Source organism: Bos taurus, chromosome 10 (assembly GCF_002263795.3).
Source record: "Bos taurus isolate L1 Dominette 01449 registration number 42190680 breed Hereford chromosome 10, ARS-UCD2.0, whole genome shotgun sequence".
NCBI classification, from domain to species: domain Eukaryota; kingdom Metazoa; phylum Chordata; class Mammalia; order Artiodactyla; family Bovidae; genus Bos; species Bos taurus.
This window is the reverse complement of record NC_037337.1, coordinates 59,171,749-59,243,837: the sequence shown is the minus strand read 5'-3', so window position 1 is coordinate 59,243,837 and position 72,089 is coordinate 59,171,749. Positions and strand designations below refer to the sequence as shown.

General features: G+C 42.2%; 1 pseudogene across 1 annotated transcript; it reads right to left on the bottom strand.

Annotated features, from left to right (window-relative positions):
- Positions 1-41,480: 41,480 nt before the first annotated feature.
- LOC503858 (aromatase cytochrome P450 pseudogene) lies at positions 41,481-64,813 on the bottom strand (annotated as a pseudogene). Its single transcript, NR_003052.2, has 6 exons — positions 64,722-64,813; positions 61,995-62,141; positions 53,623-53,798; positions 51,032-51,208; positions 44,127-44,289; positions 41,481-41,713 (listed from the first exon to the last, which is right to left on the bottom strand). The product of NR_003052.2 is annotated as an aromatase cytochrome P450 pseudogene (transcript).
- Positions 64,814-72,089: the final 7,276 nt, after the last annotated feature.

Genomic DNA, 72,089 nt, shown 5'->3' with positions numbered 1-72,089 from the left:
ACTTATGTCTGTGGATAAGTTACCACAGTTGTACCACTGGCCAGAGTTTTAATTATGTGGCCATCCTTATCTGCAGGTCAGGTTGGGAAACAGACTTTTTCATTTGGGCACATTGCCACCCACCACAAAATCAGTCTGATACTAAGGAAGAAAATTAGATTGGAAGTGAGAAAGGCTTCCATTCTGCTGTGATCCTACTCCCACTATATGCCTAGGGTTTATGGCATGATGGGTCCTCTCCTGCTGCCCTCTCGCCTTTCCCTTAGGGTCCTTACTACAGACTTGTGGCCCACTACACTTATTCAGCTCCCTGAATTCTTTAGGCTGAATTTGGTTTGGTTTTGTCAACCTCCTTGACAAGGAGGTTGCTTTCCTACCTCTTGGAATTCTTTCTGGTAGACAAGGCCTCTCTCTCATTGCTTTCTAGCTCCTGGGGGGATAAGTGTATATCAGAATATCCTTGGGTGAAAAATATTTTTCAACTTTTTCAGGCACTCCACCCCCACCCCTGGTCTGATGCTCTTTGGAGCTCACTGCCATTCACTGAGTTATGAAAAATTTCCTCAGGTAGGATTGTGATAGCAATTCCAATGTGTGGGTTTTATTTCACTCTGCACAAAGCAATTCTCTGACACCAGCTGGGTGTCCTACACTTTAACTCAGTATTCACACTATCTACCTGGAGATGACATTAGATCCCCTAGGTTAACAGCTCAGTTCCACAAGACTGCCCGCTCCCACTTTAGATGTGAATCCAAGATTGTCACTTGTGGTTCTAATAGCCTATAGATCTGAGGTTTCCATGACCCCACTTGGTTAATTTGCTAGAGAATTTCACAGAAATCATAGAAACATTTTCCTTAGTAGATTACCAGTTTATTTATAAACATATATAATTTAGGAACATCCAGATGGAAGAAATGCATAGGGCAAGGTGTGAGGAAAGGGTAGAGTTTCCATGCTGTCTTAGCTTGCCACTCTCCCTGAATCTCTGCATATTCACCAACCTGGAGGCTCTCCCAAACAGGTCCTTTGGGTTTTTATGGAGGCTTGATTATATTAGCATGATTGGTTAAATAAATCATTGGCCATTGGCAACTGAACTCAATCTTCAGCCCTTCTTCCTTCCCTGGAGGTCAGGGATGGGACTGAAAGTTCTAATCCTCATATCTCATGGCTGATTTTCCTGGCAATCAGCCCCCATCCTTATGTGCTTTCCACAAGCCCCTTATAAACATAAACTCAGGTGTGATTGAAAAGCGTTGGTTATAAATATCATGACACGTTTATCACTCTTATCACTCAGGAAATTCCAAGGGTTTTGGAACTTTGAGCCAGTTTATTATAAGTCAGACTGTCACACCAGTATTCTTCTGTGCACCTCTTCACACACCATCTTTAGCCCTACCAAAATCTCTATTTTATCCCTTTCCTTAAAGAATCTTTCTTCTTTGTTTCTGGAATTTTCTCACTAAGGTGGTTTTGGCATTTCCCAGCCATGTATAGCTATCCTGTATATATGAAAGGGTGGGAAGTGCTTGATATTATTGAATGTGTGCTAAGTAGCTTCAGTCGTGTCTGACTCTTTGCGACCCCACTACCCCATGGTAGCCCGCCAGGCTTGCCATGCCCTCCTGTAAGGTATCTTCCCAATCCAGGGATCAAACCCACATCTCTTATGTCTCCTGCATTGGCAGGCAGGGTTCTTTACAACTAGTGCCACCTGGGAAGCCCATTATTGAATGAGTTCAGATTAAGGCTCTAGAGACATGAGTTGTGGTAGTTTTGGGACCAGTCCACAGGGGGCTTTGTATCCTCCATCATGGCTGGGCTCAGGGAGGCCTGGCCTGACAAGGATACTCAGAAACAGAGATGGCTTTGCCTGTGGTCTTTAATCTCTTTTCTCCTCAGAGAGTCTCAGACTCTGTAAAACCTTTCTCATGACTTTGTGGTTAATGAAGCCTGTGTGTGTGGGTTCTGCTCCAGGGCTCACAGAGTTCTGTCTGTCAGAGCCTGCCTTTTCCTCTGGCTCCTGTGTCCTTGTCAGGCCGAATGAGCTCTTCCCCTGGGAAGCCCTCTTGATCACAGCTGGACCTTCTGGTAACTTTCCACATGCTCTCCGGCTGTCCTAACTGTCCACCCAGTACCTGATATGCTATTTTTTTCCCTTAATGTGATTGGTTTCTTAATGTGAAATCCCAGTTGGGTTCTCTCATAATCATTATTGCTCTAAGATACACAGCTACAATCATGTTAACAGCCTTAAAAATGATAATTGTGGAAACAGCTGTTATTCACCCATACTTGTTCACAGTGTTAGAAACCACAGCCATATTCCCACAGCAGTAATAGAAGCTGCCATTTATAGAGAGCTTATGATGTGTTAGGCATTAACATTTTATATTCTTTCTCATGTTAACTATCTGTGGTAGGAGCTACTATTTACAGATGCAGAGATGAGGTGCAGAGAGATTAAATGAATTACTGAGTGTCATACAGTTGATAAATGGTAGGGTGGGGAGTACCTGACTATGTGGCCAATATTCCCCTCCTGTTGCCAGAGCCAGCATGCTACATAATTCCTGCTGCTGCTGTCTGTGACCAGATTCCCTCTTCTGGGCATATGGGGGCATGCCCTAGACACTTTATATCCAGCATGGATGTTTGTGAGGGCTGGGAGCCCAGGTAAGATCAGAAAAAGTTAATGTTAAGATTCCTCCTCACAGGACCCAGAGCACCATCCTGACTGAAGCATTTTCTCCCACTGCCATCTTTCTCCTCCCTGTGTTCACCACTGGGAGAAAGAAAGGCCGGGAACAGGCAATGACTAGAGCTACTTGTGAATGGAAGTCAGTCATTCTGCCACCCTTGGAGTACTGCTGAAGTTTTTCAAATTGTGGTGCTACAGAGGATTCTTGAGAGTCCCTTGGATAGCAAGGGGATCAAACCAGTTCATCCTAAAGGAAGTCAACCCTGAATATTCATTGGAAGGACTGATGCTGAAACTGAAGCTCCAATACTTTGGTTACCTGGTGCGAAGAGCCAACTCATTGGAAAAGACCCTGAGGCTGGCAAAGATTGAAGGCAGGAGGAGAAGGGAACAACAGAGGATGAGATGGTTGGATGGCATCACCAACCCAATGGATATGGGTTTGAGCAAACTCCAGGAGATAGTGAAGGACAGGGAAGCCTGGGGTGCTGCAGTCCATGGGGTCGCAGAGTCAGACATGATTTAGCAACCTAACAGCAACAACGACTGGAGGCAAAATTGTGTTGCATTGGGTGGTGGCATGTGAAAGAGAGGGAAAGCAGGTTGGTTCTCTTGATTTCTTGAAGGGATGGGAGGTGATGTCTGTCAGCCTTAGAAGCAGCTGCCATCTCTCTTGCTCTCCTGTCCATCTGGCTTTGTAGTTGGCCTGTCAAAATTAGATACGGGCTAAGCTGAAGGCATTATTCCAAGAAAAAGTTGCCTGTACTTTATAGTTCAATATAGATGGTCATCCTAGCAACTGTTCTTCTGTTTTTACCAGAGGGAAGGAGAAGGAAGGTTTGCCAAACTTTCTCAAGAAGCAAATTACAGCATGGAATTCTGTTGACCTCTGTTCAGCTCTCTTTTGAAAATTCTAGGCTGTCAAGAGCAGGAAGCTTTTCCAACACAGCTGCATTATTCCAACAGCAGGGTCACAGTAACTCCTGCTGCCCTGCCTATATTGCTTGGAGAATTTTGTGTATGTGCATGTCTTTTATTCTATTTTTCCATCTGGTGACTTTTGTTTTCTTCTAAATGGTGCTGTTTAAATGCTTTTCACAAATGCAATCTTGAAAATAAACACATCAAATGGATAAGAACAAAAGGAGACCCATTTTTGATGCTCATCACTGCTGAGAGTTTCCTCAGCTGCAGGAAGATGGGGGCAGGGGCAAGGAGATGAATGGATTGTCAGAATGAAACATCACCCAGTGGTGCTGCCGGAATTGGAATCTAGTCAGACAACATGAATAGTGTCCAGGCACCCATTTGAACTGAAGGCCTCAACAACTGGGCACTTCAGATCAACTGTGGGCCTTGAAAACTTTGGAGTCTCATCTCCTAGTTGGCAATTCCCAAAAGCCTGAGTTTCATGCCTCCAATACTTCCCAATAGAGAGAAGACGGTAGCTAGATGGTCATTTCATCCCTCAGGAATTTCCCCACTCACCTGCTTTAGTACATACCCTGTCCACTCCCCTATGATCACTGCCTTAATTTGGGGCCTCCCCCCAAAAGCAGATGCTGAGACAAAGATTTGAGTACAAGTTAACTGATTTGGGAGGGGCCACAAACTCCAGTAGGAAAGTGATACAGGGAAGGAAAGCAGTCAATGAAGGGTACATTAAACCCTAGCTATCCCAATAGGATCCTTTACAACCAAAGATGGAGAATCTCTATACAGTCAGCAAAAATAAGACCAGGAGCTGACTGTAGCTTAGATCAGTTCAGTTCAGTTCAGTTGCTCAGTCGTGTCCGACTCTTTGCGACCCCATGAATCGCAGCACGCCAGGCCTCCCTGTCCATCACCAACTCCTGGAGTTCACCCAAACTCACGTCCATTGAGTCAGTGATGCCATCCAGCCATCTCATCCTCTGTCGTCCCCTTCTCCTCCTGCCCCCAATCCCTCCCAGCATCAGCGTCTTTTCCAATGAGTCAACTCTTCGCATGAGGTAGCCAAAGTATTGGAGTTTCAGCTTTAGCATCAGTCCTTCCAAAGAACACCCAGGACCGATCTCCTTTAGAATGGCCTAGTTGGATCTCCTTGCAGTCCAAGGGACTCTCAAGAGTCTTCTCCAACACCACAATTCAAAAGCATCAATTCTTTGGTGCTCAGATTTCTTCACAGTCCAACTTTCACATCCATACATGACCATTGGAAAAACCATAGCCTTGACTAGATGGACCTTTGTTGGCAAAGTAACGTCTCTGCTTTTGAATATGCTATCTAGGTTAGTCATAACTTTTCTTCCAAGGAGTAAGCATCTTTTAATTTCATGACTGCAGTTACCATCTGCAGTGATTTTGGAGCCCAGAAAAACTAAAGTCTAACACTGTTTCCCCATCTATTTCCCATAAAGTGATGGGACCGGATGGCTCAGATCATGAACTCCTTACTGCCAAATTCAGACTTAAATTGAAGAAAGTAGGGAAAACCACTAGATCATTCAGGTATGACCTAAATCACATCCCTTATGATTATACAGTGGAAGTGAGAAACAGATTCAAGGGATTAGACCTGATAGACAAAGTGCCTGATGAACTATGGATGGAGGTTCATGACATTGTGCAAGAGGCAGGGATCAAGACCATCCCCAAGAAAAAGAAATGCAAAAAGGCAAAATGGTTGTCTGAGGAGGCCTTACAAATAGCTGTGAAAAGAAGGGAAGCAAAAAACAAGGGAGAAAAGGAAAGATATACCCATCTGAATGCAGAGTTCCAAAGAATAGCCAGAAAAGATAAGAAAGTCTTCCTCAATAATCAGTGCAAAGAAATAGAGGGAAACAATAGAATGGGAAAGACTAGAACTCTCTTCAAGAAAATTAGAGATACCAAGGGAACATTTCATGCAAAGATGGGCACAATAAAGGATAGAAGTGGTATGGACCTAACAGAAGCAGAAGATATTAAGAAGAGGTGGCAAGAATACACAGAAGAACTCTACAAAAAAGATCTTCATGACCGAGATAATCACAATGGTGTGATCACTCACCTAGAGCCAGATATCCTGGAATGCGAAGTCAAGTGGACCTTAGGAAGCATCACTACGAACAAACCTACTGGAGGTGATGGAATTCCAGTTGAGCTATTTCAGATCCTAAAAGATGATGCTGTGAAAGTGCTGCACTCAATATGCCAGCAAATTTGGAAAACTCAGCAGTGGCCACAGGACTGGAAAAGGTCAGTTTTCATTCCAATCCCAAAGAAAGGCAATGCCAAAGAATGCTCAAACTACCGCACAGTTGCACTTATCTCACATGTTAGCAAAGTAATGCTCAAAATTGTCCAAGCTAGGCTTCAACAGTATGCGAACTGTGAACTTCCAGATATTCAAGCTGGATTTAGAAAAGGCAGAGGAACTAGAGATTAAATTGTAAATATACCTTGGATCACCAAAAAAGCAAGGGAGTTACAGAAAAATATCTACTTCTGCTTTATTGTCTATGCCAAAACCTTTGATTGCATGGATTTCAACAAACTGTGGAAAATTCTTAAATAGATGGGAATATCACACTACCTGACCTGCCTCCTGAGAAACCTGTATGCAGGTCAGGAAGCAACAGTTAGAACTGGACATGGAACAACAGACTGGTTCCAAATTGAGAAAGGAGTACATCAAGGCTGAATATTGTCACCCTGCTTATTTAACGTAGATGCAGAGTACATCATGAGAAATGCTGGACTGTATGAAGCACAATCTGGAATCAAGATTGCTGGGAGAAATATCAATAACCACAGATATGCAGATGACATCACCCTTATGGCAGAAAACAAAGAAGAACTAAAGAGTCTTTTGATGAAAGTGAAAGAAGAGAGTGAAAAAAATTGGCTTAAAGCTCAACATTCAGAAAACTAAGATCATGGCATCTAGTCCCATCACTTCATGGCAAATAGATGGGGAAACAATGGAAACAGTGATAGATTTTATTTTTGGGGGCTCCAAAATCACTGCAAATGGTGACTGCGGCCATGAAATTAAAAGATGCTTTCTCCTTGGAAGAAAAGTTATGACCAACCTAGACAGAATATTCAAAAGCAGAGACATTATTTTGCCAACAAAGGTCTGTCTAGTCAAAGCTATGGTTTTTCCAGTAGTCACATATGGATGTGAGAGTTGGACTATAAAGAAAGCTGAATGCCGAAGAATTGATGCTTTTGAACTGTGGCGTCAGAGAAGACTCTTGAGAGTCCCTTGGACTGCAAGGAGATCCAACCAGTACATCCTAAAGGAAATCAGTCCTGAATATTCATTGGAAGGACTGATGCTGAAGTTGAAACTCCAGTACTTTGGCCACCTGATGTTAAGAACTGACTCATTTGAAAAGACCCTAATGCTGGGAAAGAGTGAAGATGGGAGGAGAAGGGGACGACAGAGGATGAGATGGTTGGATGGCATCACTGACTCAGTGCACATGAGTTTGGATAAACTCCAGGAGTTGGTGATGGACAGGGAGGCCTGGCATGCTGCAGTCCATGGGGTTGCAAAGAGTCAGACACGACTGAGCGATTGAACTGAACTGATCCCAGCAGGCGAATAGAGCTCAGTCCTGAGGGGAGCTCTGGAAAAGAGTGTTGAACACATCTCTCAGGATGCTTCCAGTGACAATGAGAGAGCTCTCATGGTCCAACTCTCACATCCATACACGACTACTGGAATAACCATAGCTTTTACTATATAGATTTTTGTTGGCAAAGTGATGTCTCTGCTTTTTAATACACTGTCTAGATTTGTCATAGATTTTTAAAATTTTATGGAACAAGCATTTTTAAATTTAATGGCTGCAGTCACCATCTGCAGTGATTTTGGAGCCCCCCCAAAATAAAATCTGTTGCTGTTTCCATTTTTCCCCCATCTGTTTGACATGAAGTGATGGGACCGAATGCCATGATCTTGGTGTTTTAAATATTGAATTTTAAGCCAGCTTTTTCACTCTTCAGGGTAATTCCTTGCACTTCTGGAACTTCTTTGCATGTGGGCTGAGGGCCTGCTCACAGTTCTGGAGGAAAGGTCCAGGCACAGGCATACTGGCAGCTTGAGGTTGGCGGCAATGAACTGACAGATCCATGCAGTAGTTATGGGGTACTGATAGTGTCTGCTCTCATCTCACACATGGTTTAAGGCAAGTGACTCCCTCAGAATCAGAGTGATAGAACCACATCTGCAGGGTTTTTCTCACCTTCATGGTATTTTGTGTTTACTTCCGTCATTACCCCCACATCAGAACTATGTTCCTTTCTCTGACTGGATATACCTTGTGATAATCAAAAAGAATTGGTTCCTTGCCTTTCCAGATAAAGGTGTCAAGCATTATGGCTCAAAGGCCCATGGCGGGAATGGCCACAGGGCCCTGGGCCCCAGCTATTACATGAGAAATAGCATTTTGCTGAGGGCAGGATGTCAAATGTCACAAGTGGTTACTTTATCCTTTGCTTCCTCCCTAGGAGTATGTAGCCCACAAGAGAAGGGGCAGATTCAGTTCAGTTCAGTGCAATTCAGTCATTCAGTCGTGTCCGACTCTTTGAGACCCCATGGACCACAGCACGTCAGGCTTCCCTGTCTATCACCAACTCCCGGAGTTTACCCAAACTCATGTCCATCAAGTCGGTGATGCCATCCAACCATCACGTCCTCTGTCATCCCCTTCTCCCCCTGCCCTAAATCTTTCCCAGCATCAGGGTCTTTACAAACGAGTCAGCTCTTTGCATCAGGTGGTCAAAGTATTGGAGTTTCAGCTTAAACATCTGTCCTTCTAATGAACACTCAGGACTGATCTCCTTTAGGATGGACTGGTTGGATCTCCTTGAAGTCCAAGAGATTCTCAAGTGTCATCTCCAACACCACAGTTCAAAAGCATCAATTCTTCGGCACTCAGCTTTCTTTATAGTCCAACTCTCACATCCATGCATGACTACTGAAAAAACCATAGCCTTGACCAGATGGACCTTTGTTGGCAAAGTAATGTCTCTGCTTTTGAATATTCTGTCTAGGTTGGTCATAACTTTCCTTCCAAGTAGTATGCATCTTTTAATTTCATGGCTGCAATCACTATCTGCAGTGATTTTGGAGCCCCCAAAAATAAAGTCAGCCACTGTTGCCCCCTCTATTTGCCATGAATTGATGGGACCAGATGCCATGATCTTAGTTTTCTGAATGTTGAGCTTTAAGCCAACTTTTTCACTCCCCTCTTTCACTTTCATCAAGAGGCTCTTTAGTTCTTCTTCTCTTTCTGCCATAGGATGATGTCATCTGCATATCTGTGGTTATTGATATTTCTCCCAGCAATCTTGATTCTAGCTTGTGCTTCATCCAGTCCAGCATTTCTCATGATGTACTCTGCATCTACGTTAAATAAGCAGGGTGACAACATACAGCCTTGATGTACTCCTTTCCTGATTTGGAACCAGTCTGTTGTTCCTTGTCCAGTTCTAACCATTGCTTTCTGACCTGCATTTGGATTTCTCAAGAGGCAGGTCAGGTGGTGTGATATTCCCATAACTTTCAGAATTTTCCACAGTTTATTGTGATCTACACAGTCAAAGGCTTTGGCATAGTCAATAAAGCAGAAATAGATGTTTTTCTGGAATTCTCTTGCTTTTTCAATGATCCAGCAGGTGTTGGCAAGGGACAGATTAGAGGACCAGTATCAGTTATACTGCCTTTAGCAGCAATAACAGAAAAACTCAGTTCAAACTTGTTTAAAACCACAGAAAATTTATTTTATTTTACTGAACAAGGAGTTTGAGGTAGGTTGCATGTGTGTGTGCATGCTAAGTTGCTTTGAAAGTGAAAGTGAAGTCGCTCAGTCGTGTCCGACTCTTTGCGACCCTGTGGACTGTAGCCCACCAGGCTCCTCCGTCCATGGGATTTCCTAGGCAAGAATACTGGAGTGGGTTGCCATTTTCTTCTCCAGTGGATCTTCCAGACCCAGGGATTGCACTTAGGTCTCCTGCATTGCAGGCAGACGCTTTAACCTCTGAGCCACCAGGGGGTTTTATAAAAGTTGCTTTAAGATCAGATCAGATCAGTCGTTCAGTCGTGTCCGACTCTTTGAGACCCCATGAATCGCAGCATGCCAGGCCTCCCTGTCCATCACCAACTCCTGGAGTTCACTCAGACTCATGTCCATCGAGTCAGTGATGCCATCCAGCCATCTCATCCTCTGGTGTCCCCTTCTCCTCCTGCCCCCAATCCCTCCCAGCATAAGAGTCTTTTCCAATGAGTCAACTCTTTGCATGAGGTGGCCAAAGTACTGGAGTTTCAGCTTTAGCATCATTGCTTCCAAAGAAATCCCAGGGCTGATCTCCTTCAGAATGGACTGGTTGGATCTCCTTGCAGTCCAAGGGACTCTCAAGAGTCTTCTCCAAAACCACAGTTCAAAAGCATCAATTCTTCAGCGCTCAGCCTTCTTCACAGTCCAACTCTCACATCTATACATGACCACAGGAAAAACCATAGCCTTGACTAGACGAACCTTTGTTGGCAAAGTAATGTCTCTGCTTTTGAATATGCTATCTAGGTTGGTCATAACTTTCCTTCCAAGGAGTAAGCGTCTTTTAATTTCATGGCTGCAGTCACCATCTGTAGTGATTTTGGAGCCCAGAAAAATAAAGTCTGACACTGTTTCCACTGTTTCCCATCTATTTCCCATGAAGTGATGGGACCGGATGCCATGATCTTCATTTTCTGAATGTTGAGCTTTAAGCCACCTTTTTCACTCTCCACTTTAACTTTCATCAAGAGGCTTTTGAGTTCCTCTTCACTTTCTGCCATAAGGGTGGTGTCATCTGCATATCTGAGGTTATTGATATTTCTCCTGGCAATCTTGATTCCAACTTGTGTTTCTTCCAGTCCAGCGTTTCTCATGATGTACTCTGCATATAAGTTAAATAAACAGGGTGACAATATACAGCCTTGACGTACTCCTTTTCCTATTTGGAACCAGTCTGTTCCATGTCCAGTTCTAACTGTTGCTTCCTGACCTGCATACAGATTTCTCAAGAGGCAGATCAGGTGGTCTGGTATTCCCATCTCTTTCAGAATTTTCCACAGTTGATTGTGATCCACACAGTCAAAGGCTTTGGCATAGTCAATAAAGCAGAAATAGATGTTTTTCTGGAACTCTCTTGCTTTTTCCATGATCCAGCAGATGTTGACAATTTGATCTCTGGTTCCTCTGCCTTTTCTAAAACCAGCTTGAACATCAGGAAGTTCACGGTTCACATATTGCTGAAGCCTGGCTTGGAGAATTTTGAGCATTACTTTACTAGCGTGTGAGATGAGTGCAATTGTGTGGTAGTTTGAGCATTCTTTGGCATTGCCTTTCTTTGGGATTGGAATGAAAACTGACCTTTTCCAGTCCTGTGGCCACTGCTGAGTTTTCCAAATTTGCTGGCATATTGAGTGCAGCACTTCCACAGCATCATCTTTCAGGATTTGGAATAGCTCAACTGGAATTCCATCACCTCCACTAGCTTTGCTGTCCAAATCTTTGTGACCCTAAATAGACTGTAGCCTGCTGGGCTCCATTGCCCATGGAATTCTTCAGGGAAGAATACTGGAGTGGGTTGCCATGCCCACCTCTAGGGGATCTTCCCAACCCAGGGATTGAACCCGAGTCTCTTACATCTCCTGCATTGGCAGGCAGGTTCTTTATCACTCGCACCACCAGGAAGCCTTTCAGATAGAGTGCTCTGGGCTAAATTCAGTGGTTCTGATTTTTTCACCCCCATGCTTTGCTATATTCAGTGTGCTGATCTTGTTTTGGGGTGTATCCCTTTTTAATAAGTTGGCTGCTGCAGGTCTAAGTCTTATGTATAAACACACACCACTGTAGCTTGTCACCAAGATGTGGAAACCCAAGCCATGCCACACAGGGACAGGCCCTGTGTAGATGTTCTGGCTAACAGCCAGCTGGAGTCCCAGCCATCAACCAGCACCAACAGCCAGAGTGTGAGGATACCTCCAGATGATTTCAGGCCCCCTCATCATTGAGTTTTCCCAGCTGAGGCTCTAGACACAATGGAGCATGTTACCCTGTCTGAGTCACTGACCCACAGAATCCAAGAGCATGATACTATTTTATGTCATTAAGTTTTAGGGTGGTTTTTAATGCAGTAATAGGAACTGAAACATCATTCCTGGTGGCGTTTGTGTTGATCATAAGGGAAATCTGATGAGAATGAGAGGAACTTGTGCTACTCAGTATCTGAAGCCCTCTACATCTTAGAGAGGGGCCCAGAATCCATAGGGGAGAGGAAGTTGGTACAGTGACCTGGCACTTAACAAAGGCCAGGAAGGTTTCTTTTCAAGAGTTATGGGTCTGTCATCCTGGAAACACTAAGAGAGGGCTTTCCAAGGAAGTTTTGGTTTTTTTTTTTTAATTTATTTATTTATTATTTGGAGGCTAATTACTTTACAATATTGTAGTGGCTTTTGCCATATATCAACACGAATCAGCCACCAGTGTACACATGTCCCCCATCCTGAAATCCCCTCCCACATCCCTCCCCATCCCATCATCCCTCAGGGTCATCCTAGTGCACTAGCCCTGAGCACCCTGTCTCATGCTTCAAACCTGGACTGGCGATCTATTTCACATATGGTAATATACATGTTTCAATGCTATTCTCTCAAATCATCCCACCCTCGCCTTCTCCCACAGAGTCCAATAGTCTATTCTTTATATCTGTGTCTCTTTTGCTGTCTCAAATATAAGGTCATCATTACCATCTTTCTAAATTCCATATATATGTGTTAATAAACTGTATTGGTGTTTTTCTTTTTGACTTACTTCACTATGTATAATAGGCTCCAGTTTCATCCACCTCATTAGAACTGATTCAAATGCATTCTTTTTAATAGCTGAGTAATATCCCATTGTGTATATGTACCACTGCTTTCTTATCCATTCGTTTGCCAATGGACATCTAGGTTGCTTCCATGCCCCAGCTATTGTAAACGGTGCTGCGATGAACAATGGGGTACACGTGTCTCTTTCAATTCTGGTTTCCTCGGTGTGTATGCCCAGCAGTGGGATTGCTGGGTTGTATGGCAGTTCTATTTCCAGTTTTTTAAGGAATCTCCACACTGTTCTCCATAGTGGCTGTACTAGTTTGCATTCCCACCAACAGTGTAAGAGGGTTCCCTTTTCTTCAGCACCCTCTCCAGCATTCATTGTTTGTAGACTTTTGGATAGCAGCCATTCTGACTGGCGTGAGATGGTACCTCATTGTGGTTTTGATTTGCATTTCTCTGATAATGAGTGATGTTGAGCAACTTTTCATGTGCTTGTTAGCCATCTGTATGACTTCTTTGGAGAAATGTCTGTTTAGTTCTTTGGCCCATTTTTTGATTGGGTCGTTTATCTTTCTGGAGTTGAGCTGTATGAACTGCTTGTATATTTTTGAGATTAATTCTTTGTCAGTTGCTTTGTTTGCTATTATTTTCTCCCATTCTGAAGGCTGTCTTTTCACCTTGCTGATAGTTTCCTTTGTTGTGCAAAAGCTTTTAAGTTTAATTAGGTCCCATTTGTTTATTTTTGCTTTTATTTCCATTACTCTGGGAGGTGGGTCATAGAGGATCCTGCTGTGATTTATGTCAGAGACTATTTTACCTATGTTTTCCTCTATGAGTTTTATAGTTTCTGGTCTTACATGTAGGTCTTTAATCCATTTTGAGTTTATTTTTGTGGTTTTAGAAAGTGCTCTAGTTTCATTCTTTTACAAGTGGTTGACCAGTTTTCCCAGCACCACTTGTTAAAGAGATTGTCTTTAATCCATTGTATATTCTTGCCTCCTTTGTCAAAGATAAGGTGTCCCTAGGTGTGTGGATTTATCTTTGGGCTTTCTATTTGGTTCCACTGATCTGTATTTCTGTGTTTGTGCCAGTACCATACTGTCTTGATGACTGTAGCTTTGTGGTGTAGTCTGAAGTCAGACAGGTTTATTCCTCCAGTTCCATTCTTCTTTCTCAAGATTGCTTTGGCTATTCGAGGTTTTTTGTATTTCCATACCAATTGTGAAATTATTTGTTCTAGTATGTGAAAAATACTATTGGTAGCTTGATAAGGATTGCATTGAACCTATAGATTGCTTTGGGTAGTATACTCATTTTCACTTTATTGATTCTTCCGATCCATGAACATGGTATATTTTTCCATCTATTTGCATCCTCTTTGATTTCTTTCACCAGTGTTTTATAGTTTTCTATATATAGGTCTTTTGTTTCTTTAGGTAGATTTATTCCTAAGTATTTTATTCTTTTTGTTGCAATGGTGAATGGGATTGTTTCCTTAATTGCTCTTTCTGTTTTCTCATTGTTAGTGTATAGGAATGCAAGGGATTTCTTTTTGTTAATTTTATGTCCTGCAACTTTACTATATTCATTGATTAGCTCTAGTAATTTTCTGGCGGTTTCTTTAGGGTTTTCTAAGTAGAGGATCATGTCATCTGCAAATAGAGTTGCACTTCTTTTCCAATCTGGATTCCTTTTATTTCTTTTTCTTCTCTGATTGCTGTGTCTAGAACTTTCAAAACTATGTTGAATAGTAGCGGTGAGCGTGGGCACCCTTGTCTTGTTCCTGACTTTAGGGGAAATGCTTTCAGTTTTTCACCATTGAGGATAATGTTTGCTGTGGGTTTATCATATATGGCTTTTATTCTGTTGAGGTATGTTCCTTCTATGCCTGCTTTCTGGAGGATTTTAATAATAAATGGATGTTGAATTTTGTCAAAGGTTTTCTCTGTATCTATTGAAATAATCATATGGTTTTGAATCTTTCAATTTGTTAATATGGTGTATCACATTGATTGATTTGAGGATATTGAAGAATCCTTGCATCCCTGGGATAAAGCCCACTTGATCATGATGTATGATCTTTTTAATATGTTGTTGGATTCTGTTTGCTAGAATTTTGTTGAGCATCTTTGCATCTTTGTCCATCAATGATATTGGCCTGTAGTTTTCTTTTTTGGTAGCATCTTTGTCTGGTTTTGGTTTTAGGGTGATGGTGGCCTCATAATATAAGTTTGGCAGTTTACCTTCCTCTGCAATTTTCTGGAAGAGTTTGAGTAGGATAGGTGTTAGCTCTTCTCTAAATTTTTGGTAGAATTCACCTGTGGAGCCATCTGGTCCTGGGCTTTTGCTTATTGGAACATTTTTGATTACAGTTTCGATTTCCATGCTTTTGATGGGTCTATTAAGATTTCCTATTTCTTCCTGGTTCAGTTTTTGAAGGTTATACTTTTCTAAGAATTCATCCATTTCTTCCAAGTTGTCCATTTTATTGTCATATAGTTGCTGATAGTAGTCTCTTATGATCCTTTGTATTTCAGTGTAGTCTGTTGTGATTTCTCCATTTTCATTTCTAATTTTGTTGATTTGATTCTTCTCCCTTTTTTCCCTTATGAGTCTGGCTAATGGTTTGTCTATTTTATTTATCTTCTCAAAGAACCAGCTTTTAGTTTTGCTGATTTTTGCTATAGTCCCCTTTGTTTCTTTTTCATTTATTTCTGCCCTAATTTTTATGATTTCTTTCCTCCTACTAACCCTGGGGTTCTTCATTTCTTCTTTTTCTAGTTGCTTTAGGTGTAAAGTTAGGTTATTTGTTTGATTTTTCTCTTGTTTCTTGAGGTAAGCTTGTATTGCCATAAACCTTCCCCTTAGCACTTCTTTTACTCAATCCCATAGGTTTTGGGTTGTTGTGTTTTCATTTTCATTTGTTTCTATGCATATTTTGATTTTTTTTTAATTTCTTCTGTGATTTGTTAGTTAATCAAAGCATGTTGTTTAGCCTCCATATGTTTGTATTTTTAGTAGATTTTTCCTGTAGTTGACATCTAATCTTACTGCATTGTGATCAGAAAAGATGCTTGAAATGATTTCAGTTCTTTTGAATTTACCAAAGCTAGATTTATGGCGCAGGATATGATCTATCCTGGAGAATGTTCTGTGTGCACTTGAGAAAAAGGTGAAATTCATTGTTTGGGGGTGAAATGTCGTATATATATCAATTAGGTGTAACTGGTCCATTCTATCATTTAAAGTTTGTGTTTCCTTGATAATTTTCTGTTTGGTTGATCTATCCACAGGTGTGAGTGCAATATTAAAGTCTCCCACTATTATTGTGTTATTGTTAATTTCCCCTTTCATATATGTTAGCATTTGCCTTACATATTGCGGTGCTCCTACATTGGGTGCATATATATTTATAATTGTTATATCTTCTTGGATTGATCCTTTGATCATTATATAATGTCCTTCTTTGTCTCTTTTCATGGCCTTTATTTCAAAGTCTATTTTACCTGATATGAGTATTGCTACTCCTGCTTTCTTTTGTTCTCCATTTGCATGAAATTTCTTTTTCCAGCCCTTCACTTTCAATCTGTATGTGTCCCTTGTTTTGAGGTGGGTCTCTTGTAGATAGCATATAGAGGGGTCTTGTTTTTGTATCCATTCAGCCAGTCTTTGTATTTTGGTTGGGGCATTCAACCCATTTACACTTAAGGTAATTATTGATAAGTATGATCCCATTGCAATTTACTCTGTTGTTTTGCATTTGAGTTTATAAACCTTTTCTGTGTTTCCTGTCTAGAGAAATCCTTTAGCATTTGTTGAAGAGCTGGCTTGGTGGTGCTGAATTCTCTCAGCTTTTCCTTGTCTGTAAAGCTTTTGATTTCTCCTTCATATTTGAATGAGTTCCTTGCTGGGTACAGTAATCTGGGTTGTAGGTTTTTCTCTTTCATCACTTTCATCACTGCCATTCCCTTCTGGCCTGAAGAATTTGTATTGAAAGATCAGCTGTTATCCTTATGGGGATCCCCCTGTGTGTTATTTGTTGGTTTTCCATTGCTGCTTTTAATATCTGCTCTTTGTGTTTGATTTTAATTAATTTGATTAATATGTGTATTGGGGTGTTTCACCGTGGGTTTATCCTGTTTGAGATTCTCTGGATTTCTTGGACTTGGGTGGCTATTTCCTTCCCCATTTTAGGGAAGTTTTCAACTATTATCTCCTCAAGTATTTTTTCATGATCTTTCTTTTTGTCTTCTTCTGGGACACCTATGATTCAAATGTTGGGGCATTTAATATTGTCCTAGAGGTCTCTGAGGTTGTTTGGATAATTCTTTTAATTCTTTTTTCTTTTTTCCTCTCTGCTTCATTTATTTCCACCATTCTATCTTCTACCTCACTTATCCTATCTTCTGCCTCAGTTATTCTATTGTTGGTTCCCTCCACAGTGCTTTTGATCTCAGTTATTGCATTATTCATTACTGATTCTTTTTTATTTCTTCTAGGTCCTTGCTAAGTATTTCTTGCATCTTCTCAATTCTTGTCTCTAGTCTATTTATTTATTTGTAACTCCATTTTGTTTTCAAGATTTTGGATCATCTTTATTATTATTATTCTGAATTCTTTTTCAGGTAAACTCCCTATCTCTTCCTCTTTTGTTTGGTTTGGTGGGCATTTATCATGTTCCTTTACCTCTGAATATTTCTCCACCTTTTCATTTTGTTTAGATTACTCTATTTGGGTGGCCTTTCCGAAGGCTGGAAGTTTGTGGTTCCCCTTTATTGTGGAGGTTCCTCCCTGTGGGTGGGTTAGACTAGTGGCTTGTCAAGATTTCCTGGTTAGGGAAGCTTGTGTCTGTGTTCTGGTGGGTGGAGCTGAAAATGTTCTCTCTGGAGTGCAATAAAGTGTCCAGTAGTGAGTTTTGGGGTGTCTATGGGTTTGGTGTGACTTTGGGCTGCATATATTTTAATGCTTAGGCTGTGTTCCTGTGTTGCTGGAGAATTAGCATGGTATGTCTTGCTCTGGAACTCGTTGGCTCTTGGGTGGAGCTTGGTTTCAGTGTAGGTATGGAGGCTTTTGGATAAGCTCTTGTTGATTAATGTTCCCTGGAGTCAGGAGTTTTCTGGTATTCCCAAGTTTTGGATTTAAGCCTCCTGCCTCTGGTTTTCAGTCTTATTCTTACAGTAGCCTCAAGACTTCTCTATCCATACAGCACAGATGATAAAACATCTAGGTTAATGGTGAAAAGATTCTCCACAGTGAGGGACACAGAGAGAGGTTCGCAGAGTTACTTGGAGAAGAGAAGAGGGAGGAGGGAGATAGAGATGACCAGGAGGAGAAGAGGGGGAATCAAAAAGGGCGAGACCAATCTAACCAGTAATCAGTTCCCTAAGTGTTCTCCACAGCCTGGGACACCCAGAGAGATTCACAGAGTTAAATAGAGAATAGAAGGGGAGGGAGGAGATAGAGGTAACCTGGGGGAGAAAAGGGAGAGTCCAAAGGGGTGAGAGCAATCAAGCCATTAATTAAATTGAACTCCTGAGTAAAAATGGGTACTGAAGATTAGATTCTTAAAGGTACAAAATTGATAACAAATACCAAAAAGCAAAGATTAAAAATCTAGAGTAGAGGTTAGACTCTCAAAAATGTAATATTAAAAATACAAAACAAACTCAATCACAAAATTATAAACATATATATATGAAATTTGCTTTAAAATAGGGTCTTTTTTTTTTGCAAGGTAATTGTAGGTTATAAAAATGAAAATTAAAGGAATAATAAGGAACTTAAAAATTAAAAATAAAAAAATAAAAAAATGATAACAATAAAAATATAGCTAGAAATTTGTCTGGAGCTGTTGAGGGCAGTGTGGGGTCAGTTCAGTTTCAGATAGTTCCTTGTTCCAGCTTATACTTCTTCTCAAGGTCTATCAGACCCTTTCAATGCTTAGTCAATGTAAACTACAGGATTTTAATCTGTTGTACCTGGCACTTCCAGAGCAGTTTCCCCTTCTTTGTTTATTTTGACCTCCTCTGTTTGCAAGTCTCTTCAGTGTCTAATTTCCTCCCTGACATAAGGGGGTGAAGGTGGTCACTTATTTAGGCTCACTTGTTCAGTTGTGTTGTGGGGAAGGAGGAACACTGCAAGCAAATATCACTGGTGTGTGTGGGGAGTGCTCACAGTGTATGGACCACACTGGGCTTGCCCCAGCTCATAGGCTGCGTGTGCTTTCCTGGGCTACACTGCTCAGGCTCCAGGTTGCTCTGCAGGGGTGCTGTCCAAAGCGGGCCCTGCATTTTGTGCACTTCCCAGATCTAAGCTGCTCAGTCAGGTTCAGTTTCTTGGGTACTCCACAAAGGCACAGACTCAGTTGGGCATGCATTTTGTGCCCTTCCCAGGTCCAAGCAGCTCAGGCAAGCAGGTGCTTGGCAAGTGAACTGTCCCAGGTGGACCATGCATCTTAATCACCTCCCCAGTCCTGGCTCTTTGGTTTCCTGGGTATGCTGCAAGAGAGCCGTCTCAGGTGTGCTGCGTGTCTCCTCTGGCAAGCTGATCTCAGGCTGCAACCCTCCTGGCAGATGTCAACCATCCAGGATCCCAGGAAGACTTGGTTAGCAACTGGGAGCCTGCTCACAGTTTGGTGGAGGATGCCATCTCTGGGGCCGAGATTGCCCTTTGCCTTCTGGCTCTGGCTGTTGCCCACCTGCCTCTCTGCCTCCAGTTGGGGGAGGGGGCCAGTCTGCAGCCAGCTAGCTCTCCTTTGGTATTCGCTCAATCATTTATTCTGTGAGTGGGCCAGGCTGCGCCTTAGGTTAGAGCTTTTCACAGGAAAGTTCTCTCTCTTTTTTCTCTCTCTGGCTATCCCACAGTTTGGGTTGCTATCTCACTGTTAGCTCCCTCAGATTGTCCTCAGGGCATTCAGGCCCGGTCCTTACCCTAAGCATGCAACCCACACCTCCCTGTCCAGCCTCTGCTCAATGGTGGCAGACCCAAGGCTCTGTTGGAAGTTGTGGTTAGGTGCTTTTTCTGTGGGTTTTTTTTTTTTTTTTTTTCCTCCCAGTTACGTTGCCCTCTGAGATTCCAAAACTCCTCACAGACCCACTGGTGACAGAGTTTCCTGCTGTTTGGAAAACTTCTCCTTCACAACTCCCTCCCCAGGGTGGGTCTCCATCCCTAACTTTTGTCTCTCATTTGTCTTTTATATTTTGTTCTACCTCCTTTCGAAGAGAATGGACTGCCTTTCTGGGTGCCTGGTATCCTCTGCCAGTGTTCAAGCATTGTTCTGTGGAAGCTGCTCAGCATTCAAATGATCTTTTGATGGATTTGTGGGGGAGAATGTGGTCTCCCTGTCCTATTCCTCTGCCATCCTAGGTCCAGCTCCTCAAGAAAGGTTTTCGGGGTTGGGGCCCTCAGGAAGATCCTTAAAGAATGGTTTCAAAGTCTTCTGAAGACTCCCCAGATCCCATTATATTAAGATGTATCCAGAATCTGAGCACCTCTCACCATATCCAGTAACAACTCTTTTCCAATCACTTTTTGTCTGAAATTGGATACTGAATTTGGCTACTACTGAATTGGCTCCTAAGTCACCTCCCTGTTTCTCTCTTGTCACACTACATTTCATCATCCATGAAGTGGCCAGAGTGGTTCTTTTCAAATATGCCAGATCATTTGTAACTGGTCTGCTCAGAACCTTCCCCATTGGCCTGAGTGTGAAAGGCTGTATATAATCTGCACCTCCTACCTCTCTCCAGCTTCGTCTTTGACATACTTATCCTCTGTGGACTCTCATCCAGCCACATGGCCTTTTGTTCCTCAAATATGCCAAGTACCTTCTTACCATGAGTCTTTGCACTGCTTTCCCCCTCATCCAGAATGTTCTTCCCTGGATAACTGCATGGCTTATTACCTCACTTAACTTCAGATTTTACATGGATGCCCTCTGACTGAGGTCTTCTCTGACCATACTCAGTATATCTGCATCATTGTGAGTGCTTGCATGCTCAGTTACTTCAGTTGTGTCCAACTCTTTGCGACCCATGGACTATAGCCCTCCAGGCTCCTCTGTCCATGGGATTTCCAAGGCAAGAATACTGCAGTGGATTGCCACTTTCTTCTCCCGGGGATCTTCCCGACCCAGGGATCAAACTCACATCTCTTATGTCTCTCGCATTGGCAGGCAGGTTCTTTACCACTAGCGCCACCTGGGAAGTCCATTTGCATCCCCGCCACCCCCATTCCCTAATTCTCCAGATTCATTCTCTCTTCTTTGATTTACTCCATGAAACTTATCCCTACCTAACCTTACTATATATTTCACTTATTAACTGGAATTTTAGCTCTATGAGAATAGGGAATTTTGCCTCTTTTAGTCAGTCTGAAACTGCCTGACACAAAATAGATTCACAATAAACAATTTGTTGAATCGATAAATTATCCGACCTCTCCTTAGCAGTTCTACATTTTCAACTTCTGACTGGACAGCACCACCTGGAGGTCCGGCTAGCACCTCAGAGCCACCAGTCTAGATGCTGCTGCTGCTAAGTCGCTTCAGTCGTGTCCGACTCTGTGCGACCCCACTCCCCCGTCCCTGGGATTCTCCAGGCAAGAATACTGGAGTGGGTTGCCATTTCCTTCTCCAATGCATGAAAGTGAAAAGTGAAAGTGAAGTCACTCAGTCGTGTCCAACTCTTAGCGACCCCATGGACTGCAGCCTACCAGGCTCCTCCATCCATGGGATTTTCCAGACAAGAGTTCTGGAGTGGGTGCCATTGCCTTCTCGAGTCTAGATGCAGACCTCCACAACCTAGGTCCTCCCAGGGTGCTCTGTGATTGAGGACTCACTCAATGAGGGTGATTGTCTTAGTGCTGGGTGGAATCCCAGATTCACTTCACTTTCCAACAGAAAGGGCAGATAACTCCTCCCACCTCATGAGGTTGTCTTTTTTTGTTTGTTTGTTTGTTTTGCATTATTCTTTTTTTTTTTTTGTAACTTTAAAAATATTTTTTGTATTGGGGTATAGCCAATTAACAATGTTGTGGATAGTGGACTCAGGCATATATATATTCGTTCTCCCCCAAACCTCCCTCCCATCCAGGCTGGCACATAACACTGAGCAGAGTTCCATGTGCTATACAGTAGGTCTGTGTTGGTTATCCATTTTAAATATAGCCGTGTGTACATGACCTTCCCAAAGTGCTTAACTATCTGTTCTCCCTCAGCAACCATGAGTTTGTTTTCTAAGTCTGTGAGTCTCTTTCTGTTTTGTAAATATGAGGTTGTCTTGAAAGGAAAAAATGCTAAGCCCTAGGGATTATGTCTGGCAGAAAGCAAATGCCAGTCATTACTATTCCCACCCTGAGCTACTTTTTCCTCTTAAAAGAATACTTTAATTCACCTTTGTACATGTGGTTAAAATTTGTGAAATATTTACCTTTCTTTGATAGATTAACAAGAACTTGACGTGCTTTTAGACTGAGTTGTATTTCACCTGGAGCTTCCCTGGTGGCTCAGTGATAAAGAAACCACCAGCTAATGCAAGAGACACAGGTTCAATCCCTGGGTTGGGAAGATCCCCTGGAGGAGGAAATGACAACCAAATCCAGTATTCTTGTCTGAGAAATCCCATGGACAGAGGAACCTTGTAAGGGTCTTGTCCATGGGGTTGCAAAAGAGGCTAACATGACTTAGTGACTAAACAATGATTTGGGGAAATAAAACTCAAGAGAAATGGGCAGAGAAAGAAATTAAACTCCAGCCCTTCAAGATCCAGTGTTACAAAGTCAGAAATATAGATCAATGGAACAAAATAGAAAGCCCAGAGATAAATCCACGCACCTATGGACACCTTATCTTTGACAAAGGAGGCAAGAGTATACAATGGAGAAAAGACAATCTCTTTAACAAGTGGTGCAGGGAAAACTGGTCAACCACTTGTAAAAGAATGAAACTAGAACACTTTCTAAAACCATACACAAAAATAAACTCAAAATGGATTAAAGATCTACATGTAAGACCAGAAACTATAAAACTCCTAGAGGAAAACATAGGTAAAACACTCTCTGACATAAATCACAGCAGGTTCCTCTATGACCTACCTCCCAGAGTAATGGAAATAAAAGCAAAAATAAGCAAATGGGACCTAATTAAACTTAAAAGCTTTTGCACAACAAAGGAAACTATCAGCAAGGTGAAAAGACAGCCTTCAGAATGGGAGAAAATAATAGCAAACAAAGCAACTGACAAAGAATTAATCCCCAAAATATACAAGCAGCTCATGCAGCTCAACTCCAGAAAGATAAACGACCCAATCAAAAAATGGGCCAAAGAACTAAATCGACATTTCCCCAAAGAAGACATACAGATGGCTAACTAGCACATGAAAAGATGCTCAACATCACTCATTATCAGAGAAATACAAATCAAAACCACAATGAGGTACCATCTCACGCCAGTCAGAATGGCTGCTATCCAAAAGTCTACAAACAATGAATGCTGGAGAGGGTGCTGGAGACAAGGGAACCCTCTTACACTGTTGGTGGGAATGCAAACTAGTACAGCCACTATGGAGAACAGTGTGGAGATTCCTTAAAAAACTGGAAATAGAACTGCCATGAAAGTGAAAGTGAAGTTGCTTAGTTGTGTCCGACTCTTTGCGACCCCATGGACTGTAGCCTATCAGGCTCCTCTGTCCATGGGATTTTCCAGGCAAGAGTGCTGGAGTGGATTGCCATTTCCTTCTCCAGGGGATCTTCCTGACCCAGGAATCGAACCCTGGTCTCCCACATTGCGGGCTGACGCTTTACTGTCTGAGCCACCAGGGAAGCCTGCCATGGAAGAACTGCCATACAACCCAGCAATCCCACTGCTGGGCATACACACTGAGGAAACCAGAATTGAAAGAGATACGTGTACCCCAATATTCATCACAGCATTGCAATAGCTAGGACATGGAAGCAACCTAGATGTCCATTGGCAGACGAATGGATAAGAAAGCTGTGGTACATATACACAATGGAATATTGCTCAGCTATTAAAAAGAATGCATCTGAATCAGTTCTAATGAGGTGGATGAAACGAGTGTATTATACAGAGTGAAGTAAGTCAGAAAGAAAAACACCAATACAGTTTATTAACACAAAGCAACAGTTAGAACTGGACATGGAACAACAGACTGGTTCCAAATAGGAAAAGGAGTACATCAAGGCTGTATATTGTCACCCTGCTTATTTACCTTAGATGCAGAGTATATCATGAGAAACGCTGGATGGGAAGAAACACAAGCTGGAATCAAGATTGCCGAGAGAAATATCAATAACCTCAGATATGCAGATGACACCACCCTTATGGCAGAAAGTGAAGAGGAACTCAAAAGCCTCTTAATGAAAGTAAAAGTGGAGAGTGAAAAAGTTGGCTTAAAGCTCAACATTCAGAAAATGAAGATCATGGCATCCAGTCCCATCACTTCATGGGAAATAGATGGGGAAACAGTGGAAACAGTGTCAGACTTTATTTTTCTGGGCTCCAAAATCACTGCAGATGGTGACTGCAGCCATGAAATTAAAAGAAGCTTACTCCTTGGAAGGAAAGTTATGACCAACCTAGATAGCATATTCAAAAGCAGAGACATTACTTTGCCAACAAAGGTTTGTCTAGTCAAGGCTATGGTTTTTCCTGTGGTCACGTATGGATGTGAGAATTGGACTGTGAAGAAGGCTGAGCGCCGAAGAATTGATGCTTTTGAACTGTGGTGTTGGAGAAGACTCTTGAGAGTCCCATGGACTGCCAGGAGATCCAACCAGTCCATTCTGAAGGATATCAGCCCTGGGATTTCTTTGGAAGCAATGATGCTAAAGCTGAAACTCCAGTACTTTGGTTACCTCATGTGAAGAGTTGACTCATTGGAAAAGACTCTGATGCTGGGAGGGATTGGGGGCAGAAGGAGAAGGGGATGACAGAGGATGAGATGGCTGGATGGCATCACTGACTCGATGGACGTGAGTCTCAGTGAACTCCGGGAGTTGGTGATGGACAGGGAGGCCTGGCGTGCTGCGATTCATGGGTTCACAAAGAGTCGGACACAACTGAGTGGCTGAACTGAACTGATGGAATTTAGAAAGATGGTAACGATGACCTTATATTCGAGACAGCAAAAGAGACAGAGATGTAACGAACAAACTATTGGACTCTGTGGGAGAAGGTGAGGGTGGGATGGTTTGAGAGAATAGCATTGAAACATGTATATTACCATATGTGAAATAGATCTCCAGTCCAGGTTTGAAGCATGAGACAGGGTGCTCAGGGCTGGTGCACTAGGATGACCCTGGGGGATGGGATGGGGAGGGAGGTGGGAGGGGATTTCAGGAGGGGGGACACGTGTACACCAGTGGCTGATTTGTGTTGATGTATGGTGAAAGCCACTACAATATTGTAAAGAAATTAGCCTCCAGTTAAAATCAATAAATTCATTTAAAAAAAGATCTAGTCTTAATGATGCTGGCTTAGACTCTTTTTTTTTTTTTTCCCCCCTGCAGCCCCCTGAAGCAGTAGGCAGACTGGGTGCCCACAGCCCTGGCTTTGCTATTGTAGCATCCTTCCCTGCTCATGGTTAATTGCTTTCAGGTTGGCCAGAGTTCCTTCTACGGTCCAGCCAGCCTTCACAGTCCTTGCCAGTCCTGGGCAGGAAGCAGAGCACAGGCCAAACCTGGGGCTTTGGCATCATGCCTGCAGCATGCGGGCCACCTGGCCTCCTACCAGCAGATTTCAGTAGAGCAAAGACTAGACCTTCCTCAGGGAGCCCCAGGGCCACAGATCTGAACCTGTCTTCTTCCCATGTGTTGAAAGAGTAAAATCGTGTTTCTCATGCAAACATAGAATGAACACATGTCAAAGATTTTATTTAACTCACTAATTGAATGAGGCACTGGTAAGATATAACTGTTTCAAAGGAGAAGTCAAAAGACCACAAGTTTGTATGGTATAAAGGAATGTTGACATAATTTTATTTATGGATTTGGATCTTTATTATTGTTTGTAGGGGGTTCCAGAATTTATTTACTTGTCTTTGCTATCCCTTATTTACAATTTTCAGAGGGGCTTCTCAGGTGGCTTAGTGGTAAAGAATCCACCTGTAATGCAGGAGACGTAGAGATGTTTGTTTGATCCTTGGGTTGGGAAGGTCCCCTGGAGAAGGGCATGGCAACCCACTCCAGTATTCTTGCCTGGAGAATCTCATGGACAGAGGAGCCTGGAAGGTTATAGTCCAAGGGGTTGCAAAGAGTCAGACACAACTGAGCAACTAAACTACAACAAAATGGCTCAAAAGGCAATGGGAGGCACAGAGCTCTCATAGAGTCAGATAATGCGATGACTCCAGCATCCCATTGGAAGGCTATCCAGTAATCTTTTTCACTTGTTTCAAAGTCTAACATGTTTCCTCACCCTTGAATGATTTTCTTGTTTATCTTTTCCATTTCTTGGTTTCTAGGAGAGAGTTTTCCCTCTTTGTCAGAAAAGCTAGGCAAGCCTGGGATTCAGATCTCTATTCTCTTATTTCCTGGGCATGTGGCCTCACTGAAATCACTTCTTCCCTGAGTCCCTGTGTGGATGTGAGGATTAAAGTGCCTGGCACACAGATGTAAACAGAAACAAACCGTTACCTGCAACTTACTCTGTGGGATGTGGATCCAAATTTAATGTCAAACCTCTCACTACCCCTATTTTAGAGATGAGGAAACTGAGACAGTGGGTGTTTAAGACACTGACCCAGAGTCGTGCTGTGGGGTCATGCGATGGAGCTGGAATTCAAACCCAGGCCAGCTGGCTCTGCTGTCACACTCAGCCAGCACTCAGGAAATGAAGGTGCCACAGAACTGCTTAGTTTCTTTAATCTAACCACATCCTGACGTGAGTGAGTTGACCAGTTACCCTATAAAGCCAGCTATGGAATTGGTGGTCATGCCTCACTCCTTGGTTGCTCTCTACTCCCGTTTGGCACTGGGGTGGGTGCCATATGACCCACTGCCCTTCCTGGGACCCAGTGTCAAGACTCTCATAACTGCTTGTATTGTTGTTTTTACTTTGTGTTGAAATCTAACATAAAACTTATAGAAATATGCACAGTTCAATGAATTTTCACGAAGCGAATGTATATGCTTGTAAGCAGCCAATCAAGAAACAGAACATGACAGGCACCCCAGAAACTAGCTGGTGCAGAGTGCCCATCAGTACCCCAAGGGTGACCACCACCCAAACTGGTAACATCATAATGCAACCTGCCTTTGATCCTTATGTAAAAGCAGTCATAGTCTGCGTTCTTTTGTGTCTAGCTTCTTTCATTCAATATTCTGTTTATGAGATTCATTTGTATTGTATATAGCTGCAGTTTGTTCATTCTCATTGCTGTGTGAAAATACAATCTTTTTTTCCATTTTCTGATTGATAGACATTTTGGTAGTTTCCAGTTTATGGTTCCAGCACATACCTTTTGGCACACGGAGGTACATATTTTGTGGAGTCTACTTAGCTTTTAAAAGAAAAGTTGTGAATTGTTTGGCCAAGATGTTTTCTTAACAGCTGCATAGGCTACTTCTCCATTGCTACAATCAGCATGTTTTCTTTTTTCCTTTTCTTCTTTCAGGTCAAGTGTGCTGGCCCATCTGCAGCTCCCTTGATGTGTGCTGAGCACTGCAGTGTTCTAACACACCTGTTCACTACCTCCTTATACCCATCCTGCTTCATGGAGGTGTGTGAACATCGGGACCGAGGCCATCTGACAATCACAGGGGGACCTGAGATCAGCTCAGCAACCAGTGACCCCAGGAACTTCTCCCTTCAGGTAACTGGGTAAGTTTCTCCCCTCCTGGGCAGTGATTTCTACTCCCTGCTCTTCTTCATTCCTTGATGGGAAACCTATTTCTAGTTGTCTTCCCTGTCCTCTTTCATCCCTGAAATGGATACAAAGCACTTCTCCCCTAATCTGTGCTTTTTAGGGCTCACCTCCACCACCTCCTCTCCTTTTTCTTCTCTGCCCTCACTGGGAGCTGCCCTGGGAAGGATCTTTATTTTTACCCATATTTCTGCCCCAGAGCACCAGTCCTGTCTTTCTCAGAGCTGTTTTGATTACTACTGTTTCCACTTCATCCCCTTTCCCCTCAGGCCGATTTAGTCATTTCCTTACCTGTAAATATGTGTGTTTTGTGTGTGTGTTTTTTTTTCTGGGCAGTCACCCTCTTTCCCTGAAGTGTTCCAGTCTCTGACAAGTGCTTCCTGTCAGCAAGGCTGTCCATAGCTGTGGATGAGAAGGCAGGTCAAAGAGATATACAGTGACTTAGTAAACTATAAATGTCAGTAGAATATGACAAGCAACTAGAAAAGAAGGAATCTGCTGGTCATAATGGACAAAAGAGCAGCCAAGCTGGGCCTTCAGGTTTAGTGTTGAACTTCTTATAACAAGGACAGCAAAAGAAACCAGAGATTATAGAATTGCTGTTATTAGGGAAAAAAAATATAAAAATAGCTAAAGCATGAAAAATAATAATTGTGATATTTATGAAGAATGAAGTGTGATATTCATTATTCTATCTCCCAAGTCTTATACATAGTAGGTGCTCAATAAATATTTACTTAAGGGATATGTTAATAAAGTAAAATCACTTTCAACTGCTGGCCAATAGTACACAGTGAGTCCTTACTATATGATAAGCAAATGATAGTCTGTGCCCCTCAGCAGCCACAGGGGGACACAATGGTTCCCTCTACTTTCAGATGTAGAAACCAAGTGTGAGAATAAGACCATAGCTCTTTTGCATCCTGATGATGATTTATATTCAAGTGCCCTGTCTGGAGCTAGTCAGCTTCAGCACTAAGGAATCTGAAATTATAGAATAAATGAGCATCTGGGAGTATTTTCATTTTGCTAGACAGTAAAACCAATCATACCGGCTTTTTACTGCTGGTCCCTGGCTGGAAACCAAGGCAGGCGGCCCTCCCCTCTGCTGGCCGCGGCCAGACTGCACAGCTGATAAACCTTCTCCGTGTGTACCCCCTACTGGCAGATGTGGGGATAGCAGGGCTTTCTCCCAGCTTGTTGCAGGAGCATCTTCAAGGAGAGTGAGGCCTGGGTCCACTTCTTGGTTCTACTTCCGATTGAGAGGGTGGTGTATTACCCAAACCTCTGACTTGGACCTGTGCTCTGACAAATCGAAATGTTTTAGCAAAGACTGTTGAAATTGCTTGCTGTCCTGGCAAATCTACTCTGTGTGGTCACTTGACTAGGGTGGAGACAGCATGGAGGAGCTAAAGACCTATTTTAAAAGCATTGGAAGAGAAGTTGGGCAACCTGGGTTCTAGTTCAAGGAGGGCCACCTACCAGAACAGCAAGTACCCTCTCTGGATCTGTTTCCCCACTTGCAAAATCAGGCACCTGTAAGTCCCGTTAAAGATGTCCCTTCATCATGTTCCCTTCTCAGACCTCAGTTTCTCACTCCAAACCTCATCCCCACCCTCCATTTGCTGTCTCTGAGCTGCTGACCTGCATCCCCCTGTGGTGGGACAACTTTACCAGATGCCACCTATTCCTCCTGATCCTGAACACGGCCTCAGAACCTTTGCATGAGGTCTCCAGGCCCACAGGAACTGAGACTTGGAATCTTATGGCTCAGAAAGTAAACTGGGTTATATTTCTTGGCATGCAGGCTGACCTGCTTTCTAGCCCTTGAAAGACCCGACTCAGGATGTAGAAAGAGAAAAGCAGCAGAAACCAAGAGCTTATAGGGATTTTGTTTGGCACTGAAGATGGAGTCTGATGTAGTAACAAACCTTCGCACAATGTGGTATTTACCAAGCATTCTGTTACTCACATGGCCACAATGTGGTAGGTGCTTAGTTAGGATGGAAAAGGCATTAAATCTGTACAACATACTTTGAGAGAGACAAACAGACCACATTCACATAACTCTTATTCAGAATATTATAATTGTTCTATTTTATTATTAATCATTGTTAACCTCTGACTGTGCCTAGTTTATAAATTAACCTTTACCACATGTATGTATGTATATATAGGAAAGAGCATTGCACATTTAGGGTTCAGTACTACCCAAATTTTCAGGCATCCAGTAGGGATGGTGGATCATGTCCTCAGGATAAAGGGGAACCAGTGCCAGGTGGCTCAGTGGTAAAGAATCCACCTGCAATGCAGGAGATGAGGTTTTGATTCTTTGATCGGAAAGATGCCTTGGAGAAGGAAATGGCAACCCACTCTAGTGTTCTTGCCTGGGAAATCCCATGGACAGAGGAGCCTGATGAGCCACAGTCCATGGGGTTGCAAAGACTTGGACATGACTGAGCAACGACAAGTGTAGTGCAATGTAATTACAAGTACTTGGTGATGGTGTCTCGGGGTGGGGGGGTATAAGGGCATGCGGGCTTGTGGCTTTGTTCACTAAGTCACCTGGGCAACATTTGGCAAGAAGTTTTGATGCTCTGATGGAGCTTATTTTTTGTCACAGAGGAAGTGCCCATGCATCCCTGTTGTCCTCGGCACAGTTGCCCGGTGTTCTTATCTCTTCCTCTCAGTGTAGACCCTTGGGCTACACTAAATCGTACTCTTACTCAGCTCAACGTTGCGTCTGGCAAAATCACTGAAATCATAAGTAACAGAGACATTTCACACAAATGCGACTGCTCTGTGGTAAGGGACTCAAGGTGCCAGGAGCTGCAGCACAGGATGGAGCATCACTGGTCCCAGCATCTGTAGACGAGCCTCAGGTGGGAACCTTACTCAACACAGCACCAGGGGCACCTATTTTGTCATTGTAAAGCAGCAAATTCATAGACACCAGCCAAGTTTTATAAATGAGTAACCACAATGCAGGTATAATCTAGGTGTGACATCCAGCACCTTGGGTGGTAATCAGCCCCCTGAAGGGTGGAAGACCTGTAGTTAGTGCAAACCCTTAGTCTTGACAGACATTAATAAACATTTTCATTATGTTGTGAATAACTTGAATTTCAGGAAAATAATTCAAATGGAATCTTCTAGAAGAACATAAACTACAGTGTAATTTTAGGGTCACCCTCTGGCTATGTTAATTCAGGAAAAAGTAAGAGAATCACTTGAAAATTATGTGGAACAAATAATTGGAAAAATATATACTTTTTCCAAGTCTATCCAAGACCTCTGAGGATAACTTGGTTGCCAAATAATTTAATTTACTGTTTTATACTCAAGCAGTCTTTGTCAAACTCCAGGAGATAGTGAAGGACAGGAAGGCCTGGCATGTGGCAGACCGTGGAGTGGCCAAAGGCTTGGACAGGACTTAGCAACTGGACGACAGTCTCAGTCAGGGCTTCTGTCGGAATGTCCAAGTGAGCTGAGCCAACCCTCTCACTTTGACGCAGGGTCAATAACTTCTTCATCTCCTCATTCCTGATTCTTTAGTCAGAGTACTTCAATTCGTTTCAAGACAACCACTGTTCATATTTCCAGGCATTTCATCTGGGGCCACAATCCAGTGCTAATACCCATATCCAACTTCTGTGTTCTTGATTAAGAGATTTTAGGAGCATAATCCATGGCATGTTGCAGTCCATGGGGTCACAAAGAATCGGACACAACTGAGCAACGGAACTACAATAGCAACAAAGGAGCATAATAGCTCAGGAAATACACTCTAGCTGTGACATACAAGTTGTTTTCCAAAGGAAAGCCTCCACATAACCACTGATATATTTAATAGTATACTCATCCAGGGTAGATGTTTTTCAGACTGTGGACAACTTTGATTGGAATTGTAGCACCATATAAAAATAATTTGTAAGGACAACATTTAGAAAATATTTAAAATAGATGTGGCTGTAAGTTGAACTTTATGCCATTTTAAAAAATACAGACTTTCGTAATGTAAAAGCATTTATGGTTGAATCCAAAGATGGTCTGCTGGTGTCCAATAAAATACTGTATTTATGGCAGAGAGTGGACATTTTTCTTCTTCAGGAGATCCCAGGGCACAATTCTGAACCTGTCCTTTTCTCTGTGTTAGAGGATTTTTTTTAAGAAGTAAAATCATAATTCTCACAAAAACATAAAATGAACACTTGTCAAAGATTTTTATCTAACTCACTGATTGGGTGAGAAAACTGAGATGATATTATACTGGTTCAAAGGAGAAGTCAAAAGATCACAATTTTCTATGGGGTAAAGGAATGTTGAAGTAAGTTTATATATGGACTTGAAACTTGATTTATTATTATTTTTAGGGGGTTCCAAAATTTGCTTGTCTTTGGAGAAGAATTCTTTGTACTTGTTGTTGTCCAGCCGCTCAGTTGTGTCCGACTCTTTTCGACCACGTGGACTATGGAGGGCATGGAGCAACAAACTGCTCCTCCCTCTGCCCTCAATCTTTCTCAGCATCAGAGTCTTTTCCAGTGAGTTGGCTGTTCACATCAGGTGGCCAAAATATGGAAGCTTCAGTCTTAATGAATATTGAGGGTTGATTTCCTTTAGGACTGATTGCTTTGATCTCCTTGCTATCCAAGAGACTCTTAAATTCAGTTCAGTTCAGTTCAGTCACTCAGTTGTGTCTGACCCTTTGTGACCCCATGGACATGGAGCAGGCCAGGCCTCCCTGTCCATCACCAACTCCTGGAGTTTACTCAAAATCATGTCCACTGAGTCGGTGATGCCATCCAGCCATCTCCTCCTCTGATGTCCCCTTCTCTTTCTGCCTTCAATCTTTCCCAGCATTGGGGTCTTTTCAAATAAGTCAGTTCTTTGCATCAGGTGGCCAAAATTGTGGAGTTTCAGCTTCAGCATCAGTCCTTCCAAAGAATATTCAGGATTGATTTCCTTTAGGAATGACTGGTTGGATCTCCTTGCAGTCCAAGGGACTCTCAAGAGTCTTCTCCAACACCACAGTTCAAAAGCATCAATTCTTTGGTGCTCAGGTTTCTTTATAGTCCAACTCTCACATCCATACATGACTACTGGAAAAACCATAGCTTTTCTCCAAGGAGCAAGTGTCTTTTAAGCTCATGGCTGTAGTCACCATCCAAGTGATTTTGGAGCCCAAGAAAGTAAAGTCTGTCACTGTTTCCATTTTTTCCCCATCTATTTGCCATGAGGTGATGGGACTGGTTGCCACGATTTTTGTTTTTTGAATGTTGAGTTTTAAGCCAGCTTTTTCACTCTCCTCTTTCACCTCAAGAGGCTTTTTAGCTCCTCTTTGCTTTCTGCCATTAGGGTGGTGTCATCTGCATTTAAGGTTATTAATATTCTCCTGGCAATCTTGATTCCAGCCTGAGCTTCATCCAGCCTGACATTTTGATGGATGTACTCTGCATAGAAGTTAAATAAACAGGGTGACAGTATATAGCCTTGATGTCCTCTTCTCTCAATTTGGAATCAGTTTGTTGTTCCACGTCCGGTTCTGACTGTTGCTTCTTGACCTACATACAGGTTTCTCAGGAGGCACATAAGGCGGTCTGGTTTCACCCTCTCTTTAAGAATTTTCCACAGTTTGTTGTGATCCGCACAGTCAAAGGCTTTAGCATGGTTGATGAAATAGAAGTAGATGTTTTCCTGGAATTCCCTTGCTTTTTCTATGATCCCGCAGATGTTGGCAATTTGATCTCTGTTTCCTCTGTCTTTTATAAATTCAGCTTGTACATCTGGAAGTTCTTGGTTCACATACTATTGAAGATTAGCTTGAAGGATTTTGAGCATTACCTTGCTAGCATGTGTAATGAGTGCAACTGTGTGGTAGTTTGAACATTCTTTGGCATTGCCCTTCTTTGGGATTGGAATGAAAACTGACCTTTTCCAGTCCTGTGGCCACTGCTGAGTTTTCCAAATTTGCTGGCATAATGAGTGCAGCACTTTAAAAGCATCATCATTTAGGATTTGAAATAGCTCAGCTGAAATTCCATCACTAGTTTTGCTCTTAGTTATGCTTCCTAAGGTCCACTTGATTTAGCATTCCAGGATGTCTGGCTCTAGGTGAGTGATTGTCGTTATCTGGGTCAGTAAGACCTTTTTTGTACAGTTCTTCTGTGTATTCTTACCACCTGTTCTTAATATCTTCTACTTCTGTTAGGTCCATACCACTTCTGTCCTTTATTGAGCCCATCTTTGCATGAAACGTTCCCTTAGTATCTTTAATTTTCTTAAAGTTATCTCTAGCCCTTCCCATTCTATTGTTTTCTTCTATTTCTTTGCACTGATCACTGAGGAAGGCTTTCTTATCTCTCCTTGCTATTCTTTGGAACTCTGCATTCAAATGGGTATATCTTTCCTTTTCTCCTTTGCTTATCACTTCTCTTCTTTTCACAGCTATTTGTAAGCCCTCCTCAAACAGCCATTTTGCTTTTTTGCATTTCGTTTTTTTGGGGATGGTCTTGATCCCTTTTTCCTGTACAATGTCATGAACCTCTGACCATAGTTCCTCAGGCATTCTGTCTATCAGATCTAATCCCTTGAAGCTATTTCTCACTTCCACTGTATAATTGTAAGGGATCTGATTTGGATCATACCTGAATGGTCTAGTGGTTTACCAATTTTCTTCAATTTAAGTCTGAATTTTGCAATAAGGAGTTCATGATCTGAGCCACAGTCACTTCCCAGTCTTGTGTTTGCTGACTGTATAGAGCTTCTCCATCTCCAACTGTAAAGAATATAATCAACCTGATTTCGGTATTGACCATCTGGTGATATCCAAGTGTAGAGTTGTCTCTTGTGTTGTTGGAAGAGGGTGTTTGCTGTGACCAGTGCATTCTCTTGGCAAAACTCTGTTAGCCTTTGCCCTGCTTCATTTTGTACTCCAAGGCCAAACTTGCCTGTTACTCCAGGGATCTCTTGACTTCCTACTTTTGCATTCCAGTCTCCTATGATGAAAAGGAAATCTTTTATTTGTGTGTGTGTGTGTGTGTGTGTGTTAGTTCTAGAAAGTCTTGTAGGTCTTCATAGAACAGTTCAGCTTCAGCTTCTTTGGCATTAGTAGTTGGGGCATAGACTTGGATTACTGTGATATTGAATGGTTTGCCTTGGAAATTAACCAAGATCATTCCTTCATTTTAGAGATTGCACCCAAGCACTGCGTTTCGAACACTTGTGTTGACTATTAGGGCTACTCCATTTCTTCTAAGGGATTCTTACCCACAGCAGTAGATTTAATGGGATATCTTTGTATTGCTATCCCTTTAATTTTCAGAGTTGTAAAATAACTCAGAGGCACTGAAAGGCACAGAGCCCCCATAAAATCAGAGAAGACCCCACCATCCCATTAAAAGGAAATCCGGTAATCGCCTTTGCTTAGTCCAAAGTCTTACATTTTTCTTTGCATTTGAATAATTTTCCTTGGTTCATCTCTATTTCCTGGTTTCTTGGAGAGAGTTTTCCCTCTCTTTGTCAGGAAGCTTTAGTTGTTGAGGTTTTGGAACCAGACAAGCCTGGGGTTCAGATCTATCTCTGCATTTCCTGGGCATGTGGCCTCATTGATATCACTTCTTCCCTGAGTCCATGTCCTACAATGGATGTGAAGATTAAAGTGTCTGGTACACAGATATAGCAGAAGCAAACCCTTATCTGCTACTAACTCTGTGTGGGATGTGGATCCAAATTTAAGATAGTCAAACTTATCACCACCCCTATTTTAGAAATGTGGAAACTGAGGTACCAGGTGTGACAACTGAGTCACCAGTGTGGAAACTGAGGTACCAGGCCCCCAGGGTCATGCTGTGAGGTCGTGTGGTGGAGCGGGAATTCAAACCCAGGCCAGCTGGCTCTGCTGTCACACTAAGCCAGTACTCAGGAAATGAAGGTGCCATGACACTGTTTAGTTTCTTTAATCCAACCACATCTTGAATGAGTTGGCTGACTCCCCTAGAAATTCAGCTACAGACTTGTTGGTCACGTCTCATTCCCTGGTCACTCTCTACTCCTGTTTGGCACTGGGGTGGGGGCCATATGGCTGCTGTCCTCCCTAGGCCCTGCTTCTCTGAGGGTCTTTGAGACTCTGATTCATTTGAGGGTCTCATCTATAAAGCCTGATCCTGATGGTGATTTGGGGTGAAGGAGAGCTGGTTTCTGATTGAAGTTTTAGGAAATTGGGCGCCTGAGCAAAAGATTAAAGAAGCATATTTTCCATAAGGTTCTATAGGCTCAGGAAGGGAATACTAAAGGTGTCCTCAGTTGTGACAGTAAAGTGATCACTAGCCTTTTGGGTCAGAAGATCTGGATTCAAGTCTTTCTTCTTGAATCCCCTGGCCTATACTCTCATGCCCCAGGAGCCATTCTCCAGACAGTGGCCAGTGTGATTATTTCAAAATATAAATTAGGTCAACTCATCATCCTGCTTAAACCCTCCAGTGACAAATGATTGAACTTAAATTACACATACCTCATTAGTGTTCTGAATAGTTGCCAACTGGTTCTCTTGGAAGGGGGTTTTGGGAAGAGAGAGAAGAGCCTTGATTTATAGTATTTGCCAATTTCCTTGCTGCAAATATCCCTATTATTATATACAACATTTAGCTTTGAACTTGACAGTTAACAGCTCACAAAATTCCTGAAACCTGCACAGCTGACTTAAAGCCATGAAGCCCTGGACTCAGCACAACTCTGTTAAAACTCAGCTTCCTACTGTGGCCCTTGTGGCCCAGTATGGTCTGCTGTCTTAGCTTAATCTGCCACAAGCAAATACTATAGCCTGTGTAGTAATAAAAATACAGAAATGAATTTTCTAATGGTTATGGAGACTAGAAGTCTCAGATAGAGGTCCGGCCAGTTCTTGGTGAGGAATCTCTTCTTGGCTTGCAGACAGCTGCCTTCCAGCTGCATCCTCAGGTGACTAAAGCACTCTCTACTGACTTGTCTTAAAAGGATGCTTAACCTGTTATGTCCTACTCTTCCCAGCCTTATGACCTCACTTAACCTTAATTAATTCTGTAAATAACCTGTCTGCAAATAGTCACACTGATGTTTAGAGCTTCAACACATGAATTTTGGAGGAACGCAATTCCATTCCATCTACCTACCTCGTCAATTTCACCTTGTTTCATGCTCCCTTCTGATCATGACACTGCAGCTCTACCACCTGTGAGCCCCCAAACACACCAAGCTTCATCCCCCCACCAAGGCCTTCTTATTTGCTGTTCATCTATCTAAAAAATATTTTCTCCAGACCTTAATCTGTAATCGCCACATCACCCTCTGAGGGATTTATTGATGAGAAAACTGAGGTGTGAGAGAATAAACATTTGACCAAAGCATAGATTGGTCAGAAGTGTTAGTTGCTCAGTTGTGTCAGACTCTTTGCGATCCCATGCACTGTAGCCTGCCACATTCCTCTGTCCATGGGGTTTTTTTTTTGTTTTTGTTTTTAATTTCCCAGGCAAGAATACTGGAGTGGGTAGCCATTCAGTTCTCCAGGGGATCTTTCTGACCCAGGAATTAAACCTGAGTCTCCAGCATTACAGGCAGATTCTTTATTATCTGAGCCACCAGGGAAGCCCCCAAAGCATACATTTAAGAAAATGCTGAGCCCAGATTCAAGGCATCATCACTTCTTTATTTATAGATTTGTAGCTGGCAGGAACTTTAAAAATCACCTGGGCCGCAGGCTCAGCTTCTATGTCTCATAATTTAAGAGCTTAAAACTTTGAGAAACCCAGCCGAAAGGACACCAGTTCCTTTCATGTCAGTTTGACAAGCTTTAATTTAGCCAGTCTTTCTGCAGGTACAGGTGAGAGATTCAGTCCAAGAGACACAGTAATACGGGAGACTGAGGAGGCCCCAGCTAGTATTCTTTCCAGTGGGCCAGTGCCACAAACTTCTGTGGAATATTAGCACGGTGAGCTGGGAGAGGTGCTGCTTAGAAATAAAAAGTGACAGCTTCCAGTTGGCATTTCCCATTATGTGGGGCCTTTTTGAATGAGATGATTTTCCACTTGGGAGAGGAAAGAGTAATATGTCAATGAAGGCAGAAGAAGATGTCCGGAACTTCCAAAGATAGGAGACTACTATTTTCCTCATAGTTTGAAAATGATAGAGCCCTTATATGTATGTATTTCACTAATAATTTATACATCTCAGTTTCTTTGAGAGTTGGTGAAAGCAGAATCAAAGCACATTCAAAGTCACAATTAAGTATTTAGCAATAAAGCAAAACTGAAAACAGGATTTTCATATACATGTTCATCAGCCCACTAAAAAGTCAATGACCTTCCAAATTCCTTAGGTCAAGCTTGTGCAAACATATGGGACTTGTCAATACAGGAAAAAGAGAGCTTCAGGTTGAATAATTACCCAGATAATTTGATTCTGGGAGAGTTTTCTTAGAACTCTCTAAGCAAATGCATTGAACTTGCTAAGAAAGTGCATGGAAACCAGCACTTCCTCTTCCTGTCCTCCTCTGGTCCCCACCCCCATCCTGATTTCCCTGTGCATATTTTTATATCTGCATCATCTATACACATTATATCATCCTGCATTTAAGTTTGACGGTATAGATGATGGCCTTGGCTCCATATATGCACATTAAATACAGTAGATTTCAAGGGATTTGGATGGGTATAGTATACTGATCCAAAGTCTGTTTTTCCTCTGCTGTAGAGCTCTAATCACAGTAAACTGTGCATTTGTAATCATCTAGTGAATTATGGTAGAAACATTAAGTGTTAAAATCCTGGCCTTTCCTTTGGAGATCTGGGTTATTTCGATGCTTGTCTAGACTTGACTACAGACATATCCAGGTACACAGGCCTTTCTCCACATATGTTTAGGCCATATAGATGATCCAGATAGTTCCAAGTTCAAGTATTTCCTACGTTTTATTTTTTGAAGTATAGTTGATTCACAACATGTGTTAGATTCAGGTGTACGACAAAGTGTTAATATTTCCTTCTTTTCTACTGCCATCCCTGACTAGTTGTGATACCTCTCCCTTTTACCTGGATTCTGGGCCAGTTGGGAATGAGCCTGAGTGTTGATTCAGTACTGATCTGAGAGTAAGAATGGAGGATGGTAGGATTCCACATGATGTGATGCACAGCCAAAAAACAAAGTATGGAGGATGGGCCAGGACTCCAAAAGAAAGAAAAGAGCTCTGACAAATAGCATAATGAAAGAATATTCAGGTTGACTCAATGGCCAACATTTACAACTTTCTAAATGAATTTAATTTTTCAATCTTTAATGGCCTTTAGTACATACATTCAGATTGGTGGTATAATACAAGGAAACTGGTATTTGGAGTATTCACTCATCTATTTGATTTTCTCTTAAGAGCTAATTCTGAGGTGTGCATTTTGTGCCTGGCTACATGTAATGATTAGATAAACTACATACCTTTTAAATCTCGAAGGTAACTGTTAAATCTGAGTTAGGATAAAATGTGATTGTAGGAGTTCTAACCTGGCTACATTCTCTGCTGAAATGTTGCTGTTTGCTTTTGGGGTCATGGAAAGAAAGAGGGTAGAAATGTTAAGGGAAAAGGATATTGGTACATGAGGAGCACTCCTTAGAAGTGAGAACTCATTGCGTTGTAGCTTTACATATAGACTAGAGACTTCCCCTCCCTGAAAATCACAGAAGCTGTGATAAGAGTTAATAAGTGCCATTACCTAAAGTTACTGGTTAATGTATTCCTGGAGCTAAGCAACAATGTAGACATGACAAAAGAAATTTTATTTGAATTTGAAGCACATCACATGAATTTTTTTTCTTATAGGACATATGTGATCTGGCTGAGGCATAAATTGAGCAATCAGACCCAGAGGGATGGTATGGGGAGGGAGGAGGGAGGAGGGTTCAGGATGGGGAACACATGTATACCTGTGGCAGATTCATTTTGATATATGGCAAAACCAATACAATATTGTAAAGTTAAATAAAATAAAATTAAAAAAAAAAAGAAAAGGACAGTCTTTAATTTAAATTTTTGCAGCAGATAAATCACATGTGGATAAACAAGAGTTAATTGAATGTAGTTTGTAGGAAAAGTCAAATGCTGAATTTGTAAGCATTTCTCCAAGGGTACGGATGTTGTAGTCCCCACCCCACCAAAAAGCAAATGAAAACCGTTTTATTCATAGTAGGAGATATGTTTGATCCAAGGTACGCAGATGTTGGCCTGGCCTTTGTAATCAAACTGAGTGCTTCTGCCCCAGATGTTAAAAAGCTTCCAATTCAGTGCAGGACAGTAAGGAGCTGGGGTGAGTTTTGCTGGTGGCTTGTCTTTTCCAAAGCATGTTTTGTGGAATTGGGTCTTTAGGGCTGCAGTTTCCTGTACAAACTCTTGGCCTCTATTTTCTCTTGCAGTCTGGTGTCTGGTTTGGATCTAGTCAGATGAACCGTGTCTCCTGCCTAGCTGACAACCCACAGGAGGTAAGCCTATAAAACGGCACAGGCCATGGTTGTTCATGTGAGGAGGACTACCTGGCAAAGATGGGTGGTTCCCATGTGGAGTTCTGTTGAGCAGTGCTCTGGGGCAGGGACTGACCAAACTTCTTTAGCGCTCGAGGCACTTGTCTGAATTTCTTGGGGTGAAAATCATTTCTAGCCGGTCTCTGGTCTCGTCTGGATGCAAGGATAAGTCATTTTTCTTCTGCATCTTCTCAACGCACCGACCTTGCAAAGTCTGCACGTGGAAGCGTCTCAGAAGGGTGACCAGGACGACCTTCATCATCACCATGGCGATGTACTTTCCCGCACAGGCCCGGGGCCCAAAGCCAAATGGCTGAAAGTACCTGTAAGGAACCTGGGAAAGAGATCAGACAATTAGCCAGAGTAGTAAAGGCTAGAGTCATGCATCTCCGTTTGATTCGCCCTGAAACCACAGTCAGTCAGAATGCTTGGTTTTAGTGATTTGGCCATACTGCTTCTTCACAGACAGGAATGACTATGACTCAGATAAGACTTTCTCCTTCCAGTTTGATTCACCCTTTGTGATACAGACACAGCCTCAACAATCCCCAGTTACGTTTTCATGTAAAGTACTCAGCTAGCTCTGTGGGAAGGCCACGTCTTTACTGCTGTTCTGCCAGTCACTGAGGCAAAGACCGTTGTTGTGCCAGGCCTTATAACCTGATGCCAAGGACAGATTTAGGCAAAGTGTGCGTTCCTGTCCTATTCATGCCAAGAATCTAAATATTTTTTGTTATACAAATATTTAAAGGGACACACCTCTCTGTCTTGTCCCCATTTGGACTTACATATTATCTGGCACTTGAAGGATACTTAGTAAGTTATTTTTGACCAATTGGCAACATGGTAAGTGTTGCTTATATACAAGTACAGTGAATTAGAGAACTGGTTTAACTAAGATCATATCTCTTCCCATATGGAAATTGAAAAATGGGGTAATGCAATGAACTATATGGATAATTCAGGTTAAAAAAGAATCATTGCCTAGAATTTGACATAACAGACGCAGAATCTCCAGTATACCTCAATTAAGAACAAGGTGGGAGTTCTTCTAATTACCAAGTCCTGTTTAGAATAGAGACTAGTACTTGTGGGGCCATTTGGTGACTCAAAGGCAGACTGCAAAAACCAAATCATTTCTTCTGATTTGATTTCCATCTAATTATCATAGATGATGCTACAGCTGAATCTACATGATGACAATGTGATAAGTGGAAAAGTGGGTTGGTTAAACAAACTTCACCTCATTTTAGGCAAATTAAGGGCCTGAATTGTTCATACTTTGATCTCGTGTGCCCTCCATGAAGACATTTCCAAGAGCTTGAGAGCCAGCCTCCTTGGCTTGAAGACAGAACTGATGGGCATCTTCTAGCCAGGGGAAATGTGTTCTCTCCTGGTGAGGCTGGAGGGGATGAGTAAATAGAATGAAATGTACAAATACAGAAACAGAGGGGATTTAACAGTTGATGCTTTTGGGGTGACACACTCAGTTTTAAGGAAGGACTCTTACATTCTTGGCAAAGTTTTCAAAAGTAAATTTATTAGGCTTTGGGAAAAACTCGAGTCTATGCATTCTCCCAAGATTCAGGATAATGTTAGTCCCCTTTTTCACTGGGTAGCCATCGATGACTTCATCCTCTAAGGCTTTGCTCATGACTAGGTCCATGACGGGCTGGTATCACATGCTCTCATTAATAAAATTTTCTACCACAGTTAGCTTTTGAATATCATCACTCTTTATTTTTCTTTCACCTGTGGAAGCAGACAAAAAGGACAAAGAAGGTCATGCTAATTTCAGTGTTGTTATAGGTTAGTTTGAAAAAATTTAAGATGGGAATACCAGACCACCTGACCTGCCTCTTGAGAAATCTGTATGCAGGTCAGGAAGCAACAGTTAGAACTGGAGATAGAACAACAGACTGGTTCCAAATAGGAAAAGGAGTACGTCAAGGCTGTATATTGTCACCCTGTTTATTTAACTTATATTCAGAGTACATCATGAGAAACGCTGGACTGGAAGAAACACAAGCCGGAATCAAGATTGCCAGGAGAAATATCAATAACCTCAGATATGCAGATGACACCACCCTTATGGCAGAAAGTGAAGAGGAACTAAATAGCCTCTTGATGAAAGTGAAAGTGGAGAGTGAAAAAGTTGGCTTAAAGCTCAACATTCAGAAAACGAAGATCATGGCATCCAGTCCCATCACTTCATGGGAAATAGATGGGGAAACAGTGGAAACAGTGTCAGATTTTATTTTTCTGGGCTCCAAAATCACTGCAGATGGTGACTGCAGCCATGAAATTAAAAGAAGCTTGCTCCTTGGAAGGAAAGTTATGACCAACCTAGATAGCATATTCAAAAGCAGAGACATTATTTGCCAACAAAGGTCCGTCTAGTCAAGGCTATGGTTTTTCCTGTGGTCATGTATGGATGTGAGAGTTGGACAGTGAAGAAGGCTGAGCACCAAAGAATTGATGCTTTTGAACTGTGGTGTTGGAGAAGACTCTTGAGAGTCCCTTGGACTGCAAGGAGATCCAACCAGTCCAATCTGAAGGAGATCAGCCCTGGGATTTCTTTGGAAGGAATGATGCTAAAGCTGAAACTCCAGTACTTTGGCCACCTCATGTGAAGAGTTGACTCATTGGAAAAGACTCTGATGCTGGGAGGGATTGGAGGCAAGAGAAGAAGGGGATGACAGAGGATGAGGTGTCTGGATGGCATCACTGACTCGATGGACGTGAGTCTGAGTGAACTCCGGGAGTTGGTGATGGACAGGGAGGCCTGGCGTGCTGCAATTCATGGGATCGCAAAGAGTCGGACACGACTGAGCGACTGATCTGATCTGATGCTATGTTTTGTCCACCAAGTCTTATGAAAAGTCAGATTTGAAGTCGATTATCTTAACATCTGAGGGATGTCATTGAGACATCTGGACTTGTAGAAAAACAAGGCCAGGTAACATTGGACCCACATCTCCACATGGCAGCTGTTGGCTGAGGTTGAATGGCTGAGGAGCTCTGTAGAGAAACTCCTCTCTGAAGCATCATGTAGACCTACCCAGTCTGCTTCAAACATTTATCAGCTACCTCTGTGGTTCTTGAGTTTGGTCCACTATTCTCGATTCTGCTACTGCTGCTGCTGCTAAGTCACTTCAGTCGTGTCTGACTCTGTGTGACCCCAGAGATGGCAGCCCACCAGGCTCCCCTGTCCCTGGGATTCTCCAGGCAAGAACACTGGAGTGGGTTGCCATTTCCTTCTCCAAGGCATGAAAGTGGAAAGTGAAAGTGAAGTCGCTCAGTCGTGTTCGACTCTTAGCGACCCCATGGACTGCAGCCTACCAGGCTCCTCCGTCCATGGGATTTTCCAGGCAAGAGTACTGGAGTGGGGTGCCATTGCCTTCTCCGATTCTCAGTTCTAGAAGACATTAATTCTTTAGTCAAAGAGAGATGGTGAGTTTAATCACGTTCAAGGAAATGTTCTTTTCTGGTATCCTGTGCAGTCATCTGTCAGAAAATATCTCTGATTGTCCCTCCTCCCCATCTCATTCAGGACAACCTGGTGCGACAGAGTGGCAAAAATCCTGTCTCTCCACCACACAAAAGGGGGTCCTCAGATCAGTCCCAGGTGAGCTGGGAATTGGTGGACACCTCCACAGTCTCTGATTGCTTGGCTCCATACCAGTCAGAGAGGCTCAATTTATCCTCAGAATTGGCAAAACTTTAAAGCATTCTCAAATGGGATATCACTTCTGCAGAATGAAAATCAACCCAGGGTCCCGAGGCAACTCTGCCTTTGTACAATTACTCTATTCAGGAGAGGTCTCACTTGATCAGAGAACTCTACCAACCCAGCCCCTCAATAGTGACTCCCCCTGGGGAATGGGAACAATGCTGTAGATGAGAGTAGGAGGAATCAAGAGATATTACATTCTACTTTGTAAATCTCTCCATTATTTGATTTCTTTCCAACTAGCATGTGTTTTTTTATATCAGAAAAACACTGATACCTGTCTGGCATAATGAAAATATGACACAGTGACTTGCTTCATTATTCTCTGGATGGGTTCTAGGAAGGTTTTGACATAAGATCATTAGGAGATAGAAACTGATGTTCAGAAGGAATTGATTTCTAATCTCTATTATCTGTTTGATAAATTCTTACCAACAACAGTCTGGATTTCCTTCATTACTGCCTCTTCAACCTGGGGATGCGTTGTAATGAGAAACAGCACGAAGAACACAGAGACAGACATGGCGTCTGGTGCAGCGATTGTCATTTCCAGTATGCACTGGTTTATGTTCTGTCCTGTCAGTTCACCGCGTTTCTACAATGGAAAGGGGGAGAAATATTGGGAAAGTGAAGGAAAGGTCAGAACAGGAAGCGAAGTGGCCCTCAAGGATCAATCACCTCAATAAAATGAAATCATAGGAATTATGCATCGTTTGGATTGATGATAGACTTTTGCATTAACAACCTTCAGTCTAAAACTGAACAATTTAACCAAAGATTTCTGTGTATTTAGTGTCTTTGGACTCCTTGGTGTTCACATTTTGTGTTGTGCAGACACAGATGTTTCAGACTTAAAGTCTTACCTGATTGACTATTGGATTGGACATGATACTGGAACAGATACTCAAGAGCAAAAACATGCAATAATTAATAGGGAATTTTTAGACACCTATACAGAAATAGTAACACACATATGTTGTGAGGGATTATGGCTAGTGCAGGGCTGTACCTCAGCCAGAATCAACTCAGTGGCAAAATCCATAGAGTCTTCTAGTTTCTCTGCTATGAAAATACCATGTCTTTTTTTTTTCCTATCAGAATTTCCATTTCATCTTTCAAATCTTTGCTGGAAAAATCATGGGAAATATTACCTACTTGTACACAGATAAGACATCTAGATAAACAAATTCAATTGCCATTTAAAATTTGCTTAATTGAAGCCATTAGTGTTCATGAATAACTGAGTTTATACTTAATTCTTTGCAAATATCCTTAAATTATATATGTTATATCAAGTTAAGGAACCAGAGTTAGCCACTATATCTCAGCACTGCTAGTAAAATCAAGATTGTAATCTGTGGTTAAGGGTTGAAAACTGGTACCAAAATGCTAAATCCAATTTTCTGATATTTGATTGGGCCAGCACTGTGCTTAAATTAAACATCAAATCCCAAAGCTAGTGAATGCCATTGGTAGGAGCACGCACACCTCAGTCTGCCATGGGCACTTCCATTTTCTTTATCTCATATCCACTTAGGCCATTTTTATCTGCATAACCCCAAAGATGATTAAATTTGAGGTTCCTCTTCTACACAGGAATTATTCCTTTTGATATTTATCTCATACCTTGAAGTTTCCGCCTCATAGTAACACTGACTAAATCGTTGTTGAATGAATGACTAGTTACATCAAGAGGCTTCTGCATTTTGAGAGTGTGGTGAACGGTAAAACACCCTGGAGAAGAGTCAAGGTTCTGCTCCAGGTTGTTGTCCTTCCACATAACCTACTTTTAGTCTTTGAGGTGTATGTCTCTTTTAAAGTGAAGAGATCAGACTAGATGAACATTAAGGTCATCTTGAGATCTCTATTCTGCTCTTCTTGTCTTTAAGTATATGCTTTCATGTATAATTGTATTGTTCCCCAGTTTCAGAGAATACTATTCTGTATTAGGTTAAATGTACAATAAATCTTTCTTTCAAATTCTTGTTGACACATTTGCCTACACATTTAAATACTCAATTGACCTAAATAGCCTCTATGTTTACTCCAGTTTAGCAGAAGTAAGGGAATATTCTTTAATATTCCTCCTATTTTTAAAGTTTTCTCCTTTTTTTTTTTTTGGTTTCTCAGGGAAGATGTTTAAACATTGAGAGATATTCTTCAGGAGAGTAATTTAATGTGTCATTCCAAATAAGGATGTTTACTATTGTGTATGTCTGTGAGTACACTTACAGGCACACACTCACACGTCATTCCAAATATATAGCAGGGATATATTCATGTTCATTTATTCATCTACCCAGCCATTTGTTCAGCAAATATTTGTTGAGTGTCTCCTATATTCACTCAGTGGTGGTCTAGAATGTTCACAACATTACTCACCTAAGCAGTAGTCCCCAAATGTCTGGGATGCACTGAAATGCCCTTAGACTTTGAATTCATAGAGAATGTCTTGATAGAGTTGAATCCATTTCTAAGCATCTGCTTCCTCCCTGTGCCAGAATCAGGGGCCTGTGAATATCCATTGGGATTCCTCCTATTCAGGTTAGAAGTTGCTCCTAATTAAATGTATGCATTAGAACTTGTATGTCATTAAAAACTGGAAAAATTGAGTTTAGTGATAGTTTTCAGAAAATACAAACTCTCTGACTTACAAACTTATAAGAATGTGTCTATTGGAACTCTGAATGTATTTTGTACAAGATAATTGTGGCTAGGTTCCTAGTCTAAGCCACAAACACCTTCAATGTATTCTGAGACTGAAAAAACCTTACACTTAACAAAATAAAAAGTACAAAATGATACTTTTGTAAAACTGGGAATTCAAAGAGGGAAAAATATAAAATTGGATATCTATGGATGGAAGTAGATGTCCCAGAATCCTTTCCATAAATATATATATTTTAAAAGTGTTGACATAAGACAAATACTATATGATTTCACTTATATATTGGATCTTAAAAAAAAAAAAAAGCAAAAATCCCAAGCTCTTTGTTAAAAGAAGAGATTGGTGATTGCCATGGATGCTTCCTGTAGTTTGGGTGTGAAATGGGTGAAGAGGGTCAGGTCAAAGGTACAAACTTCCTTTCAGTTATATGATTGATAGATCATGGGGATGTAATATTCAGCATGGTGATTACAGTTAACATGCTGTTTGCATATTTAAAAGTTGCTAAGAGAGTAAATCTTAAAAGTACTCATTCAAGGAAAACATTTTCTAACTATGTTTTGTGAAAGATGTTAACTAGATTGTGATGAGTATTTCTCAGTATATTCATATATTGAATCATTCTGTACACCTGAAAGTAACATAATGTTATGTGTCAATTAGGCCCCAACAATAAAAGTATTGATATTATTGAAAAGGCATGAGAGGATGGAGATTAAAAGATTTCTCTAGGTCTTTAGTGCTTTAGATCAGAGAAGATATTACCTAGTTCACTAACCATTGGCAAATTTATATAGAGAGGGAATGTTGCTGAGCTAATTTCAAAGAAGACAAAGAAAACTGTTACACATTCTCATGAAGTAAGTTTCTATGGGCCTACTGACCATAGTGAAGCTAAATTAATGTAGCTGTGGTTCAATATGATTTTTCAGACCACCACACAGTCTGACCACAGTGAAGAGATGAATCACTGGCCTTCTTGATTCAAGTCACAGTAAGCTCTGGGTGAAGCAAAGAGAAGTGTTTAAAGGCCCATGTGTCCAAATCATCCACCTGCTACTCATCGACCACTGGAGAACACGTCAGAGCAACGTGAAACTGACTTCCTGGACACTAGTATTACTGAATTTCAAAATGTGAAAACATGATGAAGATAGCTCTTCAACCAAGTTTAGAAACTTAAGGCACTGGAGAATTTAAGATACTCTGGACATCTGGGGAAGATATGAACAGAGGGATGGAGAGAGATAACATGTTTACTGCCTTCTATGTGTCATGCTCTGAGTTGATTGCCCTACATAGAGGATCTAATTAACCTATATACCACCATGGAAAGTAGGCTATAATTTGTTTTAAAGAACTTCCCAAGACCATTTGGTTACCAAGTGGTAGAGATAGGATACAAACCAGGTCTGTCTACTTTTAGATCCCCTGGGCTTTCCTCTGGTTGGTAGAAGTGGCTCATTTAGTGGCTGGCTACTCATACTCTTAAAACCCAATGACTATCCAATAAGCCATTAGGCATCTGTACAGTCTTCTGTTAGGGTAAGCTGAGACCAAAGCAAACCCAAAAATGACAATTTTAGGATTCCCCCAAAATATAAGATACATAAATAAACAAACAAGACATCTTATAAAAATTCATCATGAAAAAAATTTGTGACTACTGTCATTTCCTATGAGTTGAATTAAGTAAAATTCATTCAGAAGCAGCACAACAATAAAATGATTTGGTTTTCATTTCTTCAGACATGCATAGAGAATTCTGACAAATAATAATGACAGGTTCAGCCAACCCTTTTCTTCAACTCAAAACACACTTCAGTGTTCTAGGTCCAGAGATGGGGCTCTCAACCTCCGAGGTGAAAAGCTCCCCTGGGCCAAAGGCTACCTTTTCCTCTGTGGTCTGGTCACACGGGCCTGAAGTGCTGTAAGAAGTGCTTCACCAGCATGTAAATCAACAGATCTCTGTGGTTTTGGAGACAAGACAACTTACAAAGAGGCCAGCAATAGCTAAGACCCAACCAATCAGTCTCATCAATAATTATTCCAAAATGTGGTACGTACACAGATTTCTCATGCTTCCTACATAGCCAAGAAAGCTTAAAGAAGATGTCTGGTTTGAGAAGGAGAGCTTGCCATGCATCAAAATAACCCTGGATTTAACCACAAGGATGCTTTCTGGAAAAACAGAAAAAGATCAGAGCATGTGAGCAGAAATATGAGTCCAAGAAGGATATGCTGATGAGAGAAGATCCCTGTAGACTCTCCTAGCATCTTGGACTCTAAGCAGGACAAGGTTCTGCTTTCAGTGGGTGTTTCAGCCACATGAATGTCACCTAACAAACCAACACTAATTTATCCTACTTGTTTATCAGAGATATTTATAGTTTTCAAGTTTGTGTTAGAGACACAGCTTAGAATTTCATATCCTTCTCCTAGACTGAGCCTTCAACACCTTCTGTTTTCCAGACCATGGGAAATAAGAAGTAATTAAAACTGTTCTGGCCTCAATTCTGGCACCTGGCATGGCAAAAAGCCGTCCCATTCTGTTGTTTGTATTTCAGTCCAGTGTGTAGAATTCATCTTGGAATCCTCAATGCCTTGTCCTGTGTCTTGCGCAGTCAGCTCTTTAATGGGTGTTTTTGAATTAAATTGAATACCAGAGAAAAGATAACTACTTATTTTTTTCAGATTATGCACATGAGAAGGGAAGAGACATAAGCAGATGCAGAATTTGTGGTTCATAGAAATGAAGAAGTTTGCCAACACCATACAGCCAGTGTGGCTGGCAGCCCGTAACTGCAGCCCAGTCCTATCTGACCTCAGGGCCATGTCCTTTCCTATTGGTGCACTGGGTCCCTCAGGCCCATTGAGAGTTTAACAAGGACCTCGTGAGCAGGGGGAAATACATATAACTCTGTATGGATTATGCAGGTTCTTAGCCACACAGTCTGCATCCCTAAGTTAGCAGAGAGCTGTACAATGCATTTTACTTTACCCCTTCTATGAATCAAGGCTAGTGGGGAACCAAGAAGAAGGGACTTCTAAAATAGGTACCTGTCAATCCTTAGGAGAGATGTGTGTGGCAAGAAAAGTACCTTGAGAGTCCCTATCTGAAAGGGGATCCAGGCAAGAGGCTGTGACTAAAGTCCTCAGAGCATATGGGGCTCTCATCCTGATGTCAGTCAGACAGGGGTCCTATGACTCTTGTAAGGAATAATTACAGAGCAGGGGAGAGGAGGCGAGGAGAGTGGAGAATAAAAAGGGAGGGCTTATCACTTGTTTGCTTGTCCAAATGTAGTTGATCAGGGAGTAGGTGTGATAGCTCAGCTGGTGTGGGTGAGTGTGAAAATCATGCCTTGTTCTTATGCCTGTGATGTTATTCCCTCAGATCTGCAGGGGGTTCAGGGCTACACTTCATCTGGGACTTTGTTCAGTTGTCCATTCCAAATCAGAGGGTCAGAGGCCTTTCTGACCACCTTCTCTCTCCACAGTAGTCTCGGCCTCTCTCCAACCACCCCCATTCACTTTATAGTCCTATACACTACTTTTTTTTCAAGGCACTTATTGCCTAAAATATTACTAGATAGTTACTTGTTTACTGTCCTTATGTCCACTGGGATGTAAACTCTTCGAAGGCAAGGACTTTATCTAGTTCACTACTGTAATCCCAGAACCTAAGCCTGCCATAAAATAGGCAATCAAAAAATATTAGTTGAAAGAATATATGAATCAGTGAACACTGTTAGAAATCAAATCAGGAGAAATTACATTAAGCTGACAATAGCAAGATGGAATGAATCCACATGATTGATATTTGATCTTCTGTTGGTGGTAGAGTTGCATATGTGTGTTTAATGATTTTTTTCTGTAGTGTAGTGAGGAAAGCATCTTCTTAAGTGAAATATCTTTCCAGTGTTGTTATGAATGTTAAATCACAAACTTTATATGAAGCAACTTTTTATACTGCTTTCACATAGTAGATACTAAGTTAATGATAGTTATCATCATCATTTCCAGCAGCAGCAGCAGTACCCTTATCATCATATAGATAGAGTCAAAGTTTTCACACTTAGTGACTTTGGGGGAGAGGTGTGTTTGTCCATTTATGTGTTGTGTGTGTGTGCATGCGTGCATGTGTGTGTGTATGGAGAGATAGAATGTTTCTTTGTGTGTGTATGTGTATATACACATATATACGTGTATGTGTGTATGTATATATCTATATTTTTGCCAAAAGAATGGCCAAAAGGTGTGTAATGGTTAAATACATAGGTTTGGTGATTAGATGTATTTATGACCAAATGAAATGATTAGAAACTTAAGTTTCTAATCTGAAACATAATAGATATGTTTCTAATCTGAAATGTAATAGATAGGTAGAATCATCCTATTTCCTAGGATGCTCTAGGATTTCCTTGGATGCTCTATTTCCTAGAGCAATGAGGAGAGATATAAAAGAAATAGAAAATGCCCCCCACTATGGATTTTTATGATCTTATAAGTGAGGAAGGCAGACATACCAGGAAAACACTTTAGGAATACTTGGAAAGATTTAAAGAAGAGCAGTGTACAAGAGTGTATCTTTCCATGAGTTCATTATCCTTCTCATGTCCTGTTTAGTAAAGGGCTGAATGTCAAGTCATGAGAATGAAAATTTCAGTACCATCCAAGGGGATCCCCAGGAAGAGCACGTTAGAGGTGTCCAGCATGATGTGCCGCATGAGGGTCAACACGTCCACATAGCCCAAGTCATTGCAGACCTCCTCCAGCCTGTCCAGATGCTTGGTGATGGAATCAGCACAGATGGTCACCATGCGCACCAGGCCAGGGCCAGACAAAGCTGAAGGGGACAACATCAGAGTGAGCTACCTCCAACTCCAGGGCACACAGCAATCAGGCAATTTTGGCTTTTTATGTTCGGAGCTTAACTGACCACAGATTTTTATTAAATGAGTGGAAATTTTCATCTTTAAATTTTCATCTATATTCTACTAATTGTCCAGTATCAAGTATCATGTTTATTATTAAAAATAAATGAATGGATGAATGAAAAATAAATTTTTTTAGAACAGATGCCTCAAAATTAAACTTGTATTCTACCTATGACAAATCATTTGAGAGACTGCAAGTGAAATCTTTAGTGCTGGTGGTCATAAGTTACAAATCAGTGATTTTCTATATTTATTATATACATTTCTCCCTAAAGATGGTTTGGATTTCACCAGGATGATATTTTATGTTTCAGTGGGTGGCAGAATATTGATACAGGACTATTCAAATTGGATCTTACTTTTATACCTAAGATGTTTCCTGTTTAATTGTAGTTCATATTTGTAAAGTGTTAGCCTGGGATGGAGGAGCCTGGTAGGCTGCGGTCCATGGGGTCCTTAGGAGTCGGACATGACTGAGCGACTTCACTTTCACTTTTCACTTTCATGCATTGGAGAAGGAAATGACAACCCACTCCAGTGTTCTTGCCTGGAGAATACCAGGGACAGGGGAGCCTGGTGGGCTGCTGTCTATGGGGTTGCACAGAGTCGGACACGAATGAAGCGACTTAGCAGCAGTAGTCTTCCCAGGCAGCGCTAATGGTAAAGAAAGTGAAAGTGAAGTGGCTCAGTCGTGTTTGACTCTTTGCGACCCCATGGACTGTAGCCTACCAGGCTCCTCTCTCCATGGGATTTTCCAGGCAAGAATACTGGAGTGGATTGCCATTTCCTTCTCCAGGGGATCTTCCCAACCCAGGGATGGAACCCGGGTCTCCTGCATTGTAGACAGACGCTTTACCGTCTGAGCCACCAGGGAAAGAACCTGCCTACTAATGTAGGAGATCCGGGTTCAGTCCCTGGGTCTGGAAGATCCTCTGGAGAAGGGTCTGCTAACCCATTCCAGTATTCTTGCCTGGAGAATCCCATGGACCAAGGAGTCTGGCAGGCTATGTCCATAGGGTAACACAGAGTTGGACATGACTTAAGTGACTTAGCACACACACATGCATAGTCTTATAAATGACCAAATATACCTTTCTCTTAATTTTGGTTTTTCTTCAAACTACATCCAGATTTATTGTACTCAATGTCAAAATTTCCAAAAAAATTTCTGTTTTGTTTGAGCCGTCTTCCTCACAGAACTGAAAACACTTAAGGGCAGTAATAACCTATTAGTTTATAGATCATGTCCACAGAACATGGTGGCCCCTAGAATTAGTGGATGAATGGATGAATGAAACCAGGTGGAGTGAACTGGCTCTGATCTCTTCCCTTGCTTGGCTCCTGACCATCTGAGCAGCTATTAATCTTGAAGGTAGGTGGTCTAACATTAGACGTAACTATTAAAGTCCTACTTTCTCTCTTTTGTTCAAGGTTGCTATAAGATTTCTTTAGGAATAATCTCTCTTTTTTCCTGTATTTTTCATTCAATTGTATTGTAAAGTCAAAGTCCTCAAATAAAACAAATCAGCTGTGCTGCAGAAGCCCTTTCAGGCACACTCTGAAGAAGAAAAGAGACCTGGTGAGTGGTCGTAGACTCTAAACATTTTCACCCACCCATATATATATATATATATAAAGGAAGTTTGGGTTGGCAGCACACTTTCTGACCAGGAGTGACTTGGAGATATGCTGGGATGCTGTTTCCTGGGTGACTGTCACATTGACAAGTGGGACAAATGATTCCTTCATGAATAAATCCTTTGCATGAAGGGTTGGCCTTGACAGGCTGATGTCAGTCCCAGGCTGATGTCTGATTTGCTTCTACATTCAAGAGCTTGAAACCTCATTTCAAATGTATAAACCACATTTCAAACATATGAACAGAATGGACAGACTCTAGAAGCTGGGAAAGTCAAGAAAACACTTTCTCCCTAGATTCTCCAGAAAGAACACAACCTTGTCAGTGTCTTGATTTTTGCCCCATATGAGACTCACATCATGAATCCCAAAGAAAGGCCATGCCAAAGAATGTTCAAACTACTGCACAATTGCACTCATCTCACACACCAGCAAAGTAATGCTCAAAATTATCCAAGCTAGGCTTCAACAGTACATGAACCAAGAACTTTTAGATGTTCAAGCTGGATTTAGAAAAGGCAGAGGAACCAGAGATCAAATTTCCAACATCATAGAAAAACATAGAAAAAACAAGAGAGTTCCAGAAAAACATTTGCTTCATTGACTATTGTAAAGCCTTTGATTGTGTGGATCACAACAAACTGTGGAAAATTCTTAAAGAGATGGGAATACCAGACCACCTTACCTGCCTCCTGAGAAATCTGTACACAGGTCAAGAAACAACAGTCAGAACCGGATATGGAACAACAAACTGGTTCCAAATTGGGAAAGGAGGACGTCAAGGCTGTATATTATCATCCTGCTTATTTAACTTCTATGCAGAGTACATCATGCACAATATCGGGCTGGATGAAGCACAAGCTGAAATCAAGATTGCCAGGAGAATATCAATAACCTCAAATATGCAGATAACACCACCCTTATGACCGAAAGTGAAGAGGAACTAAACAGCCTCTTGATGAAAGTGAAAGAGGAGAGAGAAAAAGCTGGCTTAAAACTTAATATTCAATAAACTAAGATCATGGCATCCAATCGCATCACTTCATGGTAAATAGATGGGGAAACAATGGAAACAGTAACAGATTTTATTTTCTTAGGTTTCAAAATCACTGAAGATGGTGGCTGCAGCCATGAAATTAAAAGACGTTTGCTCCTAGAAAGGAAAGCTATGACAAACCTAGAGAACATATTAAAAAGCAGAGACATTACTTTGCCTACAAAGGTCTGTCTAGTCAAAGCTATGGTTTTTTCAGTAGTTGTGTATGGATGTGAGAGTTGGGCCATAAAGAAAACTGAATGCCAAAGAATTGATGCTTTTGAACTGTGGTGTTAGAGAAGACTCTTGAGAGTCCCTTGGACTGCAAGGAGATCCAACCAGTAAATCCTAAAGGCATCAATCCTGAATATTCATTGGAAGGACTGATGCTGAAGCTGAAGCTCCAATATTTTGGCTATCTGATGCGAAGGGCCACTCACTGGAAAAGACCCTGATGCTGGGAAAGATTGAAGGCAGAAAGAGAAGAGGACATCAGAGGATGAGATGGCTGAATGGCATCACTGACTCAATGGACATAAATTTGAGCAAGCTCCAGGAGTTGGTGATGGACAGGGAAGCCTGGCATGCTGCAGTCCATGGGGTTGCAAAGAGTCGGACACGACTGAGTGACTGAACTGAACTGAACTGACTCACATCTGACTTTTGACTCATAAAACTGTAAGATAAGGAATATGTAGTTTGAAGCCAAAGACTTCAATTTCAGCAGGGTATAGTAAAGAGATAAATCGCTAAATAAGAATATTTGGAATCTAGTTTCTGTTCTTCCGTATCTGGCTGTGTTGCCTGGGGGAAATCACTAGCTCTCTAGAAATGTATTTACTTAAGTATGAAATTCAGAGGTTGGAAGAGATAATGCACCCCTTCTCAGTTCTAAAATTCTCGAAGTTATTTGCAAATTGCCTTCTGTTAAAATATCTGGGATGTCAGCCAATGGCTCAGCAAACATGTTGCTCTGTTAAATCAACTATATGGCTGACACACTAAATTCTTAATTGAAGTGACATTAAGTGTATAGAGAGCCAATTCTTTTTCACATCCATAAGGTCGATGTAAAAACAGGAAGAACTAAATTGAAGTGGTTAAATATGTAGGCTCTGAGGTTTTCTTCTGTGCTACCTTTTATTAATGGTGGAAATTGAGCATGGTACCTACAGTCCACCGGGTCGCAAAGAGTTGGACACAACTGAGCGACTTCACTCACTCACTTAACTTCTTTATGCCTCAGTTTTCTCATTTGCAAAATGTAGGTGATATTTACCACATGGAGTTGCTGTGGGATTAAGGCATCCAGTGTTTAAAACAGTGCCTATTACAGAGTACATGTGTAATGAATGCTGTGCTGTGCTCAGTCGCTTCAGTCATTTCGAACTCTGTGACCCTATAGCCCTCCAGGCTCCTCTGTCCCTGGGGATTCTCCAGGCAGAATACTGGAGTGGGTTGTCATGCCCTCTTCCAAGGCCTCTTCCTGACCCAGGGATTGAACCTGTGTTTCCTGCATTGTCAGGCGGGTTCTTTACACACTAGCACCACCTGGGAAACCCAGAATGAATGCTAGCTCTTATTATTTCAAAACGGTGAAGCAGCAGAAGTTAATGATTTCATAAGGCATATTCATAGACAAAAAAGCAGAATTTAGCCACACACCTGAATACCTTTCATAAAGTAAGTTCTGACAGCTTTCCTGATCACTGGATTATTGTTAAATATGATGCATTTCTCATGCATGCCAATGAACTGCAAGCCAAGTTTGCTGCCAAATCAAGATGTATAACGATTGTGCTTCATTACGTGAAACACTCTTGAAAGGTGGTTGTTGAATCACGTGAATACACCGGGATTCTTGGCCCCCGGAGGAGAAGAATTCAATCCGGGGCCAGAGACGAGGCTTGATCGCTCAGAGCTTTTGTGTAATAAAGTTTTATTAAAGTATAAAGGAGATAGAGAAAGCTTCTGACATAGGCATCAGAAGGGGGTAGAAAGAGTACCCACTTGCTAGTGTTAACAAGGAGGTTATATAATCCAAAGAATGTCTGGAGGTTGTAAAGACCTCATCAGACCTACTCCCATAATTTACATTTTAAGATAACACTGTCCTCAGGCAAGATACATCCTTGTAAAGACCAGGTCTACTCCCATAATTAACATTTTAAGATAACACTGTCCTCAGGCAAGATACATCCTTGTAAATACCAGGTCTACTCCCATAATTAACATTTTAAGATAACAGAAGGTTGAATCCAAAGACTGTCCTTAGGCAGGATACATTATTGTTATATAATCCTAAGGAATGTGGAGAAAGAAAAAAAAGTTTGTCCTTTCTTCCTCCTTGAGAATTCCAGACCCCTCTCTCCTTGGGGACCCCTAGACTCCCTATCAACCTGCCTAGGAACTGACTCTCTCACTCTCGAGGACCTACAGAGAGAGCAAACCCTTGGGGTTACTTGTTAAGGGTCAGGAGAACTCAGTGTGATGAGTTTGCTGACCTGGTGTCTCTCGTAGAAAATGCCTGTTGATCTAAATTCAGTGCATACTTTCTAGTATTCAGATTAAATGAGCACCTCCTTCTCTGTGTTAGCAAAAGAACCTCCTTCTCTGGTTGAAACATTTCTACCTACTAGCTCTCTGTTTGAGCATTACTAAAGATCAACAAACAATGCACACATAGAGTTATTTGTTATTTGCCCTTCTCTAATAGCTAGTCTCTAAAATATTATCCACTAATGTGGTCAAAGCTGCAAGGCTGTAAGAAAGTGCATCCTCCACACCACCACGTTTCCAGGAGCCTCCAGCCCTGAGGCAGCCCCACTCCAGACAGTGCCCTTCTCCTTGCTCCCCACCCCCCACCCCCAAGACCCCCTTTCCCTGCATAAGGGAGCCTCAGAATTGGGAGGTACTGGAATAATTGAAGTCTCATCTCTTTAGTCTGGAAACAGCAGTTCTGCCTTGTACCACCAATTCCTCAGAGTCTCTAATCAGGCCTGGCCCTTCCAGGGATATCACTCTGGGACTGAAGGATATACCTTGGTACCTCTGCCCTGAGCTTGGCTGACTTGGGTGGGCCTGGAATCCTCTGTGTGGTGGTGACAGTTGCTCTCCTGGAGCTCTGCATTCATCATGAATCACCAAGGTCTTCAGGGTCACAGAGTTCTCCCAAGACATAGGATATATTGAGCCATTAGATAGCCCTTGATGTGGCTTCTGTGGGACTTTGCTAATAGCCCAGGCTTCCTTGAATTTCCCAGTTCTCCTTCCACTACTGTGCCTTCTATCTTCACTCACATACCCAGCTCTTTAGCCCTGGACTGGGCTTCAGAGCAACTAGGAAGGTGGAGGCAACCCTTCCCCACCCATCTCCTCCTCCAGGACTTGTTTCCTGCTCCCAATCCCAGTCTAATTTGGGCACAATAAGCGAGGAGCATTATAGAATGTTGTAAATTCCTGGCTGAAGACAAACTGGGGCCTCCATGTGTGCAGAGAATATTGTCTTCTTAGGACAGTGGTACAGAATGCTTCTACAGAGAGCCTCACTTTGTTGAGATTTTTTTATTAAGACTGCTTATAATTTAGGGTACGGCATTGGCAAGAAAAATCAACCATTTAAATAATTTACAATTGAGAGGATAAAGGATAACAGGGTAGTTCTCTTTAGTATAAAATGTAGGGTAGCTTTATTTATTCCATTGTATATTTAATACTGACGCAAATCCAGATACTTCTATTTGTATTCCAGGAAATTAATATGATTGACACACAGATAAAATTTTGCCCTATGTACAGACATCATGCCATAGAAAGGACTGAACTTCTAGTTAATTGATAGATTTCAGAATTCTAGCTATTCTTACCATCTCCTCCCTCACTCTATAATCAAAGCAGCAAGTAAGTCATTGGTATACTTTTACTTCACAAACTAGGATCAACAAATTTTAAGTTCTTAGAGGACAAAGAATACTATTGTACTCTGACATTTAGAGCTTTTGGGTATATCATAAAACACATTGGTGTGTCCAAATGTTTTGATGAATTCTGCCCAGTTAAAAGCTTCAGCCCACGGGGAGCCAAAACCAGCGCTCTGTGACAACTTAGAGGGAGGGGATGGGGTGGAGTTGGAGGGAGCTTCAAGAGGGAGGGGACATCTTTATACCTATGACTGATTCTTGTTGATGGATGGCAGAAACTGACACAGTAATGTAAAGCAATTATCCTCCAATTAAAAATTTGTTGTCAATCATGTCTGACTCTTGTGACCCCATGGACTGTAGCCTGCCAGGCTCCTCTGTCCATGGAATTCTCCAGGCAAGAATAGTCGAGTGGGTTGCCACTTCCTTCCCCAGGGGATTTTCCCGAGCCAGGAATCGAACCCAGGTCTCCTGCATTGCAGGCAGATTTTTTACCAACTGAGCTACAAGGGAAGCCAATTAAAAATAAATTAATTAAAAACAAAAACTTCAACCCAACTTTCTGCTTCGCTTCAGTCGTGCCCGACTCTGTGCGACCCCATAGATGGCAGCCCACTAGGCTCCTCTGTCCCTGGGATTCTCCAGGCAAGAACACTGGAGTGGGTTGCCATTTCCTTCTCCAACTTAATGTTAGCTACTGAAGAGCTAACGATTAAATCAATTGTCCACCAGGGGGTGCCAATATCTCAGTTAGAGACAAATCAGAGTCAGAGGCTCTGACTTGGCAGAGAACAAAGTAGGCAAGACAGAAATGATATACACTTCTTTAGGGTTTAAAATAAATAGGTTGGCTTTCTCTAACTGGAGTAGATCAGGAAAATGATGAAGGGAACGTTGGTGAGGAGCTAAGAACACTAGCCCAGAGCTCTCCCGACATTCAGGAGAACTGTAGAGACTTCCTTCCCCCAGTTGGGCCAGCCTGTCACAGCAGGTGAGGGAGATATTACACTGACTAACTGAGAAGAGATCAGAGAATCCACAAGCTCAGAATGGATAGTGGACAGTGTAAGATGCCTGGTCCCCGGAGTCAGTATGCTTCTTGAAACATGACTGAAGTCAAAAGCCATCTCCAAAGATGGCAAACCTATTGTCTCTTCAAAATAAAAAGTAACCAGGAAGTTAGTGTCAGTGGTAAAGAGAAGCCACCCTCATTTCTGAGTTTAAAGAACTCACAGACCGGTGGTGAGGTTCAAGATTGATGAGTACTAGAAATATGGGGAGACAATCAATGGAATAACTGGTACCAAACATTCAAAAACACTTGCTTCCTGTAGGCCTGTTCTGTGCCGTCACTCACACTCCAACAATCCTGCCACATTTTCCCTGTCCTTTGCCTTCTGATATTCTTACCCGGTTCTGATACTGAGGTCACTGCAAGAGAAAGTGAATATTAACAGACAGACCTGATTGCAACCATCCTAAGCTGATCAAATTTAGTATCCATAATATGAGACCACCTTTCCCAGTCTCCTGATGTGATGCAATATGAAGTGTATAGGATTAAACAGGAAAGTATTCTTACAAATTAGCCTGATTCAAGTTGAGCCTAATAGACCTGGTGTTCAGTTTATAAGCAATACCGGGAATAGAGAGAATGTTCAATGACATCATAATGAGACATTGAAAGAAATATGAAATGTGGGACATTCTGTAAGATGTAAAAAGTCAACCCTGATTAAAGCCAACTCTTAGTTAAGTCTGTGCTTGCACATGGCAGCTGAAAGGGGCTAGAGAAAAGGCTATTGATGCACGTGGATATGGGCTTCCTAGGTGATCAGTGGTAAAGGATTTGCCAATGTAAAGTGGTAAAGTCTCCTGCCTGCCAATGTAGGAGCCACAGGAGGTGTGGCTTCAATCCCTGGGCTAGGAATGAACTAATCTCTCTGTTAGTTCATCCCTTTTTACTGGGGATGAACTCCCATGTCCCTATTCAAGGCCAATTCCACATGTCACTCCTTTGTCATTTCAGCTGGCACACTCCTCCTTTCTGCTGCGTCAATGGTTTTCCTCTGTGACTCATCATTCCCACCAAAGCACACATGTCATGGTATCTTGTATCTTAGCAAACAAAAAGACTTGGACCAAATACCCCTTTCAACCTTATTCTATTCCTCTGCCTCCTTTAGGACAAACTCCTTGAAGAGTTTGTACCTGGCACCTCCAATTCTTCTCTCCCCATTCTCCTCAGTGGTCACATTTTGCCCCCAGAACTCCACTGAAACTCCCCTTGTCAAGGTCACCCTTAACCTCCCTGGTGCTAAATGCAATGCTCACATCTCTGTCTAGTCTTGTGGCACTATCTGGATGCTTGGCAGTTCCATCCTCCCTGACACGCATTCCTCATCTTGCTTTCAGACCACCACACTCTCCTGGTTTTCCCTTTTCTGTCTGGCTCTCCTCCTCAGCTCCTTTGCTAGTTTATGACTACATTAGAAGGTCTGGATGGTCAGAATTTCCTACTTAATATCCCATTCAGTGGTACTAGGCAAGTCAAGTCAACATATCTGAAATGGAATCCTGATTTTTCCCCATCCGAAAGATGTTCCACCCACCTCATCTTTTATACAGCACATATCTACCTGATAGTAGTGTGGGCTACCATCCTGGTTTGCCTGGAACTATCTGAGTTTTACCATAAAAATCCCACAACATGGGGATAAATTTATGCACTATTAAAACAGATATATAAACACTATAACAATAGTATTTAAACTGGTAGCAGATGGGCCAATTTGACCCCTGTTAGCGTATTAAGTGCTACTCCCTTATTGATGCTACCCATGTTCTTCTTTTTGATATTCTTGCAAACACCAATATATACTTAGGGCACGAAGTGTCTGTGGCCCCTCATTATTTACAGCACCCCTGCCTGGGGAACTGTGCACACTTTACCTACAGATGATCAGATGCCCTCCCCCCGCCCCCACCCCCAGCTGCTCAGGCAGAAGCCCAGCAGCCCTGGTGCCTGACTCTCCCCCACCCAAAGTTCTGCAGCCCCAACCACTTCAGAACTAAGCTGAATTGAAAAGTTGGGCCATAATCTCAGCACAGTTGTAATGATGACAGATATCAAACTTTCTGAAGAGAAAAGACCTGGCATATTATTCAAAGAAAAAGCTTTCTGGGGTCCAGTGGGGTCTCTTCAAGAGGTACAGGAAGTTCTGGAAGGATCTGAAGAGCAGCGAGGGAAGGAGATGGGGACAAACACGTCCTATTCCTGTGGGGAGCTCAGCCCTTAACAACAAAATCGAGCGGCTCAGAGGCAATTATAGAGAACACAGAGACTCCAACCAGAGAAGAGCCTGTGAGGACAGGACCAGGGAAGAACGGGGAGAGCAGAGATGGAGCTGGGCGCAGGCAGAAGGCTGTTTGTGTCCTCAGTGTGAAGGAAGCACCTGACAGTTTGGGGGTCAGTAAGGTCACATTCCTGTAAGGTGCAGACTGGTCAGATGGCACGTGCTGTGACAAGGATCCTGTTTCAGGAATTGCCTGTGAGGCTCCTGGGCATTATTCTGGGGATCTGAGTATCTACTGTCTATGAGCTGTTTCTGTCCTGGTCATCTGATCCTTTCTCAGGTGCTTCATTCTTCCCTCCAGGTCTAGTCTTGCACCTCCATCACCTGACCTAGACCTTAGGGGGAGAAAATTCGATGAATCCACTCCAACCTGCTTCAGCATTTCCCCATACTGAAGGGAAAAGCCCTCTGTCCTGGGAGCTTCTTACCTCCTCTCCTCCCTCCAGCTCTGCAGCATGCTGCAATCACTTGGAGACTTCTAAAATCTAGTGATGACTGGGTTCCCTCCCCACTGGAGACTGTAAAAATTGGGTTTATAGCCAGGGCTATGGGGTTTTGAATAGAAGCCAGGGTGAGAAGCACTGCTTTACTTCTTGAGCTGCAGGTGTCCTCCTTGACTTAAGTAATAAAAAGATATCTTTAGCAATAGACATCAAAATATCAAAATGAGTTTGTTTTTTAATACAAAAAAAAAACCCAGCCTTGATTTTTAAATATATCCCCAATTATTAACAGTCTTACTTACTAATAATGAGGGTTTCCTATCCATGTGTCCAGACTCTCATGAATTCTCCATACATCTTGTTGTAGTAATTTCAGGCACTGCCAATCCCCATCCAGAGGAACCTGCCATAGGAAATGAGGGGCCCAATTCCCAGAAAGTAGCTGGGACCTAGGAAAGTCATCAGATCACAATCAGTATTTCAGCACCACTCAAAAGAGCAATTGCTTAAGATACTGCTGTTCTTGTTCCTATAAATTCAAATGTCCTTTTACATCTTCTGATGTATGTAGGTGAGTCACACACACAAAATAATTAAAACAACAACACAAGTTAAAATGAGGCTCTTCATAGCTCTGTGAATGAAAAGTAGTCCAGATTCTATACCATACCACTTCCTTTTGATCTTAATAATTTCAGTCTGAATGGACTGGAATAGATGTCTACTCTACTCTTGCTGTGTTAAATGGTATCAGTGGTGTCAGATACAAGTCAATCAGTCCCTCTGAGAATAGGAATGAAAATGAGGACAAGTGACCAGCTGACAGATTTGTCTGGCTGCCGAGTTTTGTCTGGAAACTTTGGATTTGAAAGCACCAGTGAATGGAACGGGTAGGTTTGAATTAAATTATGGTTTTGGTGTCATCTTTTTAACTGTGAGAAATGTGGTCTGCAAAGACAATGTCCAAACAAAAGACATCCATTTCTGTTTTGTCTTTTTTTTTCCCAAAAAGGTTTTGGTTTAAGAAGAGAATCAAGTTAAACTTCATTAGACAAAATAAAACAAAGCATTGAGTAACGAGGCAGTGGGTCTGATCAGTATCTCAGACAGAGTCGAGTCTGGTGACATGGTTTTTCTGAAGAGCAGTGGCCCTCATACCCTTGCTGATGTAGATGATGACAGAATTGTAAAGAGTGTGAATCTGGTGAGCAGCCAGGGGATTTGCTGTTGCTTATATCAGAGAACAAACCTGGTAGCTTGATTTCAGGGATGATGGTGATAAGTTAATCAATATCTTGTTGGAAAGATTTTAGGAGTCCTGTTGTAAAGTTATAACATTTCTATATCTTACTCCTGAATTCCATTTTGTCAGTGAGTTAGTCTTGGGACCCAAACTCACTCAACTCTCTGAGACAGTACAATGATGGTAATTTAGATGTGAATATTAGATGGTAATATTAGATGGTAGTTTGTGTGAATTATTTAAATTGGATGTCAAAGCCCAAATCTGATAAACAAGATTTATTACTTAACTTTGAAGTAGCTGAATTAATGTGGAAAAGACTGTCAGGGTTTTCTTTTTGCCCTTAAAATGGAAAGTCTTTGTTAATGTCTACATAACAAAAACAAGTTTGGGAGTCTTAGGTCAAGGGGTCTTAATCTTGTTATTGTTCTAATAACACTATAAGCAGTTGACTGACTCAGAATTCTTTACTGGACTGGGGACACATGCCTGCTATGAGGAATTTTCCCTGAAAACTACAAAACAGTCTGATATTTCTGAGAATTCTGTTAATCTGATTGTGTAGAGTGGTGGGGTTTCTATTAGAATTATCTGGATAATTATATGCTTTTTAAATTTTTTTATTTTTTTAAATTAATTAATTTATTGTAATTGGAGGCTAATTACTTTACAATATTGTAGTGGTTTTTGTCATACATCGACATGAATCAGCCACGAGTGCACATGTTTTCCTCATCCAGAACCCCCCTCCCACCTCCCTCCCCATCCCATCCCCCAGGGTCATCCCAGTGCACCAGCTCTGAGCACCCTGTCTCATGCATCAAGCCTGGACATGTGATCCACTTCACATACGATAATGTACACGTTTCAACACTACCCTCTCAAATCATCGCACCCTTGCCCTCCCACAGAGTCCAAAAGACTGGTCTTTACATCTGTGTCTCTTTTGCTGTCTTGCATATAGGGTCATTGTTACCATCTTTCTAAATTCCATATATATGTATTAGTATACTGTATTGGTGTTTCTCTTTCTGACTGACTTCACTCTGTATAATATGCTCCAGTTTCATCCACCTCATTAGAACTGATTCAAATGCATTCTTTTTCATGGCTGAGTAATATTCCATTGTGTATATGTACCACAGCTTTCTTATCCATTCATCTGCTTGTTAAAGATTCTTTCAGGGTGTGATGTTTCAAAGGATCCATAGTCCACAGTGGTCACCATTTTTCTTCCACTGTCCAGGGCCTATCTAGCCCTTATGGTGGCCCCACCATCACCACCACACTGAAGAATAAAAGAAAATAAAGGGTGGGATGACAAGAAGGAATAAGTTCAAGAAGGGAGAGAGCAGATGACAAGGATGAGGCAAAGTGGGAGGGAGACAGGACACAAGGCATTCCAGAGGCATTTTCACCTTCAGAGCAAAGTTGGAATGAATTTGAATCAGAAGAGCAAAGGCAATCCTGGAATTTTGCCTTGTTTTATTCCATCTTAAACTTACTTTAAAGGATACTTCTACCATGTATATTTTACCAAAACAAAATGCAAACTAGAAGGGATTATCTAAGATATTTGTAATGCTTTCATTTAACATGTACATAGCATGTACTTACATGTGATGATTGTTGTAAAAATACTCACCTGAGTTCATTTGCTAATGTATTGAGGCTTCAATCATATCCTCAGATTTACTGTTTGTCATTTTCAAAATTGTTTTACCCTCATGGACCAAAACCCCAAGAAAACATTCTCCTTAGATATAGAACTAAATGGCCATATTACCTGGTATTGAGGTTGTGTTTTTAGAGTTCTTAACCAACGGAAGAAAGCCAGTGAGCAGCAGGATTGCAATGCTGGCAACAGTCACGCCTTTGGCCACCATGCCGGTGACATCATAATGCGTTGGGTTCAGCACTTCCAAAACCATCTTGTGGTCCTTGATCTCAGGGGAAGCAATTTAAAGTCCTGTAGAAATCAAGGGGCAGGAAAATTAGAGAATCCCCCAAAGGTACATCTAGGACTTCTGTTGCTTCAGAGGATGCTGTACTATCGAGATGGGTGCTTTGTTTGATAATGGGATGGGACATTTAGACAAGACAAATTTGTGATTTCAAGTCAGAACAACCAATCCCAAGAGAGAGCTTTTGGTTTGAAGTGCAACATTTCTGACCTTTGCAAAGTATCAGGTTCTTAGATGCTTGTTCTGATAGAACCTTATCATCTTGCCCTTGAGTAGGTAGAGTGACTGAATTCTTAAGAGCCAAATTTCTTACTGAAACACATGAAAATGTAACTTATTCCAGAGATGGAGTCATTCTGTGACTTCATCAGCATTTTGTTTAGGCAATCTTTTCCCTGGAGGCAACCTTTTTTTTTTTTTTTTTTTAAAGCGATCCCTCACCCGCTTCCTGCTGAAAATTACTTTCCCCAAAGAGTAAGCTTTTTACAGTGATGAGAACTTTTAATTTCTCACTCTTCATTCTTCTTCTGACTCTGATCATTTTTATGATTATTACCTCAAACTCTTCAGTGTGTAGATGGCTTATTTCCACTTAATTATTTTTGGGGGGATTTATCTAATTCTTTGATTTGGAACAGATTTCTCTATAGCCTCATTTTGCATAATTCACTGTTTTTATTCCCATGCATTTGGTATGTTGATTTTGTTTCTAATCTTGGAGACTTCCTTATGAGGAAATGTCCCACAGGGCCAAGCAGTACACTGCCCTCTGGTCACCTGAGCAATATATTTTAGGGGTGCCCTCTATGTTGGCTGCATGAGTCTCTGTTGTGGCAGGCTGACTATTGTGGGTATGGTGATTGATGTGGCTGCACCAAGGTCAGGTTGGTTGCCAGGCCCTGCCTTGTGCATAGATTGCCACATGTAGTGGGCAGGTCCAGGTCATAAAGTGGCTTTGAAGCCCAGGAAAGAGGGTCCTTGGGCTAATGCTGATCTGGTGGTGACAGAGCTTGGTCCTGGGGTGGCTGCTTGTGGGTCCAGACTGTTGATGGGTGGGACCATGGCTCAGAAGCACTAGGCCTGATGTCCCCCTACCGGGCAGGGCCAATTCCTCGCTTGGAATTGGGTGACTGTGGAGTCTGGGGTGACCCAGAGCTGGTGACGGTCCACTGGTGAATGCACCAGATCCTAACACAGCTAGCTGCAGGGCCATGGTTTTCCCAGGGCTGGTGTCCACCTACTGATGAGTAAGGCAAGATCCCAGGTCTAGGGGTGGCCCACTGATTGAGTGGATCTGTGTCTCTGGCTGGAAGGTCCTTAGATTTCCTTAGGTCCTTAGGTGTTAGCCTGCTGGTGGGCAGTGCCAAGGCAGAGTGGGGCTTCTCAAGACTAGTGCTGGCCCCCTGCTGGGCAGAGCAGGGTCCCAGGGTCTCTGGCAGCAGGGCCCTAGTTTGACACCCAGAATTTGTGTCAGCCTGCAAGGGCTAGGGCCTAACGCCTTGTGGGTGAGGCCAGATTTAGAGCTAATGTAGGCCTGGTGGGTGGTCTGGGTCTGATGACTAGCTTCAGAATCCTGGGAGTCCTGGGGCTTTGCTGGCCTGTTGGTACGGAGGGCCAGTTCTTGGGCTGCTGGGTGCGTAGGGTGTCCTTCAGCAGCAGGCCTGCTGGCCAGTGGGGCAGTATCCCCACCCAGCTGACTGCCTGTACTGGGACTTCTTGTGACTGGGGCAGACTCGCAAGTGGGTGAGAGCAGGTCCCTGCACTGATTGTCTAGGCAGAGAATTTCACAATGGTGATTTCCAGCACCAGTGTTTCTTGGTAGGATGTGCTCTCATTAATGACTGCTGCCAGTGTCTAAGTTCCTAGGCTGAGTTTCAGTTGCTTCCTGTGTCTCTGGGAGGCTCTCCAAGGTCAGCAAGTAGGTCTGACCCAGGCTCCTTTCAAATTGAAAGCCTGTGAGCTTGTGAGATTTTATGTCCATCCTTTAGAACTGGATTCTCTATTTGCCACAGACCTCTGGCTCTCCCAAAAGTAGCCCTACTGGCCTTAAAGCCAAATGTCCTGCAGGGCTGAGAATCCAGAAATACACCCATGCACTTATGCTCAATTCATCTACAACAAAAGAAGCAAGAATATATGATGGAGAAAAGACAGTCTCCTCAAAGAGTGGTACTGGGAAAACTGGACAGCTACATGTAAAAGAATGAAATTATAACATTCTCTAACACCATATAAAAAAACAAACTCAAAATGGGTTAAAGACCTGAACATGAGATCGGATACTATATAACTCCTAGAGGAAAATACAGGCAGAATACTCTATGATATAAATTGCAGCAATATATTTTTGGATCTGTATCCTACAGTAGTGGAAACAAAAACAAAAATAAACAAATGGGACCTAACTGAACTTAAAAAGTTTTTACACAGCAAGTAAAATGAAGTGAAGTGAAGTCGCTCAGTCGTGTCCAACTCTTTGCGATCCCATGGACTGTAGTCTATAAGGCTCCTCTATCCTTGGAATTTCCCAGGCAAGAGTACTGGAATGGGTTGCCATTTCCTTCTCCAGGGGATCTTCCCAATTCAGGGGTCGAACCTGGGTCTCCCGCATTGCAGACAGACACTTTACCATCTGAGCCACCAGGGAAGCCTTACACAGCAAAGGAAACCAAAAACAAACAAAAAGCCATTTATGGAATGAGAGTAATATTTGCAAACAATGTGACTGACAGATTAATTTCTAAAATATGCAAACAGCTCATGCAGCTCGATTTTAAAAAACCAAACAACCCAATCAAAAAATGGGCAGAAGATCTAAATAGACATTTCTCCAAAGAAGATGGACAGATAGCCAATAGGCACATGAAAAAAATTCTCAGTATTGCTAATAATTAGAGAAATGCAATGAGGTATCACCTCACTCCAGACAGAGTGGCTATCACAAAGAAGTCTGCAAATGATAAATGATGGACAGGGTGTGGAGAAAAAGAAAGCCTCTTACACTGTTTTTGGTGGGAATGTAAATTGGTGTAGCCATTGTGGAAAGCAGTCTGGAGATCCCTTAAAAAACTAAAAATAGAGGTACCGTATCATCCAGCAGTCCCATTTCTGGGGCTTATGTCCGGAGGGAACTATAATTCAAAAATATACATGCACCCCCAGAGAAGGCAATGGCAACCCACTCCAGTACTCTTTCCTGGAAAATCCCATGGACGGAGGAGCCTGGTAGGCTGCAGTCCATGGGGTCACGAAGAGTCGGACATGACTAAGCGACTTCACTTTCACCTTTCACTTTCATGCATTGGAGAAGGAAATGGCAACCCACTCCAGTGTTCTTGCCTGGAGAATCCTAGGGTCGGCGGAGCCTGGTAGGCTGCCGTCTATCAGGTCACACAGAGTTGGACACGACTGACGAGACTTAGCAGCAGCAGCAGCATTCATGCACCCCAGTGTTCATAGCAGCACTATTTAGAATAGCCAAGACATGGAAGTATGCATTAAGAAGTGTGGATAAAGAAAATATGGTATAAATACCCAATATTGCTCAGCCATAAAAAGAATGAAATAATGCCTTTTGTAGCAACATGGATGAACCCAGAGATTATCATACTAAATTAAGTAAGCCAGACAAAGACAAATACCATGTGATATCGCTTTTATATGTGGAACTGAAAAAAAAAAAAGATATAGATGAACTTATTTACAAAACAGAAACAGGATGAGAGACATACAAAACAAACTTACGGTTTTCAGAGGGGAAAGCAGGGGAGGGATCAATCCCAAAGGGGAGTTTGGGATTAAAATATGTACATTATTATATACAAAATAGATGATCTGCAAGGACCTACTTTAAAGACCAGGGAGTTATACTCAGTATCATGCAATAACCTATAATTGAAAGGAATCTTAAAAAGTATGTATGTATATTTATTTGTAAAACTGTAACTGAATCACTATGCTTTACACCAGAAACTAACAACATTATAAATCAACTATATTATGATAAAAGTTAAATGGAGAGATACATTTGATTTTAGCCATTAAAAACCTACAAAAGTCCATGGGGCTCATCTTCCTTGCACAGAATGACTAGCTGAGGAGTCCAATGTGGGGTTCAGATCCCTGACTCACAGGGGACACCTCAGCAATTATAATTATCCTCTCATTAGTAGACTGCCCACCCAGTGCGTAGGAATCTTAACCAAGTCTCCTGTCCCTCCTACCTGTCTTGTTGTGGTTCCTTCTGTATATCTTCAGTTGTAGAAGATCCTTTCTGCTAATCTTCAGATCTTTCTCATCAGTAGTTGCTTGTAAATAGTTGTAATTTTGGTGTGCCTGTGGAAGAAAGTGATTCTGGGTCTACTTGGCTACACCCTCCATCCTATGAGATTGAAGGACTGTGTGTGGCTTCTGTAGGCATTCCCCTTGCTAATTTCACCATGGGCTCCGGGACTGGCAGCCCTAAGCAGCCTGAGGCCCACTGGGAAGAAGGCGAGAACGTGCAGGCAGAGATGTTGTACAAAGTGTGAGTGAAAAGTATGTTGTACTCATATCCTCAAATTTTGTTCTTTTCAAAAATCTTAAATTATGGTATATATGTGCACATACATGCAGAATATTTTGCCAACCATGGACACCCTTCTTATTTGCCACATTGGCTTTAGAATACCTACCTGTAACTTTAGAGAACTAGAACTGTACAAATAAGTCCCCAAGTCCTCATCTTCTCTTCTATCTGCAGAAGTGTCTGCATTCCAGAACCCAGTGCTCATCCCTGTGTGCGTGGTTTCAAGTGTGCCCCCATCCTCTGTGGGCACTCTGATAGGAGTGTCCATAATCAGAGCCCATGGCACTGCAGAGAGAGACAAGGTGGACACACAGGTTCAGAGACACGTGCTTCTGAGTAGGAAGGGTTGCTTAGGACAAGGGAGCCTTGGGGAGCTCCAGTACCTGAGGACATGAGGAAGAAGCAAAGAGGTCTTGAGGGCTGGTGCTGGGTGCAGCTAGCGCTGTGGAATAGCTACAGGTGGATGGATTGCAAGGATGGATTACCCCAGAGAAGTGCTGGGAGGTTGTGGTATGACCCCTTCCTGTGACCCATGGCCATCAGGAAAATGGCAAAGATAGTGCAATGCCTTAAACCAGTGAAGGGTCAGCAGTGTGCGTGTGCTGGTTGGTGTGGGTGGTCAGGGGGTTGGGGAGGGGTACTGTGGGCTCCTGGGACTTAAATGTAAAGGCTAAGACTTGCACATGTGTGCAATAATTAGACAGTCAGTTCAGTTCAGTTCATTCACTCAGTTGTGTCCAGCTCTTCACAACCCCATGGACTGCAGCACGCCAAGCCTCCCTGTCTATCACCAACTCTCAGAGTTTACTCAAACTCATGCCCACTGAGTCGGTGATGCCATCCAACCATCTCATCCTCTGTCATCCCCTTCTCTTCGTGCCTTCAATCTTTCCCAGCATCAGGGTCTTTTCAAATGAGTCATCTCTTCACATCAGGTAGCCAAAGTTTTGGAGTTTCAGCATCAATATCAGTCCTTCCAAAGAATATTCAGGACTGATTTCCTTTAGGATGGACTGGTTCGATCTCCTTGTTGTCCAAGGGACTCTCAAGAGTCTTCTCCAATACCACAGTTCAAAAGCATCAATTCTTCAGTGCTCAGCTTTCTTTATAGCCCAACTCTCACATCCATACATGACCACAGGAAAAACCATAGCCTTGACTAGATGGACCTTTGTTGGCAAAGTAATGTCTCTGCTTTTTAATAAGCTGTTTAGGTTGTTCATAACTTTTATTCCAAGGAGCAAGCATCTTTTAATTTCATGGTTGTAGTCACCATCTGCAGTGATTTTGGAGCCCAAAAAATAAAGTCTGTCACTGTTTCCCCATCTATTTGCCATGAAGTGATGGGACCTGATGCCATGATCTTAGTTTTCTGAATGTTGAGACAGCTACCCAATGATTCCATTTTATTGACATTTTAAAGACACCAACACTGTGTCAGGCACTGGGGAGGGTACAGAGGTGACTAGTTCAGTGTTTCTTGCACCAGGAGACTCACAGTGTCTGGGGACAGGGTCCCAGCCCATCAGAGTCTGCTATGGGACAGAGACCCAGGCCAGCATGAAGGACCATAAATGTGTCCAAGGTTCCAGCTGAGGAGGTGAGAAGAACTTCCTCCAGGAGGGGCATTGAGATAGGAGAAGGCTTCCTTGGGTACAAATTGGCTTTTTTTTTTTTCTTTTTAAAATTAATTAATTAATTTTAATTGGAGGCTAAGTACTTTACAATATTGTGGTGGTTTTTGCCATACATTGACATAAATCAGACATGGCTTTTAAGTGAGAGTCAGAGGAGTGCAGACAGAAGGGTTGAAAGGTACATGGAGGAGAATGCATGAGAGGTAAGCTGGAAAGGAGCAGCTTTGGTGACAGAAATAGCCAATGGGCTCTTCTTGGAGTCCCCCACCCTTAGGACCCCCTGTAGACTTCTTCCTGGTAATATGTGGGGTGTGAGGCAATTGCAGTCCTCAGCAGCCTGAGGAGACCAGGAGACCCCACTGATGGGAACACATGGATTTTACTACTGATTCACATCCCTGCTGGCCCACAGGTTCTCAGCAGCTATTTTATGTTTCCCTCTTCCCTCAAAGATTTCTGGACATCCTGGGTGTATCTGATGTGAACCCAGGCCTTTGCTGATCCAAAATAAGGATCCCTCTGCTTCTCCCTATCCCTTCCCACTGAACCCCAGTTTGCCTGTGAGTCAGAACCTCAGCTGTGTACATAGGTAAAGTCTCTTCTCATAAGGTCTTCAGATTAATGTTTTTCAGGAGATGCAACTAGCTGCTGGGATGCTCCACCTCACATCATCCATGATTAGTTTCCAAGCCTGCCTGTGGCCCCAGCTGGAGCTCCTGATGTAGAGGGAGAGAGGGAGGGTGGGCAGGACACAACCTTGAGGGAGCACGTGCTCTAATGGCAGGATTGCTGAGCCTATCAGGCATCTCATCTCACTTCATCCAACCTGTAGGGCACATTCTGTCCTCACTTTTTAGGTGGGGAAACTGAGACTCTATTTCTATGACAGCAAAATTTGCAGAGCTGGAAAGCAGCAGATCTGGCCAGTCTGTCTGGCTCAGAAGCCCCTTCCATCAAGCCATCTTCCCTTTCTTCTCCGCTTACCT